The following is a 72,089-nucleotide window of genomic DNA, read 5'->3' on the forward strand; positions in this document are numbered from 1 at the left end:
ATCTACTCACCATTGTAATCTACTAAAATATGATCTAAGGTCAATTTATAATGTAGACTCAAGTGTAGGTAGTTATTTAGAGAATAACCTCTCATATGATTTATATTAACCAGTTTATAATATACTTTAATATTTTAATCACATAAATCCTCTACAAAATCATAACTTCTTAACCGCGACTCCGATCTTAGTAGTTATCGATCCCGCGATCTCGTAGCAACGCGTAGATTATTATTACACAGTTTCATTCTTATGATTGGTGTGATGTTAATTTTGTCTATACCATATTTGTTTGTATTGCTACGACTAGCGCGAGGACACGTGTCATCTGAAAAGCAAGTTGGTACCTGGATTCTCAAGTGCCAGGCAAGTTGTGCCCTTGATCACTTCTTTACCTATTCATGTTCTTATTATTCATAATGATCTGCATAGGTTAATTTTGATGGGACCCAATAGGATACCCTAGATTTGACTATCTTTATACCTTGTTTCACCACTGGGTTTACTACTAAACTTTTGGGTAGTTCATGCTATTGCTTTATGTGGATTTGGGTATAGAGATATTGATCACTCATTGTTATACTTTTTATTATTTGTTTTATTCTTTACTGTTCATGTTAAGATCGTTATGTTAATGGGAACATGGAGAACCACCCGGGAAAACAGTGCTACCACAAGGGTTTAATGGGACGCCCTTGGCTGATTAACTAGGAAAGCTAGTGGAGGGCTACCTTACCCGAAAGGGGCAAGGGCAGTAGGGGAGTGGTCAGTGTAGGGAGGTCCTTGGGTTGATTTTGCTGCGATGGCGGTCAGGCAAGAACCCTGCACTGGAGCTTCCTATAAACTGTAGCGGGTAGTCTGAAGCTAGTGGAACTTTGTAAAGGCCTCGTAGTGGTACCCTGCCTCGCTTCCTTGGTAGAGGTGTATGGAGTCTGATCAACTCCGTGCCAAATGGGTAACACGACTTGTGGGTAAAGATGCGCAACCTCTGCAGAGTGTAAAACTGGTATACTAGCCGTGCTCACGGTCATGAGCGGCTTGGACACTCACATGATTAAATTATGGAACTTAAACTCAATTTGTCATATGCATTGCATCGCAGGTGAGATTGTTACTTTTGTTCTACTACTTAATTGGGTTGGTACTTACTTATACTTAGTAATTGCTAATAAAATTTTGACCAACTTTAAAAGCAATGCTCAGCTCTAACCATCCTCTTTGGTAAGCCTTACACTTCACGTGAGCTCCCACCTTTGCCGAGTTCATGCACATTATTCCCCACAACTTGTTGAGCGATGAACGTATGTGAGCTCACTCTTGCTGTCTCACACCCCCCCACAGGTCAAGAACAGGTACCACCGGATGAGGCGCGTGGAGGATGATGCGATGTGTTCGTGAGAGGTCTAGGTCGTCGTCTCCCAGTCAACTTTGGGTGCTGGACCGTTGTCTCCTTATAATGTAATTATTTATTTTGTACAAAACTCCTATTATATAGTAAAGATGTGACATTCGATCCTATGCCATGATTCATCATATGTGTGAGACTTGGTCCCAGCACACCTGGTGATTATGTTCACGCCCGGGTCTTGGTGCCCCGAAATCCGGGTGTGACAGATTCTATCAAAGAGTATTACCATCATACACTAGAGGAAACCAAAGACTATGAACCATGTACAACAGTCTTCAACCCAAGAATCACCAAGCATTGTGATCTTAGGGGCGAGGGAGTGGAAAAAGAAGTTGCTTGTGATTTGGCAGAGGGGATTTATCAGGTGTGTTTTGCTTGGGATGGGAACTGAGGGAGTTGGTGCGGGAGTTTTATAGGCGAGCGTTGGTGTTTGGTTGCGGAGTAGTGGTGATGGAGTAGGTGCTACGCGGCAGCGGGTGCGACAAGGGGTGGGGAACGGTGTTGTTGGCGATAACGGCGGTGGGTGTGCTGCAAAGGGGGCGTGGGCAGTGGTGGTGCGCATGGAGGCGGACACGCGTGCGGGCACTACAGGAAACGCCTAAATTTTCGTGGGCCCAAAACCCACGAAAATAAGCCTAAACCGACGAAAATAGCCTATTTTCGTCGGCAGGCCGACGAAAATAGCCGCCGAAAATAAGTTCGACGAAAATAGGGAATTATTTTCGTCGGTACCGACGAAAACGACTTATTTTCGTCGGCTTCCCCAAGGCCGACGAAAATAGTTGGTCGGATGATTATTTTCGTCGGCCACTGAGGCCGACGAAAATAGGAACATAATTTTCGTCGGCCCTGGGTGGTGGCCGACGAAAATATCTGGGCACGTATTTTCGTCGGCCACCACCCAGGCCGACGAAAATTCATGATACCCCCCCAAAAACAGATTTTTCTGCACCTTTTATTAATTCACAGCAAAATAAACATATACACAATCACATATACAGATTTCACAAACAATACAGTTTTCACAAACAACATTCACAAGCAATTACATAATTGTTTCAAACATATTCCATACATATAGTCCATATATAATCCATACATAAACAAAGTCATTCCTCCAGAACCATAAACAAAGTCTATACATATCCATACATAGTCCATAAACAAAGTCACTACTCACTCCGGCGGGCTATGTGAGTTTTGGCCACTCCCTCCTCCGCCACCAGGAAGGTGGCCACTACCTCCAGAACCATGGACGAGGAAGTCTTGGACGTTGACAGCACCCTCCGATCCCTGAGCATGTGACGCTGAACCCTGCAATTCATCAATCATTCAAATAAGGCTGTGTTTGGTCAATATTTGCATAAAACTAAACATGGAACGTCACCTGTGATCCATGGTGAGGAGGAGGTTGTGCATGCATCCACGGGTACTGTTGTGCTGGCCACCCCTGAGGTGGTGGCACCCACCCCGTCGGTGGCGGTGCCATCCACGCTTGAAATGGCTGAGAGCCCGCCGGTGGCTGGAAGACCGGTGGCACCCATCCCGGGACTGGCTGCGATCCTTGGGGTGGTGGAGGTGTCCAAGTGCCTGGAGGTGCCTGCGTCCACCCAACACCAGTCCACTGTGGCTGCGACGCTGGAGCTTGTCCTGGCCACTGTCCCCATCCTTGTGCCTGCGAGCCATTTTTGATAATAAAAAAGAGTTGCTATGGAATTGAAGTGTTCAGATAGTGTTACCTGGGGAGGGCGAAAAGCTGGCAAGTTCATATCAGGGCCGAGTCGAGTAGTCATTTCCTGCAAATGGATGAAACGTTAGAATCGCAACATTATACTTTGAATTCAATGACGACACGTGATGAGATAGACGGATTACCTGAAAATAAGAAGCCATATACTGCGTCAGCTGTCCAACCTGCTCCTGCGCTGCTCGAGCCTGCTCCTGTGCTGCTCGAGCCTGCTCCTGTGCTGCCCGAGTCTCCTCCTCCAGCTGAGCCTCTCGAGCAGACTTGGAGGAGCGAGAACTCCCTGCCGAAGACGATGCTTTCCCTTGACCTAATGTCCTGTTGTACTCCACAACGCCGGTGCCAAAGGCAAACCTGCATGATACACATAGTTGAGCCATTAAGTGGACACATTCTTGTTAATGAAATTGTCGAATCAAAGACAACCACCTCACCTGCCATGCTTTCTACCCCCACCACTGTGGTACAACGCCGAGGCATCTAAGTCTGAATGCATCCAGTCGAAATCAGGCCCATGGCGTTGAGTCATTTCCTCCCCATATGCATTCTGCAAAGAAAGTTAGAGTTGGAGTTAGACACAAAACATGCAATTTAATTCGTAAATACAACTTGTTTACCATTTTCTCCCTTGCCGCCTCGCTGCATAGCTCATCAGGGTTCGCCGGATCAGGGCCACGGTGACCACGGACGTAAACCTCCATAAAACTTGGAGCAACTCCACTTTCAGCTTCCTGCATGAAAAAGAAGAGTTAAACCATATAATTTTCATAGATGTAACATACAAGTTTGATTTATATACTTACCATGCGGCGTGCGGTACCAAGGTGTCCATCGGCGCCGTACCTATGCCCTGGTCCTTCAGTGCCACGGTTGACACGGTGCTTGTTGGACTCTGCAATCCACTCAGGCGACGCCCATCTCTTTGCCAACCACCTCCAGGCTTCCATGTCCTTCGCCAGCCAATCCACAACGCTCTCCAGGTACTGCTCCTCTGTGAGGTAGATCTCATTGGCCCCTAATGCTTTGCTCATTTTCTGCCCCTTTATCTTCTTGTAGTAGTAGTTGACGGCCGCGATGCGAGCATTGTACATGGCATCCTTGATGACCTTATCAGCGCACTTCCGAAAGTGCCTCTTCACACGTGCCCACTGAGCCTGATCGTCCTCGATGTCATCCGGCAATTCGAACCTCCCCTACATATCAATGGAGAAGTTAAGTTAAAGTAAGATTAGGAGAAGCAATAATTCAGTGAATTGCTTATATACGAAAGTAAACTCACCCAGAACTCGTCCCACACAGCCACCTGACAAGTCCTTCGTTTTTTTTCCGAACTTCCCCCTCCGCTACTGCTTTCCCCTGACTCCCCTGGCTGGACATAGTCCTTTAGACCCCAGTCAGCCCACTGCATAGCCGCGAACCTCTCGCCATTGAGCTCCACCATGCCAGGGTAGTAGAAGCGACAGAGGCTACCCAACACCGCGTTCACCTTGGGACGTCTGCCTGTACCGTCCCAAGTCAAGTCTTCCCATGACCTACAAACATTAATAAAACAAGTAAACCAGTGCAATCACGTTCACATTAAAAAATTAACACAACAGAAATAAGCCCCACCATTCTCCATGCGGCCGGATGAGCCTCCTCTCGGCAGGTCTCGGACCAAGTGCATTGCTCTTTTTATACCTAAGTATACAAGTAAATTCAATATGATGAAATGATTAAAAACTAATATCAATTAAACTAATATGCATAATAATACCTGAAGGACGTAGAACCATCTGACGCGTCGCCCGCGCTGCCTGCCCCCATGGGGTCAACCTCCTCATCCTGCTCACCCTCCTCATCCTGCTCACCCTCCTCACCCTGCACATGAGCATCCTGCTGAGGAGTCTCCTGCTCACCCTCCTCACCCTGCACTTCGTCTAGACAGTCGAGAAGTTGCTGCTGCCTCTGTCGGCTCTGTGAGGTGCCCTGAAAAAGCCCACTGCCCGAGCTGTCCTCGCTGGCCGCGCTGCCCCCACTCCTCCTCGATCTCCTATGCTTGAACATGTTCAACTGTAGATAAATTAATGTCAAACCACAGTATATGGAACAAATAATATGAAAATTAATAATGTGGAAATTGGAATACATAGCTTAATTGATTAACGAAAAGAAACATACTAATCAAAAGTCATCCGCATCCGATGATGCTTCTTCGGCTCGTTGTTTATTCATACGCTCTTGATTTCGTTGGATCCTTACTGATCTTCTAACGACGACAGGTCGTTTGCGCTTTGACCTAGGTTCTTCAATTAAGTCGCTTGAATTGCAACAGAGATTTTCAAGTCCTTCTCCATTGGTCACATGGAATCGGTGAGCTATGTCTTGATTCGACGCCGCTTCTGGTTGAAAAACAGCATCATCGTTGTCCCTGCTCGTACTCACGTAGTCAGCACTCTCTGGAGCGACGACTTGTGGGTTGACTTTGATTGCAACCCACCAAGCCCTAAGGCTTGGGTGAGGATATGGCAGGTAGTACACCTGTTTTGCCTGATTTGCAAGGACAACATCGCTCATACTGCTCGGAATCCTAGAGCTATGCTTCACCTCGACATTACCATACTTGTCGACACGAGTCCCACTATGAGCATCAAACCAGTCGCACTCGAAAAACACGACTTTAAGTTCTTTGGGGCCATCGAAAATCAACTCTACAATGTTTTGAAGAACACCGTAATAGTCCACTACTTTGTCATCGTCAACATATGAACTTGCCAACACACCACTATTGGTGGTGGCTGCCAATGGTCGACTCTTCTCCAATTTCGCGGTTCGGAAGCGATATCCATTTACATCATAGCGAGTATAGTTTCGGACGGACACAGAGGTATGTGCCATTTGCTGCAAGTCCGGGTGCACAGAGTTTTTGGAAACCTATACAAGTAATTAGTATATGCATTATATCTTCCAAGTCCAAAATTCAAAGATTAAGTATGGACAATGAGAGAACGACAATTACTAACATAATTACGAAACCACTGCACGAAGTTTGGTCCACCTTTCAACCCATCACGTCGAAGATTTTCTAATTGGATGGCCGTAGGTTTACTAGTAGATTTCCAACATTCTTCATCAAACATGCTGGACATATTACAAACATGGAGATTACACACTATAGAAATTATGAGATGAGAAAATGGACGTAACTATGAGGAAAACTTACTCGAACGCCTCCTGTGTGCTGTCAATATTGCTATACATATATAGCATTAGCGTGTTCAAATCTGATGCTTCAATGTGACGTACACTCCCTTTTCCAACTGCTTTACCCGGATTCGCAAAAATTTGAAGGGTGCTTTGGGGTGATTCATTTTCGACATGAAGTCGCACTGAAGGCGCAAACACATTGTTGGCTCGAGCGAAATACCTGGTTGAGAATTGAGATATCTCCTTAAGGGCAAAAGCCTCCGCAATACACCCTTCGACTCTAGCCTTGTTCCGAACAGACGCCCTGAGCTTTTTCAACGCCCTTTCTATAGGATACATCCACCTGAATTGCACTGGTCCGCCTACCAAAGCTTCCCAAGGCAAATGCACAATTAGATGTTGCATCACATTGAAGAATCCTGGCGGGAAAACCTTTTCAAATTTACAAATAAGAATTGGAATTTCTTTCTCAAATTTCTGCATCAACCTCTTCGATACCGTCTTTGCGCATACTTCCCTATAAAAGTAACTCAACTCTGCAAATATGCTCCAAAGCTCATCCTTAAAATAGCCTCGAAACATCACAGGCATCAGCCTCTCCATAATAATATGGTAGTCATGGCTTTTCAAACCGATCAATTTACCGGTCTTCAGATTGACTGCCCGTTTCAGATTTGCCGCATACCGATCTGGAAATTTCAGATTCTTCAACCACTTAAATATTTCTTTCCTTTCATCCGGCTTGAGGCAGTAATCAGCTCGCGGCCTACTTTCATGCCCTTTATCGCTTACTTTCAACTCGAGCATCGGCCTCTTACAAATTTCAGCCATGTCTTTTCTTGCCTTCATATTATCTTTCGTTTTATCAGTCACATCGAAACATGTGCTTATGATGCTTTCAGCAACGTTACGCTCTTGGTGCATCAAGTCTATGTTGTGCGGCATGATCAAGGCTTTTGCATACGGAAGCTCCCATATTGATGAAATATGGGTCCAGTTATGGTCCTCCCCGTAGCCTTGGAACCTATCATTTTCTCCTTGCTTCAGACAAGCATGCCATGCCATTATCTGCGGTGCAGTTAGCCTCTTTGGTGGCCCATTTCTGATTTTGGCTCCACCTCTGAATGCAGTAAGCGAATTCCTGAAATCATGCTTGAATGGAGTCCAACGTCGATGAGCATCAAAGAATGAAACTTTCCCACCATGCTTCAATCTGAATGCATCTGTATCATTCATACATATGGGACAGCACAACCGACCATGGACACACCATCCAGACCAATCTCCATACGCCAGCAAATCATGCACTGACCACAAATAAGCAGCGCGCATGGTAAACTCCTTTTCAGTATGGCTGTCATAAGCCTTCACACCTCTCCACAATTGTTTCAGCTCTTCAATTAAAGGGCGAACAAACATATTCAGCTTTGGCCCTGGATGCTCGGGGCCTGGGATGACTAGTGCAAGGAACATGAACTCTTCTTTATTGACCAACTCAGGAGGAAGATTATATGGCACAATGAAGACAGGCCAACACGAGTACGGGCTTGCACTGGTATTGAAAGGTGTGAATCCGTCCGTCGATAGACCAAGCCGTACACTCCTAGGGTCGTTTGCAAATTCGGGATCAAACTCGTCAAATGCCTTCCACGCATCACCGTCCGACGGATGGACCATTATGTCTGGATCAGTGACGAGACGTACACCATTCTTTGGCCACGTCATATGCAGAGCTATTTCCTTGTTGAGGAACAACCTTGAAAGCCGAGGAATGATGGGCAACCGACGAAGTTGCTTAGCTGCAACCTTCGTAACTACCAATTCACCCTCATCATTTGTCACCTCGACATATCTAGAAGCTTCACAATGCTTACAACGGTCCAGCTTGTCATCCTCCTCAAAGAATAGCATGCAACTGTTGGGACACACGTCGATCTTCTCATATGTCATCCCAAGACCAGCCAACATCTTCTTTGCGAAGTACATATTCTTTGGCAACTTATGATTCTCCGGGAGAACCTCGCCCATAAGTTGGACGATGTCGTTGTAAGCACTGTTTGAAATGTTGTGCTTCGACTTTATCGCCATTAGTCTTGTGAGAGTCCCAAGAACTGACATCTGAGTGTGCTCGTGCAGTCTCTCTTCTCCCGCGGCGAGTAGCCGGAAGAATTCCTGAGCATCACGTGGAAGCTGCCCCGGCTCCTCAGCGTTCATTTCAACATCCCTACCAAGATCATGCAACATGTCGTCCATCCTATCATGATCGTCATCAAGTTCCACCTCCGCGTCAACGTGTTTAATAGACTCTCCATGCCGGTACCATACAAGGTAGTTCGGCATAAACCCACTTTTGCAAAGGTGTTTCTCCATTTCTTCCTTCTTCTGAGGCCACTTGTTCTCGCAGCGATTGCAAGGACACTTCACTAGACGACCAGTTGCATCTTTGAAAGCGTTCTCAAGAAAAGCCTTTGTTACACCCATCCATTCATTCGAATGTGCCCCATCCTTTCTCCACCCGTCATACATCACCCTCCGATCACCGTCCATTTCAAAGGCTAAACAAAAGACAAAGAACATCAACGATCGTCCGTGGCTTAGGTGAACTCCCTATTAGGTAAAGGCCCTAAACCCACCCAAGAGTGTAGGCCGATGCTTGTGATTTGTGACGTGTATCCTACGATTTCCGTGAAATTTCGGCAGCATAACCTCGCTGCTCTCCAAGCACACGCCTGAACATGGTGTGTTGGAGAACAACTGGGTTACACAACCGAAATTCCGCGTCAATCGTAAGGCACATGTCACAAATCACAAGCATCGGCCTACACTCTCAGGCTGTCCAAAATATGTGGACAATTCCGGAACGGCGAACCTCACAAGCCAATGTGACGTTCGCCGTTCCCGAACGGGTGACGCATAAGGTTCGCTATGGTTAACGATTAAAACTGAACTCTAAACATTAAAAAATATCTCGGAGATTAAACAAAATACATCACCCTCCGATCACATTGAGGATTAGACAAAGAATATTATATACGGGGAGGCTCACCGCGGTGAACGAGGGCGGCGTGGACGAACGGCGTGGACGAACGGCGAGCGCGTCGTGGACGAACGGCGGGCTCTCTTCTTCGCGACGGCGGCCACGGGCTCCCTTCGCGGACGGCGGGCTATCTTCTTCGCGGGCGGGCGAGGGCGCGCGGGCCTCGTGCGGCGACGTGGGGCTCGGCGGGGCGGGCGTGGGGCTCGGCAGGCGTGCAGGGGCGAGGGGCGCGGCGTGCAGGGGCGGGCGGCGAGGGGCGCGGCTGCAGGGGCGGCGTGCAGGCGGCGTCGTGGGGGCGCAGGAGCTCTGCGCGGCGGCGAGGGGCGCGGGAGCTTGCGGGCGACGTCGTGGGGGCCGGGCTGCGCGGCGGCGTCGTGGGGGCCGAGCGGCGCGGGACCTTGGGCGGCGTGGGGCTCGGCGCGCGGCGGCGTTGGCGGGCGGCGTCGTGGGGGCCGGGCTGCGCGGCGGCGTCGTGGGGGCCGGGCGGCGCGGGACCTTGGGCGGCGAGGGGCGCGGGACCTTGGGCGCTGCTGTGGGGCAGCGTCGTGGGCGGGGGCGGCGTGCGGCGGCGCGGCGTGCGGCGGCGCGGCGTGGTGAGAACGGTTTCAAATGAGCCAGAGAAGGCTGGGGACGACGATGTAGGACCACTATTTTCGTCGGCCTCTGTGAGGCCGACGAAAATAGTGGTCGGTCAACGACGTATTTTCGTCGGTTTGGCCTCGGCCCACGAAAATACAGCTTATTTTCGTCGGCCTAGTGGCCGACGAAAATATGTTCCGTATTTTCGTGGGCCAGCCGACGAAAATATTAATGGGCCCACGAAAATACGAATTATATTCGTCGGCCACTAGGCCGACGAAAATAACTTCCTTATTTTCGTGGGCCGGCCGACGAAAATATACCGGCCCACGAAATTTTAGGTTTTTCCTGTAGTGGGGGGGGGCACGGGTGAGTGGTGGGGTCAATGACCCTGATGTTTGTGGTCTCTAGTTCCAAGAATCTTTGCCTCTCTGTATGGTAATAACTTCTTCTGTCCTCTTTTTCTGTTTACTTTGACTCAGGGGCAGTGCTTTGATTCTCACGGTCGGTCCTTTTGACTGAGCGGCTGGACTGGTTTCTTCTGTAGCTTATTCCAGACTTCAAAGGTAAGCTTCCCGGTATCTTCTTGGGTAGGGTGCTTTTCTCTTGAGATGGGTTAAGATGAGAATGGAAGCATAAGGTGAGGATTAGCTCTAATTTGTGATCTATATTTTTTAGAGAAAACCTTTCTTAAAAAGAAAGGAAACACACAAGCTTAGCAATGATAAGCACAAACAAATCAAATGTTTTGAATAAGGGAAGAATAGAGTTTTTCCAAAGCACGAACTACTCAGATTCGGGGGCTAAGCATAACTACTATTGCTTGGCTCCTAAATTGAGAACTATGCTAAATGCAACTTATGAGCACTAACGTTAAAGCATCTCATATGCACTCAAAAAGGGAGAAAACATCAAGCGAAATTCATTTTGAAATGCCCTAGGGGGCCACACAATTAGAATTTTGCAAAACACGACCCTACACGATTACCTTTCATACATGCAGGGCTCTAGCCAAAGTGAAGAAAAACTTCACTACCCAATGCATGCAGAGGACTGGGCATAACTAACTTCAGACCAGGCAGTTTCTCTTCTGGCAAGGCTGGCGCACAACTTCAATCTGAGACATCTCCTGGATGGGTTAAGAGGGAGCTGATGTTGATGACTTCTCCTGGCGGCGACTGAGATGGCAAGATGGGGTCAAACTCTTCTTCAAGCTAGACTAGCTCTTGTAGCTCCTTAGAGGGCGGCGGTGCTGGCGGGGTGCTTGCAGCTTCTTCTTTGATCTCACGGGACGGTGCTGGAATCTTCTTCATGGTGAGGGGCTCAAACAACTCTGGCGGGGGGTCTTGGGAGAACTCGGGGAGCTCTTGCTTATTCATAGCCTGAGGGAAGACTGGAATTCCTTCCAAGACTATGGCTCCTTCCGGTAGTTCCCAAACCTTCTTCTCTCCTCTGATAGAGACCGGGTGACCTTCAAGAATCTGGGGATCTTCTGCTCTCACAGATTGAACTGGGTTGGATGAGGCGGGCTCTTGGATCCGCAGGGCTATACATTGGTTATGGGTTACCAAGTAGGCCTCCATCAACTTCTGGACATGCTCGTCCTTGGCTTGCTTCAGGGCTTCAACAACAATGACTTCACGACTTTCCAAGGCAGTTGCACGGGCTTGAGCTGCGGTGAGATCCACATGGAGCTGACGGTTGCACTTCTCTACATCTTCTGCTCGGGCAATCATCTGACGGTGGTGCCGAGCCAAGAAATCATACTGCGCATCCAGGGTGAGCAGGTATGTAGTGAGGTACACGACTGTGGGGTCGTCCTCAAGCAGCTGCTGCTCTTCCAATGCACACATCCTGGCCATCCAAACGGGACGGTCTCTCTAAAAGGACGGAAAGAATCTGAGCGAGGTATCGGCCACTTCTTCATAGATCTGACACAGGGCCCTTAATGCCTTGCGGGCGACGACTTGGCAGGTGTCTTTGAATTTGTGCCCAGCAGCAGTGACACTCCGTTCCACATGGTGCGGACTGGATCCAATGTATCCAGTCACGACACACTTCTCTGTGCCATGCTCGACGAATTCACGACCATCATACTCTGGCTAGCTCCTGATTCTGAGGCAAACTGTGCATGCTCTCAACAACTTGGGGAAACCATCTTCATTCTGGCAAAAGCTGGTTTGGCAGCAAACCTCCATCTGACTTCTGAGAGAAGGAAAGGGAGAAAGCATTTTTGAAATGAAGGGATGAGAGCAAGAATTTTTTTTAGAAAATAGTTTTGACTCAAAAACTTTTGGATCAGGCTAAGGGTTACGTCCTACGGCCAACCTAACAGCTCTGATACCACCTGAAGCGCCCCAGATCCTCTGGGACTCAAATGTGATACAATTACTAGTCCCAGGAGGCTAGTAAACACATTTATACATCAGATTTATAGATCTGCTTAAACGAGACAAACCTATAAAGGTGGCGATCAACTTTAAGAGTTGGTCCACAACTCGGGACATATCATCAGAGTGGGGCTGAAGCAGCCCGATATACGCAGCGAAGCAAATCAGCGGTCCAACAGCCATAGGCAAGGTTGGGAACAGTCGTAACTCTTACCCGATCTCCTTTTCTGAAAAACAACAAATAAGCAAGGGTGAGTACAAACATACTCAGCAGCCCACCTTCACCCGCGGAATGGGGAAATCAGATATAATGCATGGAATATGTGGAGCTCAAGATATTTTGCAGAAACATCAATATTTTATGCAGGGTTATTTTGTAAAACATTTTGTATTTTTCAAAGTGCATCCTCTCCCAAAGGAGCAGGAAGTTTTTCAATATTAGAACAAAATCCCCTGGACTAAACCATCCTTCCCACTGGTTTTCATTTTCAAAAACAGCTACTGGACTTCCCGTCCACCATAGCTCACGGCTCAACCGCCGGACCTTTTAAAAACCACTTTTCTCAAACGCACCTCTTTTTTTGAAAACAAAACACTAATTGTCATACCACACCACACTCGTCCATTCCTGTGGACATAGACTATTCGAATAGGTTTGAACTCTGCGCAGAAGGGTACACTTTACCCGCTACTCCGGTTTCTGCGGTCTCACCGTCGTGAGATCTGAATGCCGAATCTCTTTCTTTCCTCGCACGTCCTTACCTTAACGGTTATACCGGAAGGAGTCAGGCCACCACCATGTCCAAACCGGACAAAACATTCCCCCTCCTTATCCTCCCGGTGCTCCCCAGCCTTCATAACCCTGGGGTTTGGACCGTACGAGTTCAGATTGAGTGACTGCCCATACAGTCTCGAGTGGTTGTACTTATCATGAGTACATGTAGTGAAGGATGACAAACCGGTCCTTATGTGAGGGGACAATCCTTCTGCTCACACCTAAACCAGCTGAGCCATCACCTTAGGCCCTCCCCTAAACCAGGGAGTCCCTAATCATCCCTACTCAAGGGTGATAAGGGTGAAAACCCTTCATCATACACATTTTGAAAAGCATTTTCTTTTGAAAACTCACACCTTTTCTCAAATCATTTGTAACAAATATATCAAGGATTGATTGCGGCAAGCGGCTGGGTGGCCATAATAACTTGTCTCAAAATCATATCATGCATAAAATAACAGGTTGAGTGTTGTGGTTGAAAAATCATAGGTAATTTATGCATCAAAGGGATCTAGTGAGCTTGCCGTGCTTATCCGGCGAAAAGGGAAGGGGAGCTCACGGGACTGGCTTCTGGCTCCACCGCGTGGCGTAGACTTGTAGATCTGGCCTCCACGAGACGGCACGAACGCTCCGATAACTATGCAACATGAATAAGCAAACATACAAACCAGCAAGTATATCAATAGATATTTAGTATAGTGGTCAGAATAGTGATATATGGATTAGTAGAGTCTTGAGTAGAATCTGTGTCATGTGGTGTTGATATACTACTAGTGGTGGAGCGGAGGTGCTTACCAGGAGGGTGGACTGGAGGCGAGGCGACACTATGCGTGTAGCCGGCAGAGCGGAGTAACTGAGTGGGTGGGGTGTTTGCCTTGGCTGAGGGTGTTGAGTGTGTGTGGAGAGGGAGAGGGTAGCTGGGTGTATTTATAGCTAGGTGTATGTGGTGTAGCACAGTGAAGTTCACTGTTGGTGAGAATAGTGACGAATGAATCGTCTGACTTAGTATGAACAGGAGAGTTATAGGCAGAATATGGGACAAGAGTATTTTGGGAGTTTTCTGGAACATGAACCATGCTTAAGGGATGATATGGTTGGATAGGGAATAGTTTGATAAGAATTTAGAAACAAGAATTACTGGAATCGAAGTTTGGAAGCCTGGTTCGAAGGAATTTCAATGTTAAGCGTGCTCAACTTGGAGAAACCTGAGATGGGTGACCAGATGGGAAGTTCCCACTGGAAGGAAAATCACAGTCACCGGAGTTCGTATGACTGGAATATGGGTCTGGCTGGTCTTAGGTGGACTGGACATCATGATGGATGAGTAGTTGAAATTTGGGGTGATCGGATGATCGATGAATAGTAATGATGAATAGTGATGGTGAATAGTGATGGTGAATAGTCGTATGACCGAACGATGGACGATGAATAGGAACTACGAACGAACGGACGAACGATCGGACGAACAAACGATCGAAATTTCGGCAGCATAACAGTAGGACAAAATTATTTGGAAGAACGATGAATAGGGACTATGAACGAACGATGAACGATGAGTAAGAACTATGAACGAACGATGAACGATCGAATGATCGAATGAACGAACGATCGGAATTTCGGCATCATAACAACAGGACAAAGATTATCTAGAAGAACGATAAATAGGGACTATGAACGAACGATGAACGATGAATAGGAACTATGAACGAACAATGAACGATGAGTAGGAACTATGAACGAACGATGAACGATCGAATGATCGAACGAACGGACGATCGGAATTTCGGCAGCATAACGCAGGACAAAGATTATCTTGAATAACGATGAATAGGGACTACGAACGAACGATGAATGATGAATAGGAACTATGAACGAACGATGAACGATCGAATGATCGAACGAATGAACGATCGGAATTTCGGTAGCATAACGGCAGGAAAAAGATTATTTGGACAAACGAACGGATGAACGATCGAATGATCGGATGAACGGACGAACGAACCATGAACGATCGGACGAACGATCGAACGAACGAACGAACAAACTAAGAACAGGGGGACGAACGATCGAAGAACGACCGAACGATCCTTGTGCTAGTGTGTGCTTGTGTGGGAAGTGGAGTGGGCGTGTGTGTGGGGGGGAGAGAGTTGCCATGAAATGGCTTGGGGTGGGATGAGAGGAGGCCCTTGCCCCTCTATTTATAGCCATGGTGGGAGGATTAGGGGGGATGAGAGGATTAGTGGGAGGATGAGAGGATTAGTGGGAGATTAGCATGGATTTGTCTTATATGAGTGTAATTAGCTTGTAGAGCTCAACGTATGACACCGGAGGCATACGTATATGTGTGAGCATGAGGAAAGTTATGAAGAAAATATTTGTGGGGACTTGAAAAATGATTCTGAAGGTATTTATCAAGAGGAAAATAACTGGAGATATATCGGCGGAATATTTGGGTAGTATTTCTCGAAAGAACTTGAAGGGGATCACTGGGGAAATATCTAGGCAGTATTTCTGGAAACAATTTGAGGGGGATCACTGGGGAAATATTTGTAGGATATTTTGAGGAGAATTTTAGAGAGAATATAGACCACTATACTTTATTTATTGATATCAACTCGCAAACAAACATTTTGAAATGAAATTTGAAATTCATTTTGAATTTAGAGCTAGTTTGAGAAAATTCCAAGATTTGAATTTTTGGGATGCTACAATAAGTTGGCCCACGACGCCAAGTGAAGTCCTTTTCTTTTTATTTATTTCATTTTCTTCCTAAATTTCAAACTCTAGTATTTGAATTCAAACTTGTTTGTGAGTTCAAACCCAGGTTAAATTCCTAAATAAAGTTCTAGTAGGAAAAATTATAAGCACTCATATATAGTTTTCTTTGCATATTCTTTTCCTTGTTTTTTACTCATTTGAGGAATAAATGGCTTCATAAACATTCCCCTTTTCATTTTATATTTTATGTTCTTATTTAAATTTGAAGATCAAGTTTATGGTTCTCATAAAATACATCACCAAAATTACCATCAAGAGATCGACCTTTCTTTACCTATTTATTGGTCATTTAACTAATTTAGTATTCTCAATTGATTAAGAAAAGGAAATGCCCCAATGGATTCCAAACTAAATTTAAATTCAAGTTTGAAATTCAAATTCCCATATATTAAACATAATTCTCATTTAAGTATTACTTCAAATTCTTGTAATTTATTTATTTACTATTTATTCTCCTTCCCATTATTTGCCTCTGGATTTTATGATAAAACACCTGAAGCAATATCTTGTTTGGGAAAATATCTACTAATGTAAACTACACCAAAATATGTTTGTAGCTTGAATCTTTGAGAGAATACTTTTAATTTGATAGTGGGATAACTAACTTCATATGGGTACCTTTTTAATTAACTTTTTATTAGGAGGGATATTTACTTCAAAGGTTTTTAAACAAAACATTCTAACTCAAAATCTTTGGAAAATCTTACCTAATTCTCAAAATGAGATTTTGAGGTGTTACATCCATGCAAGCAAGCATTAGGCAACTCACTTCAAGATTTGCATCCATTGCTTTCTTGTAAGCGGTTTTAGCTGCAGCAGTTGCATCTTCACTAGGATCCTTTGGTAGCGGGTTGTCTAGAACGTCTTCCTTTTTTCAGCCCTAAGAACAATTCTCAGGTTACAGATCTAATCCATATAGTTTGTTCCATTTAACTTAACCTTTTCAAGAATTGACCACAAAGTAAATGTTGGTGTGCTAGGTGCCATTTATCTACAACAAAATAATGCAAAATACTAAGACAAAAATATCCATGATAGAGTAAATCATATTAAACGTTTAATAGAATCTATTCCCACTAAAATCAATATCCCTCGATTGATACTTAGTGATTCAAAACCCACAACTAACAAGTCTACTGGTGAGCTTTAGCATTATCGCTAGAAGACAAGGTAGATTGGTAAGCAACTCTTTGCTAATCATGTCATATATGACTTTTGTTGTTGGGTGACATCTATATATCTCGGCTCCCAACCTTATGCCCCAAAGTCCTTAATGGTTGAGCTTACTTTGTTTAAGTTAACCAACCTTTTCTACAGTTTGTATACGATACAAACCTATCTAGTCAAGGAAAACTGGTGGCACCCTAATTTCATAGACCCACCACCAATTGTACAATACCTATGATAGTGCAAGGTTTGGAGAGGCATTTGAGCTTAAACATTTATGAGGAATCGTCCTACTCATATCATCGCACGCAAGAACACATATGCAGCACGAACAAGTAGAACATTAAGAATGACATTCACACAATAGTTGTGATTCGGTATGGCTTGTTGTCACATGGTGATCTCCATCTCCAATAAAATGTCCATCATGATGATCTCAATCTCCATGATATAGGTATGCCATCCTTCAGGTGATGAGTCCTTCAAGACTTATCTAACGTATGCTAGTAACCAAATTACATATATGCTTACGATCATCAAATGTTGACACGAGATCATTAAATTAAATTTGGACAATACATATGGCTCCAGCCGTATTGCCCTGGTCATGATACGCAGGTCATGAATAATTCATTAATATGCATCATATACACACAACAACCATACCGATCACCAGATGTCCTGCAAAAATAGGTTAGACAAAAACGTTTCTATATGTTCGCCATTATAGTAGATAGCCACGATGGTCCCATGCATCGTATGTATGGAAATTCCATGCATCATATGTATGGAAATTCCACTAAAAATCTCATGCGATTGATCAAATCAACCCAAATCCGAGACTTTCAGCTCGAAGAAGATTACACTCATGACGTTGATCTGTTACGTCAATCTACTAGTTGTGCATGCAGTTAGCCCCGATGGTGATTCTAGCCGGTAGGGGCAAGTCGCGCACATAATAGAGAAGGACAAACTGATCTCTTTGGTCATATCCGAGGCAATCTACTTCAAACCCTTATAACCAATTGATCTAATCAAAATGTGCGACAAGTAGATCCATCTCATGAACCTAGATCCAGATCTAAAACTACACACAACCTGGCTTTGATACCACTGATGGATTATGGGGAGGCTACACTAGCGCAAAACAAAATTTTTGACCCCATAAAACTAGGAACTACTTCGGTTATAGATCATGGAATTACCACTAGACGCGCAGGGTAGCGGAAGACGTCTCGATGTAGACAAACACGTCGAGCAGCTGTGTTGTTGTTGACGACCTTCACATCCTCGTGTGGTTCATCCTAGTGCTCCAGATGCAGCACCTTCGAGGTATCCACACGTACATGGAGGAAGGGCTGTGTTTCGAACTGCTAGGTTCACGACGGCAGGTAGGTAAGGGTGAGGGGCAAGTAGTTGCTCGTTTACTGATGTCAAATTAGGGTTCTCTTAACTGCGCCCTTGCCCCTCATTATATAGGCGTTCTGGTGGGATTCTAACTCTGAGGCCCATTAGTAACCTTAAAGCCCTGTCTAATTTCGAATCTAATCCAAGTTAAGCTTCCTTCCCCTTAAGTGTGTGACCCTATAGGTTCACATACATATAGACATGGAATGAAAACTGTAACACCTCTGGTGTTACTATCAATAAAACTTGAGCATAACATCATGTGCATGGGCATATCCTGTGTTTATTACACCTAGAGTGCATTCACTAGGTAAGAATTTCAAACAAGTTGTACTGATGTGACATGATGTGTGATTAACCCTAGGGTAGAGTGCTTAACCCTAAATTAGGGCTTATGGATATAAGTGAAGCCCAAATATGAGAAAACCTCAAAAGACATGAGAAATGATCATAAGATATCATCTTTAATGGACTTTAGTGACACCAAAACCCTGAAGTGCTAAAAACCCTGAAAAGACCCCTGGAAAACCCTAATTGGAATCCTAGGGGGGTAACTTTAAATTCTAGACACTTTTGAACCAAAGTGCAAATACTAAAGTAAAAGAGCACCTTAAACCAACTATCTTTCATAATGGAGAATTTGCAAGTTGAATAGTGGAATTTGGGCTTATTTGCAAAAAGGCACCCATTAACCATATATGCCTAAGTCTGAAATTCAGTGCACAGGGTCAACTTTGGAGCTCTACATCTTAGGATTCTTGAGGATTTTGCTCTTGGTCAGTATAGTAAATTGGTAGAGCTATGTAAGGAGAACAAAGTTGATTAAGTGACCAAGCACTAGTGTTGCACAGAAATGAGAGAAAAATAGAGTCGAAATAGCGCTGTCAGTCAGCCTGATAGACATGTGTTCACTGCATCTGATTAAGGTCTAGGTTCAGTGTTATTGCGCCAACTTGAGCATCATGGCATGATCAATCCATGAGGATTTTCGGTATGGTCATTATACCAAAATGAAAGAACATTGATCAATGTACAACTTTGATGCAGATTAGTTTGCGAGCAACCACATAAAACTGGGCGCAATAGCCATCTGAATTCGGGCTGGCAGGCGCACTGTTCACCGTGGTTCAGTGAACCTCGTCGGGGATAAGAACGCCACCGCGGCTCGGACTTGCGGCCACGGTAAAAATCTTCCGCAACGTGGCGCATGTAACCATGAGGTGGCGTCGTCCTGCTGAAACTTTTCACCGGGCGCTCGCCGTGGCCCTGCCCGCGCGAGTGAGCTCGCCAGCGCACTGGGAGATCTTTTGAATCCCGTCCGCCTCCGGCCATCCCCCTATAAATTGAACCCAAGCGCTACTTCCTCACCTCATCACACACACGAGTGCTTGCGCAAACCACTCAATTTCGTAGAGGGACTCAGTTAAGCCATAAGCTCCTCCTCACCGTTCTTAGCTCCACCGTGAAGGACCTCCCCGTGGCCAGGTCAAATTGAGCGAACCCTCCCTAAATTTTGCCCCGTCCGAGCTTCCTTAGATACTAAGAGTGCTCCTTGATCTGTTTGATTTAACGCGGCTGTCGTTACCTCGCCAGAATAGTCCCTTGTCGCCGGAGTGCTCCGTGATTCGCCACCCAACGCGGACCGCCTTCTCTGTCCTTCATTCCGCCCATTCCCCTGCCATTTAAGCTTCTAGTAAGTCCTTAATGCTCGCCATGCCTTTTAATTGGTTATTAGCGCACCGTGGTCTTGGGACCAAGCCCGGCGAACCTCGGTGTCCGCCCTAAACCAAGTAGCATGGGTCGTAGTCCATAATAGTCCGATTGGGGGTAAGGCGTGGGTCGGTTATGCTCAGGGAAGTTGTTGGTATGCTCGTCGTTTCGATGGAGGCTGCTGTGGGGGACAGATATCCCCCAGGTCCACTTGAAGAGTAAAAGACCTCACGAAAGGCCCAAGGGCCCAATAAATCGTAAGGTCATTCTTTCGTGGGCCTGGGGAGGGACAATCAGCAAAGCAGGTCGACATGAGGCCGGATTGGTGCAAGCCCGGACGGCCCACAACGTTAAGCGAGCGACCACAATAGAGATCCGACTTTCCCGCGCTGGAGCCCCATGCAACGGAGCCATGCGAGGATAGGTCGGCAGGACTATAGAGAGATAAACTCAAACAGTTCACTATCTTTTAGTTACACATTGTTATCATAACCACGTGTATTGCCCCACGGTCGAGTATATAAGGCCTAGGGGGCACCCCTTCAGAACGATCGACCCTATTACTCAGCCACCCACCTCAACTCTCTGCATTCTCAATTCAGAGAGTTACCTTGTAACCTCATTCGCTAAGCATACTCACCAGGACGTAGGGTGTTACGCATCTCTAAGCGGCCCGAACCTATAAACATTGTCCACTGTCCTTCGTGCACCTGGCACGAACCATTTTGCTACAGTCGGCGACACCGTCCTACTCCTAAAAAACACCTTGAGGGGCAACCCCGGGTGTGCGGTCGGACCCAAAACACCGACAGCTGGCGCGCCAAGTAGGGGTGTGTCGACGATCCAAGCTAGCTCAATGGCCGTCACCTTCCACAGCAAGATCACCCTCCGTCCCGGATCCGTATTCTGCTTCGGAACAATCTCATCCGTAGTAGATGAAGAGGGAACTCTACACCGCATTGCAGATCCGCCAAAAAAGAAGTCTCCTCCAACAAACTCCGAAAATGTCGGAGAAGCGCAACCTCCAACTCTTCGGAAAAAGATCGCCTTCAGAAAGTCGGGGGCCGAGAGCCCGCTGACCCGGAGAACTCCACTGTCTACTTCCCCGACAAAAGAATGGACATAGATCGCGAGGAAGAAGGAGACCAAGGGGAAGCAAGTTGTTCTTTCCGTTCCTCCGCCCTCAAAGGAGAACGGAAAGAAGGTCACCACGACAGCAGCACCATTCTATCCTGACGTCCTCTTCATCGGGAGAGCAGAGTCGCCTCCCGTCTCCGACGACGAGCCGACCGCACCCGGAGAAGAACCACCTCAACGAGAATCCCGCCGACGGAGAAACCGGCGCCGGAACGTTCGGCAACATCATGAGGCCGGAGAACGGAATCCGGAGCAACCTGTCTCGCGGGACGAGGTCTCGGAGATAGGAGAAACCCCGAAGGAACGCGTCTTCAGGGAACAAAGGAACTCCCGACGACGAGATCGCCGCCGAGCTCAAGAACAAGCTGAGCAAGACGCAAGGCAACGCCGGGAGAATCCACTCTTCGGGCGCAACCTGAATCCCGACTTCGCCTGAGCCATGAACACGCCGAGCGAAGTTGGGGAGTACTAGCTCGGATAGCTGATGGACTCCCTCGGACTCCCGACGCCGAGGGCTATCGACGACTGTTCACTCAGGCAGCCAACCATCTTCTACCGCTCGCTCACCCGCCGAACGATCTACGACACGCTATCAACAGCCGTCGGGACGCGCGAAGCTCCATCAATGCTTCGCGTGAACGACGGCACGAGAACGAGATTCGCCGCCGGGAGGAGTACGACAGGGATCATGGCATCCCGACTTGGAGTCAGGCCACCAGAACTGAGTCGGCAACGGCCTCAACTGGCGGTACTACCCGGGGACGGTCGAGGAACCACAACAATTACTCCCCTCCCCGGGACAGACATCATCCCCGACGACAGGAGGACACGTGTGGAGTGTCTGCTCTTACTCCACGCCTTAGGGCCATCCAATGGCCTCCTAACTTCAAGGTATCCAATGTCGACAAATATGAACCTAAGCAGGATCCAGGGGGCTAGCTAGCCGTCTACACCACCGCTGCTCGAGCTGCCGGGGCGTCCGAAGACGTGATGACCGCGTACCTACCCATTGTCCTCGGGCAAGACGCGCTGCAATGGCTGCGACATCTACCCCGACACTGCATCGACGACTGGGGCGACTTCAGTCGATGCTTCACCGCCAATTTCCAGTCCCTCTCCGACAAACCGGCGCAACAGTGGGACCTCAAATCCATCAAGCGCTGGGGGGACGAAACTCTCTGGTCATACCTCAAAAGATTCCAAACCATGAGAAATCGTATCCCTGAGGTCACGGAGGCGGCCGTGATCGAGGACTTCTACAGAGGATCCAATGACTCGGCCTTCGTCCGAGCCATATTGCAGAAGGCGCCGACTACCTCCGAAGAGCTGTTCCGAGAAGCCGACCTCTACATCACCGCCGATGAGCGGACCCAGGACCTCATCGGAGGAGTGAAGCCCGCACCGGCGGCACCACGACGCGACGCGAACCAGCAGCCCGACAAACGCTGGGAGAAGAGACCTCGCGAAGAAGTACACGACGCCGGACCACCAGCCTCTCGCGCCTGAGGAGGACCTCGCGGAGGCGAGCGCACGCTGGACGACATCCTCGACGCCCCGTGCCCGTACCACAAGGACATGCGCCACACTCTTCGGAACTGTCGGGACTTCAAGCACTCCGTCGGGCACGGCCGACCTTTCCAACCTCTACCTCCTCCTCCGCCGAGAGGAGGACCAGAAGAACCACGACAACCCCATCAGCAGGAGGAGGGAGGAGGAGGAGCTTTCCCGCGCGTTGACAGGGAGGTCAACGTCATCTTCGGTGGACACGGGTCGCTAGGGAACAAAAGACAACAAAAGCTCAACGATCGCCAGATACTGGTGGCGACCACCGGTCCTCCCGCCCCATACCGGTGGTCTGAGCACCCGATCACTTTCACTCGGGCGGATCAATGGCTCAACTTCGACCACCCTGGCAAATACCCGCTCCTCGTCGATCCGGTGATCCGAGAGAGCAGGGTGAAGAAGGTGCTAGTGGACGGGGGGAGCAGCATCAACGTCACCTTCCCCCGGACACTCCAAGGCTTGGGAGTTCACCTCAAAGAGCTCCACGAGTCGGACACTCCCTTCTTCGGCATCGTGCCGACTGAAGGGGAATACCCGCTGGGCCACATCTACATGCCCGTCACCTTCGGAACTCCAAAGAACTACAGGACCGAGTTCCTGAGGTTCGAAGTGGTGAACTTCGACTGCAGGTACAACGCCATCATCGGGAGGCCGGGGTTGGCCAAATTCATGGTCATTCCTCATTACACGTACATGATACTGAAGATGCCAGGACCATAAGGAATCATAACTGTGCGCGCCGACTTCCAAGGCGCCGCAGAGTCTTTCCGAGTGGCCATCCAAGCGGCCCTCACCACCAAGCCGTCGACGATTTCTTCAACACAGGCGAACTCTAAGCCTGAGGAGGACCTTGCAGTACCGGCAAACAAAGCTCAGGCCGCGACCTCTATGCGGCCGACTGAAGAAACTAAAAGGATCAACCTGGGGTTCGCTGATGAACGCAAGACTGCCATCATCAGCTCCAGCCTGGACGACAAATAGGAAAGCGCACTCGTCCAGTTTCTGCAAGATAACCGAGACGTATTCGCGTGGCAACCTGCGGATATGCCGGGAGTCCCAAGAGAACTGGTCGAGCACAAACTGAAGGTCTATCCCCAGGCAAGGCCGATCCGGCAAAAACTACGACGTTTCACGCCCAACAAGAGAGAGGCCATTCGCGTCGAGCTAGCTCGCTTGGTCGCGGCTGGATTCATTAGAGAGGTGTTACACCCCGAGTGGTTAGCCAACCCTGTTCTTGTACTCAAAAAGAATAAAGTGGATTGGCGCATGTGCGTCGACTATACTGATCTCAACAAACATTGTCCAAAGGATCCCTTCGGGCTCCCGAGGATAGACTAGGTGGTGGACTCCACCGCTGGATGTTCTGTGCTGTCTTTCCTGGATTGCTATTCCGGATACCATCAGATTAGTTTGGCAAAGGAAGACGAGGAAAAGACAGCGTTCATTACTCCGTTTGGTGCTTTCTGTTATACCTCCATGTCGTTCGGCCTCAAAAACGCTGGAGCAACTTATCAGAGAGCCATTCAAACATGCTTAGCCGATCACTGGGGCAAGTGTGTGGAGGCCTACATAGATGATGTGGTAATCAAAACGGAGAACTCGGAAAACTTCATCGAAGTCTTACAGCTGGTTTTCAACAGCCTGAGGCGGTATCGATGGAAGCTTAATCCCGAAAAATGTGTTTTTGGGGTACCAGCAGGAAAGTTACTCGGGTTTATTGTCAGCCACCGGGGAATTGAAGCTAATCCAGATAAGATTGAAGCTATCATGAAGATGGAAGCACCTCGATCACAAAAGAATGTTCAGCGACTTACTGGATGTATGGCAGCTCTGAGCAGATTTATATCCAGGCTGGGAGAAAAAGGTTTACCATTTTACAAGCTACTCAAGAAAGTGGATAAGTTTCAGTGGACTTCAGAGGCATAGGAAGCTCTAGATGCACTGAAAAGATTCTTGACAACACCAGTACTGAAGCCGCCACGGCGAGCCACATCAACTCAACCAGCTGAAGATCTGTTGCTGTACATCTCTTGCATGACTCACGTGGTAAGCACCGCGTTAGTAGTCGAGCGAGCAGAAGAAGGACATACCTACCCAGTGCAACATCCCGTTTACTTCATCAGTGAAGTTCTGGGTCCCTTGAAGAAAAAGTACCCTCAAGTTCAGAAGCTATTATATGCAGTACTTCTAACTGCCCGCAAGCTACGTCACTACTTTGATGACCACAAAGTCATAGTAGTCACTAGTTTTCCGATAGGGGATATTCTTCATAACAAGGAAGCCATTGGCCGAATAGCCAAGTGGGCTTGTGAGCTGGGATCTCATGACATCGAATTTCGACCTCGCACCGCCATCAAAACTCAAGCATTGGTTGATTTCGTATCAGAGTGGACTGAACAGCAAGTACCAGATAACCCAGAGACTGCAGAAGTATGGCGAATGTATTTTGATGGCTCGCTGAAGCTACAGGGAGCAGGAGCAGGAATTCTCTTCACCGCGCCTGGAGGCGAGCACCTCAAATATGCCCTCCAGTTGATGTTTCCGGCCTCCAACAATGCAGCCGAGTATGAAGCTCTGATCCATGGATTGAACATCGCCATATCATTCGGCATCAAGAGACTGATGGTGTACGGAGACTCTCTGGTAGTCATTAGCCAGATAAACAAAGAGTGGGATTGTTCGAGCGATTCAATGGGAAAGTACTGCACTGCCGTCCGAAAGCTGGAAGATAAATTTGAGGGTCTGGAATTTCATCATGTAGAAAGAGATCGGAACACGGCAGCCGATGTATTGTCCAAGCTAGGATCCAGTTGAACTCAGGTTCCACCTGGAGTCTTTGTACAAGAAATACTATAGTCGAGCATCTCAGTGGATCAAGCAGAAGAGTGTAATATCGTGAATCAACTGGAGTCAGACTCTGATGACTGGAGAAGGCCAATCATCAGGTATATAAAGAATGAAGAGGAACCGGACGACAAAAATGCGGCCGAGCGTATTGCCAGACAGTCGGCTCACTACACACTCATTGGGGAGACATTATACAGAAGGGGTGCATCAGGCGTCCTCATGAAGTGCATTCTCTCATCTACTGGGAAGCGACTTCTGGAGGAGGTCCATGCCGGGCAATGTGGAATACACGCAGCATCTAAGACACTAATCGGGAAGGTCTTCAGGTCAGGATTCTATTGGCCAACAACGAAGAGTGATGCAGCCGAATTAGTTCAGAGGTGCGAAGCTTGCCAGTACTTGTCAAAACAACAACATTTACCAGCACAGCAACTGCAGACCATACCAGTGACTTGGCCCTTTGCGTGCTGGGGACTGGATATGATTGGACCTTTCAAGAAGGCGCAAGGAGGATACACTCATGTACTGGTAGCAATCGTCAAATTCACTAAATGGATAGAATTCAAACCCATTGCCTCTTTGACCTCAGCTAAGGCCGTGGAATTCATACAAGACATAATATTCAGATTCGGGGTACCAAACAGCATCATAACTGACCTAGGATCCAACTTCACAAGTTCAGAGTTCTTCGACTTCTGCGAGCAAAAAAGCATTCAGATCAAGTATGCTTCTGTAGCACATCCAAGAGCCAACGGGCAGGTTGAGCGAGCCAACGGGATGATACTAGAGGCACTCAGGAAAAGGGTCTTCGATAAGAATGAAAAGTTCGTAGGAAAATGGATAAGGGAATTGCCCTATGTCGTCTGGAGCCTAAGAACCCAGCCTAGCCAAGCTCTGCATGGAAACACTCCTTTCTTCATGGTCTATGGGTCAGAGGCAGTATTACCAGCCGACCTCAAGTTCAGAGCGCCAAGGTTGATCTTCGAAGGCATAGCAGAAGTCGAAGCCACCAGGCTAGAGGACATTGATGTACTCGAGGAAGAACGGCTGAATGCAGTAATCCAATCAGCACGATACCAGCAGACTCTAAGGCGCTATCACGACAAGGCCGTGCGGCAGCGATCCTTCTCAGTAGGAGATCTCGTCCTCCGCCGAATTCTAACGGGGTAGGGACGGCACAAGTTATCACCCTTATGGGAAGGACCCTTCATAGTAGCAGAAGTCACTCGGCCAGGATCATATCGTCTCACTCAGATGGACGGCACAGAAGTCGGGAACTCCTGGAATATAGAACACCTCAGGAAGTTTTATCCCTAGCTGTATTTCAAAAGCTATCAGGACGACGATGTACTCTGTAAAATGGAAGTATGTCATCAATAAAAAAAGAGAGGCTTCAAAGATACTCAGTTTGTTCATGATTAACTTGCATTCTTACTTAACTCGGGGTGACCACTATGCCCTGCTAACGGAGCAATCGGCTTAAGTCGGCAACAACTTAAACCGGTGCAACATGCTCGCGCTTACTTAACTTGGGGTGACCACTATGCCCTGATGAACGGAGCAATCGGCTTAAGTCGGCAACGACTTAAACCGGTGCAACATGCTCGCACTTACTTAACTCGGGGTGACCACTATGCCCTGCTAATGGAGCAATCGGCTTAAGTCGGCAACAACTTAAACCGGTGCAACATGCTCGCGCTTACTTAACTCGGGGTGACCACTATGCCCTGCTAACGGAGCAATCGGCTTAAGTCGGCAACGACTTAAACTGGTGCAACATGCTCGCGCTTACTTAACTCGGGGTGACCACTGTGCCCTGCTAACGGAGCAATCGGCTTAAGTCGGCAACGACTCAAGCCGGTGCAACATGCTCGCACTTATAAAACTCAGGGTGACCACTAAGCCCTATGAACAAAAGCAACCGACTTAAGTCGGTAGCAACTCAAGGTGATCTAACGCGCTTACGATTACTCATATAGGGATGACTTCTATATCCCGCAAACAAGTTTCAAAACAATTGCACATCATTTTACTACTGCAAATTTGCGAACCGATGAATTCTGAAACAATAGGAGAATAACAATGTCACTTAAGTACTGAAATGACGTCCTCTAACAAATGTCTGAACATGCTAACCGTGCGCTCAAAGCACACAAAATGTTTCTCTATTTTGTAATATCTTTCTCAGGAGCAATCGACGAGGAAGGGCGACTCGAGGAATCAGGAGCAGCATTCACGTCAGCCCTTATATCTTCGGGAACAACCATGCCGGGTCTCCTCATCAAGATTCGCCCCGCCCGAATGGCCTTATCCATGGCTCTGTCGCGCTGGGCTCTGAGAGTAACGGAAGTTTCTTCAGCAACCTTGACAGCCAACCGAGCAGTTTCTAACTCCTGGGCGATGGATTTCTTGGAAGCACGGAGTTCTTTGATAGCAGCATCCTTCGCTGATATCAATTGCTTGAGCCGGGTCACCTCATCCGTGGATTCCTGCAGCTTACAGCGTTGGTTGTCTAACTCTTCCATGGTGAAGCGATGACTCCTCTCCAGGATGGTCAGCGAGTTGCTAGAGTCGCGATACAATCTGTCAAGACTGTCGCGAGAAGCAGCAATGATACATTTTTCTTCCTGCAAACAAAAGTCAACTCCCTCAAACATCAAGCAAGCAATAGGAGCACAACAAGGCAAGGCACAGTTTCATAAGTCACCTTTTCAGAATTAAGCTGAGCGTGAAGGGAAGAGCTCAGTGCATTGGCGTCATCTAAGGCAGCAGAGACCTGAGCTAGTTCAGTCTGACTTTGAGAATAATTTTCTTCAAACTCAGAGCACCGCTGGACCAATTCAGCATGATCTCGAGAATGCTTTTCTTCAAGAGTGGATATCTGCTGAGTCATACCTAGCAGGAGACAATCAAACAAAAGGGATCAGAATGTAAAGCAGTTTAATAGTGAAGACAAAGAGAAGCAAAAAAGCACTAACTAGCATTGGTCGCCTCCAAGTCAGAGACACAATGTTGAAGTAACACTGGATTCCAACGTGCAAGAGACGAAGCTACTTCTGGAACAGAAGCACCCTGTAACCTCAGCTGGCTAGCCATCCCGTCCACCAAAGCCTGATAAGGAGAACAGATGAGTGTAATGACAGCAGTTCATGCGGTGTAAAAATCAAGCTAAAGTATATCGCAGTACCTGGAGGCTGGAAAAGAATGAAGGGACCCCCAAATCATGAGAGATCAATTGATGACCGGGCGTAAGGCCGCCACCCGAAGCAGCTTGCAACGAACCAGCAGGAGCCAACTCAGTACCATCAACAGAGCCCAAAACTTGGTCTGCGGGGACGCTGCCCTCTAAAGCGACTCCCTGGTCCAAAGCTTGGGCTACCACCATGCAGCCGGAGTGCGGAGGCGATCCCGCATGAACATCCATGGAAGTACAAGAGGGAGACCCCGCTCGGACACCCTCGGGGGCTGGGTCATAGTTTGCACTGCCCACTTGAGCCGGATCATCCCCGGCAGCACCCTCGGGGGCTGGGCAGTGGCTTGCACTTCCCACCCGAACCAAGTCATCCCCGGCAACATCCTCGGGGGCTGGGTAAGTGTCAACACCATCCTTGGGATCCAAGTTCTCTGCGGTAGCCACCTCTAAGGCTGACGGGCCCTCAGTTACTTCCATGGGACCAGGACGATCCAAGTCAGTCTCCTGACCCTCGAGATCGCGCTCTAAGGTCGACGAGGCACGGGATGACCTCAACCCAGCATCAAGCACATCAGCACAAACCTCCATCACACCATCATCTGCTGGCTCTGATAACAAATCCTCTGAAACCATATCCTCAAGAGTCTGATCAAAATTCGCCAGGGACAATTCTTGCAGACTAATGAGAGCAGACAATGCAGGAGAAGGAACTCCACTACTTTCACCACTAGCGATGAACTGCCGACTGTTTTTCCGAGTCAAAGGAACTTCATCCTCCTCCTCCCCGTCGTCTTCATTAACAACACAGGCAGCACCCCCATTGGGATCAGCAACAGATGGAGCACCCACATTGGGATCAGCAACAGACGAAGCACCCACATTGGGATCAGCAGCAGATTGGGCACACCCATTGGGGTCAGCGTCAATAAATTCAGTCACAGGCACTTCTTCAGTAGCAGGAACCGAAGTACCAACGTCCTGATCCAAACTGGATACTCGCCGGAGGGGTCTCTTTTTCTTTTTCTGCTCATCAGCAGAAGGATCAGGTTGATTGGCTCGGCAAGGGCGCCTCGGGCGAGTACTGGTAGGCTTCTGAATATCCAACGTCGTACCAGCCTCTGGGAGAGGCGCCACCACCAATGTCCCAGCAGGAGCAGCATCAGAAGAGTCCTCAGCCAGCAAATCAAGCATAGCACTTATCTCTGCATCACTAGGATTCAGAGGCACCTCAAAATAGACCTGCCGTTCATCATCAGGAATCTCCCCGAACGAGGCAACCAAGGCGCTAACTTCTTCAGCAGAGGGTCGCACTCTAAGGCCCAAACTGCCATCAGTGACAGGTGGATTCGACACAAAAAGAGTGAAGGCCTTGGGAGGAGGCAAGTTCTAGGCTGAGTATGCCACTGGGGCACCAACATTTGACACCTTGCCTCTAAGGATCATCTCAAGTCGGTTCACCAAGTCTACAAAGGGAATTCTTCTGTTGGTAACCCGAGTTGAGTCGACTAGGCCTCGATACAGATAAGCCGGGTATGCCCTGTCTTTGAACGGCTGAATATTCTTGAAGACAAAATCAGCAACCACAGCTTCAGCAGTCAGACCCCTCTCCTTCAGCAATCCAACTTCAGCTAGCAAAGCACATGCCTCAGCTACCTCCTGATCCGTGGGGGACTCGGTCCAACTCGGGGTGCGAACGTCCGGCTGTCTTCCCGACCGAGGGGGGAGAGAGTTTCCATAATTCTCAACAATGAACCACTCCAAGCGCCATCCCTTGATGCTGTCTTTGAGAGGGATTTCAAGATACTCAGTCTTCCTCCCGCGGCGCATCTCCAGGCTAGCACCCCCAACCAACTGATGTTGTCCTCCGGCCATCCCAGGGCGACAGTGATACAAGTACTTCCACAACCCAAAATGTGGCAGCACGCCAAGAAAAGCTTCGCATAAATGAATGAAAATGGAAATTTGCAGGATAGAATTGGGATTTAGATGGGTCAAGTTAAGATGGTAGAAATCAAGGAGGCCGCGGAAAAAGGGAGAAATGGGAAGACCGAGGCCGCGGAGAAGGAAAGGAGCGTAAATCACGGACTCATGGGTATCCTCTGTCGGGACAGTGACCCCATGGCAAATCCGCCAAGAACAGAGCTCCCTCGGGGGAAGGACCCCGATGGACACGAGGTGGAGAAGTTCGAGCTCGGAGATGACAGACATGTGGTTACCTGCGAAAGGCAACTGGCTGTTGGGATCGATTGGAGGAATCACCGCGGCAGACGAACTCGAGGCCTTCCTCTTGGGCGCCATCTCGATTCTACCGGCGAGCAGAGTGGGAGGCGAATTGTAGAGAGGATTCGGAAGCAAGAAAGCAAGAACTAGGGCACGGAAAGCAGAGGCGGCTAAAAGCGCAGCACTTATGGGATATTCTCGAGCCAGATACCGTTTCAAAAAGCACCCAATCAGCACCCGGTGGTTATTTCCAAAACGCCGGCGTGCCACGTCATCACCCGGCAGTTATTTCCAAAACACCGGTGCGCCACATCATCACTCGGCTATTATCCTCAAAGTGGCCCACGCAGCCCGCTGTCGCTCGGCAGTTGACTCTAAAACTCCGACATCGTATTCAGTCACTCGGCGTCACCTCTAAAACGCTGACGTCGTCTTCAAGTCGCTCGACGTTACCTCTAAAATGCTGACGTCGCCCTCAAGTCGCTCGGCAGTTGACTCTAAAACTCCGACATAGTGTTAAGTCGCTCGGCGTTACCTCTAAAACGCTGACGTCGCCCTCAAGTCGCTCGGCAGTTGACTCTAAAACTCCGACATAGTGTTAAGTCGCTCGGCGTTACCTCTAAAATGCTGACGTCGCCCTCAAGTCGCTCGGCAGTTGACTCTAAAACTCCGACATCGTGTTCAGTCACTCGGCGTTACCTCTAAAACGCTGACGTTGTCTTCAAGTCATTCGGCGTTACCTCTAAAACGCTGACGTTGTCTTCAGTCGCTCGGCAGTTACCTCTAAAACTCCGACGTCGTCTACAAGTTACTCGGCAGCTACTCTAAAAACGTCGAAATGATGCCAGAGTTATTTACTTACAAACTCCAAGGATATCAACTTCACAAATAAGCAGGATAATTGGCACAGAGAAGGCAACATAATTTCTTCATTAAAGGGAAGATATCATACTTACAAATCAACTCATTATGAGTTGATACTTCCCTACTACTACTACTACTACATTACATTATACTACTACTACTACTACACTACACTATACTACTCTACACTAATAAATACTACTACATTATTCTAACTATACTATACTAACATCTAAGGACCAGTGGCATCTAGCCACTGGCCCTGTTGCTGCCTCTGCCGCTGCCGCCCCTGTTGCTGCCCCTGCTGCTGCCGCCGCCGCTCCTGCTGCTGCCGTCGTCGCCATCCTTGCTGCCGCTGCTGCCGCCCCTGCCACCGCTGTCACCGCCGCCACAGCCTTCGTCGTCGTCGTCGTCGTCATCGTCCTCGCCATCGCCGCCGCCGTCCTCCTCGAGCGAGTCCTCCTCGTCCGAGGAGTACTCCGACTCATCCGAGCCCTCGAGCCCGGAGCGCTCGACGGCCCGGATGTAAGTCTAGACCTCCGCCGCAAGCCCCTGGGAGTCGTATGAATCATCAGACGACTCACGCAGAGGAATGGGAGCCGGGGACCCCTCGGACTCAGAGGAAAACTCCTCCTCTGAGTACTCTGTGTCACCAAAATCCTCCGATGGAGGAGTCGGCTCACGCTTGCGCTTGTTGTTCTTGCCCATGGTAGAAGCGAAAGGGAGAGAAGAAAAGCAAGCAGCAGAGAACAGCAAGAGATATGAAAAAACCGGAGAGGCAAAGGCACTATTTATAGAAGAAGAAGGCAACCGCTCACCTCCAACCACGGTCACTGAACAGTCGCAAAGCATTCAATAAGCACTTCAACCCGTCTGAAGACACGTCAGGCGGCTGACGCCGTTTCACGCAACACAACACCCATTGGGACTCCAGTCAACAGCGCGGATGATATGATTACACCCGCTGTCACATCACATTACTACTCAGAAGCAGCCGGCTAAAACACTCAGCGTACCAAACCGTCCCTTGCCCACACCCATTGGGGGGATGCCCAGGAATTATCAGTATATTTTTCAAAACTGTCACATCCGTGCAGGGCATGCAATGAATACCTCAAGACAAAAATGAGATATCAGTAAGGATCAGAGGAAAGCCAAATATAGCCGATGAAGTACAAAATATGACCGACAGAAGCGACGTGAAGACTAGACAGAGAGCGTCCATCAAATGTCCAATCAGTCGCAGAGCGAATAAATTGCACCACCTAGCGAGATATGGGCAGATCACGAACTCGGCTGAAAAAGACAAAATACATGCTGACCTCTAAAGCATGATATGGATGACATAATGCTGACCTCTAAGGCATTCAGAAAAAATGAAAGGTTATTTTCAGCAAAAGGACACAAAATGAAGACCTTCGAGAGGATTATTTTCAAAAATCCACTCAAAGCTCGGGGGCTACACCCATTGGGTGCACCTTCGGTGCACCCCATGGATCACCATTTCAAGCCAAGATGGTGCCGACCTCTAAGGCATAAGACAATATTAAAGACAAGGCTAGCCCTCAAACAAAGCACAAGAGTAAGATGAAAATAATTTCTAATGAAGACCTTCGAGTAGATTATTTTCCAAAATCTACTCGAAGCTCGGGGGCTACACCCATTGGGTGCACCTCCGGTGCACCCAATGAAGTTCAGGGTCCTACAATATGAAATGCCGACCTCTAAGGCACAAGCACGAAACAAAGCTTCAGTTTACGAGTGATCAAAGCAGGAGGAGACAGTAAGAAATCGTTTTCCCCAAATTACCTGCAAGCTGGACCTGGGATCTTTGGGCTGATTGCCTCAAAATCAACCCAAAGATCGGGGGCTTGTGGGGGACAGATATCCCTTGGGTCCACTGGAAGAGTAAAAGACCTCACGAAAGGCCCAAGGGCCCAATAAATCGTAAGGTCATTCTTTCGTGGGCCTGGGGAGGGAGAATCAGCAAAGCAGGTCGACATGAGGCCGGATTGGTGCAAGCCCGGACGGCCCACAACGTTAAGCGAGCGACCACAACAGAGATCCGACTTTCCCGTGCTGGAGCCCCCATGCAACGGAGCCATGCGAGGATAGGTCGGCAGAACTATAGAGAGATAAACTCAAACAGTTCACTATCTTTTAGTTACACATTGTTATCATAACCACGTGTATTGCCCCACGGTCGAGTATATAAGGCCTAGGGGGCACCCCTTCAGAACGAACGACCCTATTACTCAGCCACCCACCTCAACTCTCTGCATTCTCAATTCAGAGAGTTACCTTGTAACCTCATTCGCCAAGCATACTCACCAGGACGTAGGGTGTTACGCATCTCTAAGCGGCCCGAACCTGTAAACATTATCCACTATCCTTCGTGCCCCTGGCACGAACCATTTTGCTACAGTAGGCGACACCGTCCTACTCCTAAAAAACACCTTGAGGGGCAACCCCGGGTGTGCGGTCGGACCCAAAACACCGACAGCTGCCGACGGCGAGCTCTGACCACGACAGTCAGGTGTTCGACGCGGCGTGGTCGAAGGACCAATGGACATAAATAAAACCAAACCGAGGGGGTGAGGTGCAAATGATAGTAACTCATGTAAATAGTATCAGTTGGCGCTTCACGAATGTTTGAACGTGCGGGGGCCTTTGTGTAAAACCTACCACGCGGTCGCATGCGCGCCCGAAATTCTGTGAGGCCTAGATTATATGGGCTGGTTTCGGCCCAATACTGTTGGTAGCTTTTCCCTTTTCTTTTTCCGAGAAAACTTAGAAATCCATAGAAAATCGTAGAAAAATGATAAAAATATAAGACCAATTTTGTTGTATTCCTAAATTTTGATAGTATTTAATAAAAATAGTTTTAGGATTTTTAGTCCAAACAAGGAATTATACAGTATTTAAGAAGACCAAAACCTAGTCTCTTGGAATTTTAGGAATTATTTAATGACTCCAAAAATCACCAAACTTTTTGAATAAGCTTAATATGATATTTAGATCCTATGAGTGAAGTTTGACTTGCTTTGGACATTGTTTGATTCCTAAACCCAAAACCCTAGCTCCTTAGGGTAAAAATGTCTAACCCTACTAAGGTACTGACCTAGAAAAACCATAGTTGTCCTAGTGCACCGTGAAGGAAAGTTGTATTCAAGATACAACTTGATACATCTTTTCTATTATTGCGTTTTCATAAGCATTTCATGAGCATTCATGGGTATATATGGTTATGTATGGAGAACAAGGAAGAAATAACTTTTGAAGAAGAGGAGACTGCTCCATCGACGAAAAATCCACCTGCCTGGGAACTGTTTCTATTTTGATATTTATGGAATAGAGCCCGACTCTCCTACAACACAAGGCAAGCCCCGGTGCATTTGCCACCTCCTTGCTGTTTTAAACTCTTTATCACTTGAATGATGCATTAGGTGATAGGAGTTGGGTTTTAAACAGATTGCTGCATTTCCTTCCTTGGATCTGTTTACCATTCCTTGATTACCTGTTTTATTAAAAGGTTTTCTGATGCTTAGTCCTGCTTTAGAAAAACAAATGTTTTGTTTAAACCAAAAGGTGATGCTTCACAGTGGATGGGGTGTTTTCAAAAATAAAACTTGATGCTGGATCCATCATGGCCATGATGGGTTCAACATCAGAAAAGATGTACCTCTACCAGGTACCAAACTTTGGGTTTTAAAATGATAAAGCTAAGACCGGACGGGTGAGTTGCATGAGAAGAGAGTCTCGGTGTAGTGTCTCCGTCTGAGCCGATTAAGGACCTTGTCGATGTAGGCCTGATGATCGAGGAACTTTTTAACTTGTCAAATGCCTCATCATGGGTAAGCTTTGCCTCAGGTAGACTTATACCAGAAAGGCCAACACGTAATGGGAGTGGAGAGATGGCGAGAGTAGTGTACCCTTCGTGGCAAGAGGCTGGACGGTGGTGTATCTGTGCTCTCGGTTGGCATGAACCCGGTCTAGTCTTAAGAAACCCGGTGGCGAGTTGACATATGCAAGGGTTAAGTGCTACATATGTCGTGTGATTGGAGATCCCCAGCTGGGTATTAATCGATTCGAATCGCCGTTACTTCTCAGACATGAAGACTTGGTCACTAACATACACGTAGCATTCCAGTGAACAAAACGGGTGATAAAAGACAGCTAGTGCAGGTCAAGTGATTGAACTAGGGTAGAAAGAACTCTAGTGAAAGGTAATGACTTAACTTGCTAATAAAAACTGGATTTTAAGGATCCACTTTTAGTAAGCATTTTTGCAAACAGAGTCTTTGCTACTTGATTAGCCTCACCTTGACTCCATTAAGCCAGCATATCCTTGAGAGTCTTTTATTTTGATGGGTAAGACTTGCAAAAGTACACTTCGTACTCAGGGTTTTCGAACTCATGTTGTTGTAGGTGAGGAAACAACAGACTTTTGCTGTTTTTGCACTAAGGTGGTGCCCAAGGACGAACCTCAACAATGAAGTGGTTGCGGGAGGATGTTGGCCTCCCTTTTGAAAAGCAATATACTTTTATGCGGTAGGGGTTTTTGCGTCCTAAGTTTGTAATAATAATACTTATGCACTCTTATGACCTGGTGATGTAATAATAACACTCTTTCTATATTTTAATGAATGTAAATTAAGTTATTGTAATTCGCTTCCGCTTATTCGTTTCTCCGATGTGTTGTAATATCTGTGTGACGGGTGAAACGATCTTGGGCGAGGAAAAGGATACAGATACCGAACTTGTCGAGTGATTATGTGCATCTACAGGGTTGTCCAAGGTCCGTTGGACAAGGACAACTGTAGGTGGGCCTAATGACTTGGGAGGTTCCGTCACAGCTGGTATCGGAGCGAATCCCATCTCTTCAGATATTATGAAGCATTTCAAAAAGAATTTTCAATACTTATCCAAGAAAATTTCTTTCATTGTTACCTTGCCACTTTCTGGAAGTACTCATCTTGTAAGACCAGGTAATGGAGTGCAATATATAGGAGGTTGGGGATTGTAGAGCCCAAAATTGATAGGAGAAAAAATAGTAATAATGATGAAATAAATAAATAAATATATTTATTTATTTAAGATAGTGTTTTAGGATTTTTTTGAAGCCTTTTTGTTTAGATAAAATACTAATTCAATTAATTAATTAATCAAAGTATGTTTTGCATTCATGCTAAAATTTTGAGTGTGCATCTAACTGAATTTGAAATCTTAAACTAAATTTGAGTTTGAACTTGAAACTAGAGGATAGTTTGAAACCTCAAAGAATAAATTGAGGAAAAGATTATCGCCTTCATGAACTATATATTTCTAAAACATTCTTTAGAAATATTTGAATTAAGGTAGCCATTGATGAATATTATACTTTACTTTCTCCTAAAATAATTAGGTTATTTATATAAACCTCTAAAACTAGCCGCACCTTTAAAATATATGCTTGAGAGGAAATATATGTATGTTGCATTTGCCTAAACAAATGAATAAATAATATAAATAGAATGAATAACCTCAAGCCATGATGGACTTTATTGACTATGTATTCTAATTGAATTGAGAATTCAAATTATATTTGAATTTGTTTTGAATTAGCAAACAAAATAGAAAACAGGAAAAGGAAAAGATGAAACATGTTAGCTTCTTGGACCGAATCTGCACTCCTCGGCCCAATCCCTCGCCCACCTAACTCCATGCGCCGACAGGAGGACCCTACTAGGTCAGCCAATGTCTACCCGCGCGGACTCCGTCCCAGTCACCTATAGGTGGGCCCGCCTCGTCAGAACCTTCTCCCACTTATGGCTGGAAATGTTGAGTCCGTGAGATCTGTTGGAACCTCCGATTGCCGCGTGCAGAATTGTAGCTACCAGATTCTACGGGCTTTGCGTAAATTCTGCACCCAGCTTCGTCTCTCCCTGTATAAAACCAGACGCCGCCGCCTCCTGTTAGTTCACAGAATCCTCTCCCCTCTGCGCCACCGTTTGAGGGTCTTCGTCGGTCGGGGAGCTTGAAAGGGAATTAGGCTTACACCTATTTCCTAATTGATTTTGGTGGTTTAATTGCCCAACACAAATAATTGGACTAACTAGTTTGCTCTAGTTTATAAGTTATACAAGTGCCAAAGGTTCACAAAAAGCCAATAAAAAGACCAAGAAAAGGGTTCAACAAAAAGAGCAAGGGACAACCGAAGTGTGCCACCGGATAGTGTCCGGTGCACCAGGGCACTCGAGGCTGAACTCCTCACCTTCGGGAAAACGCAGAGGCGCTCCGCTATAATTCACCGGACTGTCCGGTGTACCACCGGACAGTGTCCGGTGCCCCAGGGGAGAGCGACTCTGAACTCGCCAGCTTCGGATTTCCGCTCCGCTATAATTCACCGGACATGTCCGGTGCACACCGGACTGTCCGGTGAGCCAACGGAGCAACGGCTACTTCGCGCCAACCGTCGACTGCAACGTATTAAATACGCGCCAGCGCGCGCAGAGGAGCAGAGCACGCGCGGGTGGCACACCGGACAGTTTACAGGACTTGTCCGGTGCACCACCGGACAGCCAGGCTGGCCCACAAGTCAGAGCTCCAACCGTCAGAACCCAACGGCCTGGTGACGTGGCTGGCGCACCGGACTGTCCGGTGCGCCATGCGACAGCAGCCTCCACCAAACGGCTAGTTTGGTGGTTGGGGCTATAAATACCCCCAACCATCCCACATTCAAGTTATCCAAGTTTTCCCACTTCAACTACTTACAAGAGCTCTAGCATTCAATTCTAGACACACCCAAGTGATCAAATCCTCTCCCAATTCCACAAAAGCTTTAGTGTTAAGTGAGAGAGATTTGTTGTGTTCTTTCGAGCTCTTGCGCTTGGATTGCTTCTTTTTCTCATTCGTTCTTGCGATCATCTCAATTGTAAACAAGGCAAGAGACACCAATTGTGTGGTGGTCCTTGCGGGAAGTTTGGTTCCCAATTGATTTGAGAAGAGAAGCTCACTCGGTCCGAGGGACCGTTTGAGAGAGGAAAAGGGTTGAAAGAGACCCGATCTTTGTGACCACCTCAACGGGGAGTAGGTTTGAGAAAACCGAACCTCGGTAAAACAAATCCGCGTGTCACACTCGTTATTTGCTTGCGATTTGTTTTGCACCCTCTCTCTCGGATTCATTTATATTTCTAACGCTAACCCGGTTGTAGTTGTGATTAAGTTTGCAAATTTCAGATTCGCCCTATTCACCCCCCTCTAGGCGACTTTCAATTGGTATCAAAGCCCGGTGCTTCATTAGAGCCTAACCGCTCGAAGTGATGTCGGGAGATCTCGCCAAGATGGAGATGGAGACCGGCGACAAGCCCACTACAAGCCATGGGAAGACTTCATCAGAAGAGTCCCGTAACAAAGGGAAAGGGAAGGAGAAGAAACCCTCTTCCCACAAGTCGCATCGGAGTGGGGACAAGAAAAAGAAGATGAGGAAGGTGGTCTACTACGAGACCGACACCTCATCACCATCTACCTCCGGCTCCGACGTGCCGTCCGTCACTTCTAAGCGCCATGAGCGCAAGAAGTTTAGTAAGATCCCCTTACGCTATCCTCGCACTCCTAGACATACACCTTTACTTTCTGTCCCATTAGGCAAACCACCAACATTTGATGGTGAAGATTATGCTAGGTGGAGTAATTTAATGCGATTTCATCTAACCTCACTCCACAAAAGTATATGGGATGTTGTTGAGTTTGGTGTACAGGTACCATCCGTAGGGGATGAGGATTTTGATGAGGATGAAGTGGCCCAAATCCAACACTTCAACTCCCAAGCCTCAACTATACTCCTCGCCTCTCTAAGTCGAGAGGAGTATAATAGGGTGCAAGGGTTGAAAAACGCTAAGGAGATTTGGGACACACTAAAGACCGCGCACGAAGGAGACGAGGTGACCAAAATCACCAAGCGGGAAACGATCGAGGGGGAGCTCAGTCGCTTCCGACTTCGCCAAGGAGAGGAGCCACAAGACATGTACAACCGGCTCAAAACCTTGGTGAACCAAGTGCGCAACCTTGGGAGCAAAAAATGGGATGACCACGAAATGGTTAAGGTTATTTTAAGATCACTTGTTTTCCTTAACCCTACTCAAGTTCAATTAATTCGTGGCAATCCTAGATATACACTAATGACTCCCGAGGAAGTAATTGGGAATTTTGTGAGCTTTGAATTGATGATCAAAGGCTCAAAGAAGATCAACGAGCTTGACGACCCCTCCACGTCCGAAGCACAACCGGTCGCATTCAAAGCGACGGAGGAGAAGAAGGAGGAGTCTACATCAAGTAGACAACCAATCGATGCCTCAAAGCTCGACAATGAGGAAATGGCGCTCGTCATCAAGAGCTTCCGCCAAATCCTCAAGCAAAGGAGGGGGAAGGATTACAAGCCCCGCTCCAAGAAAGTGTGCTACAAGTGTGGTAAGCCCGGTCACTTTATAGCAAAATGTCCTATCTCTAGTGACAGTGACAGGGGCAACGACGAGAAGGGGAGAAGAAAAGAGAAGAAGAAATACTAAAAGAAGAAGGGTGGAGACGCTCATGTATGCCGCGAGTGGGACTCGGACGAGAGCTCCTCCGACTCCTCCTCCGACGAGGACGCCACCAACATCGCCATCAACAAGGGCCTTCTCTTCCCCAACGTCGGCCACAAGTGCCTCATGGCAAACGACGGCAAAAAGAAGAAGGTTAAATCCAAATCCTCCACTAGATATGAGTCCTCTAGCAATGATAATGCTAGTGACGAGGAAGATAATTTGCATACCCTTTTTGCCAACCTAAACATGCAACAAAAAGAAAAATTAAATGAATTGATTAGTGCTATTCATGAGAAGGATGATCTCTTGGACACCCAAGAGGACTTCCTTATTAAAGAGAACAAAAAGCATGTTAAGGTTAAAAATGCTTATGCTCTAGAAGTAGAAAAATGTGAAAAACTATCTAGTGAGCTAAGCACTTGCCATGCGACTATTGACAACCTTAGAAATGAAAATGCTAATTTGTTAGCTAAGGTTAATGCAAATGTTTGTGATGTTTCAATTCCCAATCTTAGAAATGATAATGTCGATTTACTTGCTAAGATTGATGAATTGAATGATACTCTTGCTAGCCTTAGACATGAAAATGAAAATTTGATTGCTAAGGCTAAGGATTTAGATGTTTGCAATGTTACTATTTCCGACCTTAGAAGTAAAAATGATATATTACATGCTAAGGTTGTAGAATTAAAATCTTGCAAACCCTCTACATCTACCGTTGAACATACTACTATTTGCACTAGATGTAGATATGTTAACATTGATGCTATTCATGATCACATGGCTTTAATTAAACAACAAAATGATCATATAGCAAAATTAGATGCTAAAATTGCCGAGCATGACTTAGAAAACGAAAAATTTAAATTTGCTAGAAGCATACTCTATAGAGGGAGGCAATGTCAAACTTAATGCCCCTCCTAAGAAATTGTCCAACTTTGTTAAGGGCAAGGCTCCCATGCCTCAGGATAACGAGGGTTACATTTTGTACCCTGCCAGTTATCTCGAGAGCAAAATTAGGAGAATTCATTCTAGGAAGTCTCACTCTGGCCCTAACCATGCTTTTATGTATAAGGGTGAGACATCTAGTTCTAGGCAACCAACCCGTGGTAAGTTGTCTAAGAAGAAGACTCCTAGTGCATCAAATGAACATAGCATTTCATTTAAAACTTTTGATGCATCTTATGTGTTGACTAACAAATCCGGCAAGGTAGTTGCCAAGTATGTTGGGGGCAAGCACAAGGGGTCAAAAACTTGTGTTTGGGTACCCAAAGTTCTTGTGTCTAATGCCAAAGGACCCAAAACCATTTGGGTACCTAAAGTCAAGAACTAAACTTGTTTTGTAGGTTTATGCATCCGGGGGCTCAAGTTGGGTAATCGACAGCGGGTGCACAAACCACATGACAGGGGAGAAGAAGATGTTCTCCTCCTACGAGAAAAACCATGATCCCCAACGAGCTATCACATTCGGGGATGGAAACCAAGGTTTGGTCAAAGGATTGGGTAAAATTGCTATATCTCCTGACCATTCTATTTCCAATGTTTTTCTTGTAGATTCATTATATTACAATTTGCTTTCTGTTTCTCAATTATGTAAAATGGGCTACAACTGTCTATTTACTGATGTAGGTGTCACTGTCTTTAGAAGAAGTGATGATTCAGTACCATTTAAGGGAGTGTTAGAGGGTCAGCTATACTTAGTAAATTTTGATAGAGCTGAACTCGACACTTGCTTAATTGCTAAGACTAACATGGGCTGGCTCTGGCATCGCCGACTAGCACATGTTGGGATGAAGAATCTTCATAAGCTTCTAAAGGGAGAGCACATTTTAGGATTAATAAATGTTCATTTTGAGAAAGACAGGATTTGTAGCGCATGCCAAGCAGGGAAGCAAGTTGGTGCTCACCATCCACACAAGAACATCATGACGACTAACAGGCCACTGGAGCTCCTACACATGGATCTATTCGGCCCGATTGCTTACATAAGCATCAGCGGGAGTAAGTACTGTCTAGTTGTTGTGGATGATTATTCTCGCTTCACTTGGGTATTCTTTTTGCAGGAAAAATCTCATACCCAAGAGACCTTAAAGGGATTCTTAAGACGAGCCCAAAATGAGTTCGGATTGAGGATCAAGAAAATAAGAAGCGACAATGGGACGGAGTTCAAGAACTCTCAAATTGAAGGCTTCCTTGAGGAGGAGGGCATCAAGCATGAGTTCTCTTCTCCTTACACCCCACAACAAAATGGTGTAGTGGAGAGGAAGAATAGAACTCTATTGGACATGGCAAGAACCATGCTTGATGAGTACAAGACTTCGGATCGGTTTCGGGCCGAGGCGGTCAACACCGCCTGCTACGCCATCAACCGGTTATACCTACACCGAATCCTTAAGAAGACATCTTATGAACTCCTCACTGGTAAAAAGCCCAACATTTCATATTTTTGAGTCTTTGGTAGCAAATGCTTTATTCTTGTTAAAAGAGGTAGAAAATCAAAATTTGCTCCTAAGACTGTAGAAGGCTTTCTACTAGGATATGATTCAAACACAAGGGCATATAGAGTCTTCAACAAGTCCTCTGGACAAGTTGAAGTTTCTTGTGACGTTGTGTTTGATGAGACTAACGGCTCTCAAGTAGAGCAAGTTGATCTTGATGAAATAGGTGATGAAGAGGCTCCATGCATCGCGCTAAGAAACATGTCCATTGGGGATGTGTGTCCTAAGGAATCTGAAGAGCCTCCAAATGCACAAGATCAACTATCCTCCTCCACGCAAGCATCTCCACCAACTCAAAATGAGGATAAGGCTCAAGTTGATGAAGGAGAAGATCAATCAAATGAGCCACCTCAAGATGACGGCAATGATCAAGGGGGAGATGCAAATGATCAAGACAAGGAGGATGAAGAACCAAGGCCGCCACACCCAAGAGTCCACCAAGCAATCCAACGAGATCACCCCGTCGACACCATCCTCGGCGACATTCATAAGGGGGTAACCACTAGATCTCGTGTTGCACATTTTTGTGAACATTACTCTTTTGTTTCCTCTATTGAGCCACATAGGGTAGAGGAAGCACTTCAAGATTCGGATTGGGTAGTGGCAATGCAAGAGGAGCTCAACAACTTCACTAGGAATGAGGTATGGCAGTTGGTTCCACGTCCTAATCAAAATTTTGTAGGAACCAAGTGGGTCTTCCGCAACAAGCAAGACGAGCATGGTGTGGTGACAAGGAACAAAGCCCGACTTGTGGCCAAAGGATACTCACAAGTCGAAGGTTTGGATTTCGGTGAAACCTATGCACCCGTAGCTAGGCTTGAGTCAATTCGCATATTATTGGCCTATGCTACTTACCATGGCTTTAAGCTCTATCAAATGGACGTGAAAAGTGCCTTCCTCAATGGTCCAATCAAGGAAGAGGTCTATGTTGAGCAACCTCCCAGCTTTGAAGATAGTGAGTACCCTAACCATGTTTACAAACTCTCTAAGGCGTTTTATGGGCTCAAGCAAGCCCCAAGAGCATGGTACGAATGCCTTAGAGATTTCCTTATCACTAATGGATTCAAAGTCGGAAAAGCCGATCCTACTTTATTTACTAAAACTCTTGACAATGATTTGTTTGTATGCCAAATTTATGTTGATGATATCATATTTGGGTCTACTAACGAATCTACATGTGAAGAATTTAGTAGGATCATGACACAAAAATTCGAGATGTCAATGATGGGGGAGTTGAAGTACTTCTTAGGATTTCAAGTGAAGCAACTCCAAGAGGGCACCTTCATCAGCCAAACGAAGTATATTCAAGATATTCTAACCAAGTTTGGGATGAAGGATGCCAAGCCCATCAAGACTCCCATGGGAACCAATGGGCATCTCGACCTCGACACGGAAGGTAAGTCCGTGGATCAAAAGGTATACCGGTCAATGATAGGTTCTTTATTATATTTATGTGCATCTCGACCGGATATTATGCTTTCCGTATGCATGTGTGCAAGATTCCAAGCCGACCCTAAGGAAGCTCACCTTACGGCCGTAAAACGAACCTTGAGATATTTAGTTTATACTCCTAAGTTTGGGCTTTGGTATCCTAGGGGATCCACATTTGATTTGATTGGTTATTCAGATGCCGATTGGGCGGGGTGTAAGATTAATAGAAAGAGCACATCGGGGACTTGCCAGTTCTTGGGAAGATCTTTGGTGTCTTGGGCTTCAAAGAAGCAAAATTCTGTAGCTCTTTCTACCACCGAAGCCGAGTATATTGCCGCAGGTCATTGTTGCGCGCAACTACTTTGGATGAGGCAAACCCTTAGGGACTATGGTTACAAATTAACCAAAGTTCCTCTTCTATGTGATAATGAGAGTGCAATCCACATGGCGGATAATCCCGTTGAGCATAGCCGCACTAAACACATAGCTATTCGGTATCATTTCTTAAAGGATCACCAACAAAAGGGAGATATCGAGATTGCATATATTAACACTAAAGATCAATTAGCCGATATCTTTACCAAGCCACTAGATGAACAAACTTTTAACAAACTTAGGCATGAGCTAAATATTCTTGATTCTAGGAACTTCTTTTGTTGATTTGCACACATAGCTCATTCATATACCTTTGATCATGTCTCTTTCATGTGCTATGACTAACGTGTTTTCAAGTGAAATTCAAACCAAGTTATAGGCATATTGAAAGGGAATTGGAGTCTTCGGCAAAGACAAAGGCTTCCACTCCGTAACTCATCCTTCGCCATCGCTCCAAGCAACTCTCCGAATTTGGTATAATCTTCACTCATATTTCATTTGCCAAAGGGGAGAAAGTAATTAGTAAAGGGCTTATATTTCACTCAAAGTATCTGTTTTTGGCGATTCATGCCAAAGGGGGAGAAAATATTAGCCCAAAGCAAAAGGACCGCACCACCATAATTTTAAAAAGAGTTTTTCAATTGGTATGATTTTCAAATTGGTATCCTATTGTGTTTAAAAGGGGGAGAAAGTAGTATTTTCAAAATTGATATCTCAAAACCCTCTTGAACACTAAGAGGAGAATTTTATTAAGGGGGAGTTTTGTTTAGTCAAAGGAAAAGCATTTGAAACAGGGGGAGAAAATTTCAAATCTTGAAAATGCTTCGCAAAATCTCATTCATTTACCTTTAACTATTTGCAAAAGAACTTTGAAAAGGATTTACAAAAGAATTTGCAAAAACAAAACATGTGGTGCAAGCGTGGTCCAAAATGTCAAAAATTAAAGAAACAATCCATGCGTATCTTATAAGTATTTATATTGGCTCAATTCCAAGTAACCTTTGCACTTACATTATGCAAACTAGTTCAATTATGCACTTCTATACTTGCTTTGGTTTGTGTTGGCATCAATCACCAAAAAGGGGAGATTGAAAGGGAATTAGGCTTACACCTATTTCCTAATTGATTTTGGTGGTTGAATTGCCCAACACAAATAATTGGACTAACTAGTTTGCTCTAGTTTATAAGTTATACAGGTGCCAAAGGTTCACAAAAAGCCAATAAAAAGACCAAGAAAAGGGTTCAACAAAAAGAGCAAGGGACAACCGAAGTGTGCCCTGGTCTGGCACACCGGACTGTCCGGTGTGCCACCGGACAGTGTCTGGTGCACCACCAGACAGTGTCCGGTGCACCAGGGCACTCGAGGCTGAACTCCTCACCTTCGGGAAAACGCAGAGGCGCTCCGCTATAATTCACCGGACACCGGACAGTGTCCAGTGCCCCAGAGGAGAGCGACTCTGAACTCGCCAGCTTCGGATTTCCGCTCCGCTATAATTCACCGGACATGTCCGGTGCACACTGGACTGTCCGGTGAGCCAGCGGAGCAACGGCTATTCGCGCCAACGGTCGACTGCAACGCATTAAATGCGCGCCAGCGCGCGCAGAGGAGCAGAGCACGCGCGGGTGGCACACCGGACAGTCTACAGGACTTGTCCGGTGCACCACCGGACAGCCAGGCTGGCCCACAAGTCAGAGCTCCAACGGTCGGAACCCAACGGCCTGGTGACGTGGCTGGCGCACCGGACAGTGTCCGGTGGCGCACCGGACTGTCTGGTGCGCCATGCGACAGCAGCCTCTACCAAACGGCTAGTTTGGTGGTTGGGGCTATAAATACCCCCAACCACCCCACATTCAAGTTATCCAAGTTTTCCCACTTCAACTACTTACAAGAGCTCTAGCATTCAATTCTAGACACACCCAAGTGATCAAATCCTCTCCTAATTCCACAAAAGCTTTAGTGTTAAGTGAGAGAGATTTGTTGTGTTCTTTCGAGCTCTTGCGCTTGGATTGCTTCTTTTTCTCATTCGTTCTTGCGATCATCTCAATTGTAAATAAGGCAAGAGACACCAATTGTGTGGTGATCCTTGCGGGAAGTTTGGTTCCCGATTGATTTGAGAAGAGAAGCTCACTCGGTCCGAGGGACCGTTTGAGAGAGTGAAAGGGTTGAAAGAGACCCGATCTTTGTGACCACCTCAACGGGGAGTAGGTTTGAGAAAACCGAACCTCGGTAAAACAAATCCGCGTGTCACACTCTTTATTTGCTTGCGATTTATTTTGCACCCTCTCTCTCGGACTCATTTATATTTCTAACGCTAACCCGGCTTGTAGTTGTGATTAAGTTTGCAAATTTCAGATTCGCCCTATTCACCCCCCCTCTAGGCGACTTTCAGAGCTTCGCTTAGGTTCGGTGATAGCTTCCGCGTCATCGACGTCGGGTTGGGTGCGTCTGGCGCCAACGAATTTTACACCGGATCACCTCCGTTCGACGTGAACCTGGGAGCTCGGCGTACAGCTCTGGACCGCATCCTGCCGTGGGCGGGTGCCTTCGCGGCCTACTACTCTGGTATAATTCCACCCCTAGCTTTGCCTCCCTCTGCTCCTCGCGATTTTCTAAACCGCATAAGAAATAGCGCTGGGGGGACTTCGATTTGGAACTCGCCGGCATGAACGCCACCGTCGCGAGCTTGTGCCCCGCCGTGCTCAGCTGTTGCCTCACGGTGGATGACAAAGGCCCCTGCGCCGTCCATCCAAGGATGGGTGGACACGATTAGATCTAGAACCCAGTCAGCCATGGCCGTCAGATTTGTGCGGGCGGCTGTGATCGATCCCTGGGCGTACCGCTTCAGGATGAATATGGACCATAGATTCCGGATCCAACGGTGGTGATTGCATACCGGTTGGGTTATGTGTCTTTCTAATCCGAGCCCTCAAACGCCGATCCAAAGGCTGAATTCTACATGTACCCCTTCGTCTTGGACGATTTGCTAAAGAGACCCTGTCTTTTTCAAAAATCAACCCGCCATCCTACACGGTGTTCTCTGTGTCTGGGGAGAACTTCTGGATTTGCCCCCGGTGTTCTCTGTAATTAGTGATCGATCCAGAGAACTAAGGAAATAGATAATTAAATATGGAAAATGATTCTTAATTCAAAAATAATTCTAGAAACTTGTATAATTAATATTGAATTCATTTTAACTCCAAATTGATCCATTCCAGTGACATTAATTTTGTTTTGATATTGTCTAGAAACTAGTAATTCAAAAACTAGTAACTCCAAATAGATAATTAAATATGGAAAATGATTATTAATTCAAAAATAATTCTAGAAACTAGTAACACAGTTTAGCCATGAAACTAGAATTAAAATTGTTCATTAGGATTAATCTATTATAAGCACTAAATAATTTTGGAAATTCATAACTCAATAATCGTAACTCCGTTTGATCCATTCTAGTTGCATTAGTCTCACAATAATATTTATTATCATCTGGTAACTTTGTTTTGTCATGAAATATAGGTTAAAATGTTGCACTTAGTCTATTCTATACTTAACCACGTGGATCTTCGGAAAACCATAACTTCATAATCGTAACCCCGAATTTAGCGGTTCTCGAACCCACGATCTCATAGCGACGAGTAGATCATTATTATGCAGTTTGTGCTTATGTTTGGTGTGATGTTAATTTTGTTTATGCCATGTTTGTTTGTATTGCTACGACTAGCGTGAGGTCACGAGTCACGTGAAGATCATCCTGGTACCTGGAATCTCAAGTGTCAGGCAAGTTGTGCCCTTGATCACTTCTTTTTACCCACTCATGTTCTAATTAATCATAATGATCTGCATAGGTTAATTTTGATGGGACCTAATAGGTTACCCTAGTTTGTGTATCTTTATACCTTTGTTTACCACTGAACTTTTTGGGTACTACTTGCTAGTGCTTTATGTGGTTTTGGGTATGAAGATACATTATTCACGATCACACTTTTATTATCTGTTTATTATTACTGTTCATGATAAGATCATTATGTTAATTGGAACATGGAGCGACCACCCGGGAAAACAGTGCTACCACAAGGGTTTAATGGGACGCTCTTGGCTGATTAATTAGGAAAGCTAGTGGAAGACTACCTTACCTGAAAGGGGCAAGGGCAGTAGGGGAGTGGTCAGTGTGGGGAGGTCCTTGGGATGATTTTGTTGCGATGGCGGTCATGCGAGGGGTCCCTGCATTGGAGCTTCCTATAAACTGTAGCGGGTTTTCTGAAGCTAGTGGAACTTTGTAAAGGCCTCGTAGTGTTACCCTGCCTCGCCTCCTCGGTAGAGGTGTATGGGAAGTCACGATCCCTTGGCAGATGGGTAACATGACTTGTGGGTAAAGATGCGCAACCTCTGCAGAGTGTAAAACTGGTATACTAGCCGTGCTCACGGTCATGAGCAGCTCGGACCCTCACATGATTAATTTATGGAACTAAATTCAATTTGTCATATGCATTGCATCACAGGTGATGTTATTACTTTTTTAATTGGGTTGGTAATTACTTATACTTAGGAATTGCTAATAAAATTTTGACCAACTTTAAAAGCAATGCTCAGCTCTAACCATCCTCTTTGGTAAGCCTTACACTTCACGTGAACTCCCACCTTTGGCGAGTTCATGCACATTATTCCCCACAACTTGTTGAGCGATGAACGTATGTGAGCTCACTCTTGCTGTCTCACACCCCCCCACAGGTCAAGAACAGGTACCACAGGATGAGGCGAATGGAGGATGCTGTGACGAGTTCGTGAGAGGTCTAGGCCGTCATCTCCCAGTCAACTTTGGGTTGCTGGACCGTTGTCTCCTTATAATGTAATTATTTATTTATTTTGTATAGAACTCCGGTTATATAGTAAAGATGTGACGTTCGATCATGTGCCATGATTCATCATATGTGTGAGACTTGGTCCCAGCACACCTGGTGATTATGTTCGCGCCTGGGTCTTGGTGCCCCAAAACCCGGGTGTGATAGAAGTGGTATCAGAGGAATGTTGACTGTAGGACGAAACCTAGATAGAACTGGACAACCAATACTTACTTACCTTACTCTGAATCTTTTCTAAACTTATCTTAATCTTTTCTCATCTATTTCCGCCTTACTCTGATTATTCTTACCTTTTCCTTCTAAAAACAAATGGGGATTTCACACTTTGAAATCCTGTGCCTAAAGTGACCTTTAGGAATAAGAGACCTACTCTTAGGAACAAAAACAAAACTATTTTATCTATACGCTTGAGTGTTTGTACTTATGATACATGTCTGATTTGGATCTTTGATTGAGTGTGATTAGTTGTGGAGTAATGTCCATAATTATATATCAGTATAGGCATAAGTATAAATAAATAAAATTCATGAGATTAGATTATCCTCTCTTAAAGTGTATCTATTTTAAATGGATCCTTCTTACCTTAAAAGATTATTTCTTACCTTAATGATCCATCTTATCTCAAAAGATTCTAAACAGACATTAACAATATTTATTCTACCCTCGTAGATCTATCTAACTTTAACTAGTCTAATCTAGTCATATCCATCCTAATCTAGATTTTATCTAATCTATTATGATCTAATCTAGAGTAAGTTATTAATGCTGGTACAAAAGATAAGGCCATACCCCTCATGCACTTAAAACTAAACTAGTGCCTTAAACCAACTCAGCCACATACATGAGATCTGACCCAACCAATAAAGTAATGAAGAATTGTATAATCCATCTATCCCTACCTAGCTTCAAACCAAATTTTGACCTACATCATGTAGTCTATCTCACTCATATCTATCTTAACCATATTCCTCAACTCCCATGATATACACTCACCTTGAAATCAATGAGACCAAGACCGAAGAAGGAAAGATCAACATCGACAAGGATGGATATAACAGTCAAAGTGAATCTCGAGATAAACCAAGACTTAAACATTTTGGATGAAGTCTTTTCCTTGCCATAATCTTTCTTGCCTCAACATGTCGAGCTTATATCCTACATATTAAGTAGCTGGATACCTATGTTCTCCGAATCACCCACTATTGACTATAAAGAAAAAAAATGAGACTCTGAATTTTTGAACCAATTAGAAATTTAAAGCTAAAAATCACAAACCAATTCTTTTTATATCCCTCTTTCTTATAAATCTCTAGGACGAGATTTCTGTTAAGGGGGGCAGGATTTGTAGAGCCCAAAATTGGTAGGAGAAAAAAATAGTAATAATGATGAAATAAATAAATAAATATATTTATTTAAGATAGTGTTTTAGGATTTTTTGAAGCCTTTTTGTTTAGATAAAATACTAATTCAATTAATTAATTAATTAAAGTATGTTTTGCATTCATGCTGAAATTTTGAGTGTGCATCTAACTGAATTTGAAATCTTAAACTAAATTTGAGTTTGAACTTGAAACTAGAGGATAGTTTGAAACCTCAAAGAATAAATTAAGGAAAAGATTATCGCCTTCATGAACTATATATTTCTAAAACATTCTTTAGAAATATTTGAATTAAGGTAGCCCTTGATGAATATTATACTTTACTTTCTCCTAAAATAATTAGGTTATTTATATAAACCTCTAAAACTAGCCGCACCTTTAAAATATATGCTTGAGAGGAAATATATGTATGTTGCATTTGCCTAAACAAATGAATAAATAATATAAATAGAATGAATAACCTCAAGCCATGATGGAATTTATTGACTATGCATTCTAATTGAATTGAGAATTCAAATTATATTTGAATTTGTTTTGAATTAGCAAACAAAATAGAAAACAGGAAAAGGAAAAGATGAAACCCGTTAGCTTCTTGGGTCGAATCTGCACTCCTCGGCCCAATCCCTCGCCCACCTAACTCCATGCGCCGACAGGAGGACCCTACCAGGCCAGCCACTGTCTACCCGCGCGGACTCCGTCCCAGTCACCTACAGGTGGGCCCGCCTCGTCAGAACCTTCTCCCACCTATGGCTGGAAATGTTGAGTCCGTGAGATCTGTTGGAACCTCCGATTGCCGCGCGCAGAATTGTAGCTACCAGATTTCGCGGGCTTTGCGTAAATTCTGCACCCAGCTTCGTCTCTCCCTGTATAAAACCAGACGCCGCCGCCTCCTGTTAGTTCACAGAATCCTCTCCCCTCCGCGCCACCGTTTGAGGGTCGTCGTCGGTCGGGGAGCTTCGCTTCGGTTCGGTGATAGCTTCCGCGGCATCGACGTCGGGTTGGGTGCGTCCGGCGCCAACGAATTTTACACCGGATCACCTCCGTTCGCCATGAACCTGGGAGCTCGGCGTATAGCTCTGGACCGCATCCTGCCGTGGGCGGGTGCCTTCTCGGCCTACTACTCCGGTATAATTCCACCCCTAGCTTTGCCTCCCTCTGCTCCTCGCGATGCCTTAAACCGCATAAGAAATAGCGCTGGGGGGACTTCGATTTGGAACTCGCCGGCATGAACGCCGTCGTCGCGAGCTTGTGCCCCGCCGTGCTCAGCTGTTGCCTCACGGTGGATGACGAAGGCCCCTGCGCCGTCCGTCCAAGGATGGGCGGACATGATTAGATCTAGAACCCAGTCAGCCGTGGCCGTCAGATTTGTGCGGGCGGTTGTGATCGATCCCTAGGCGTACCGCTTCAGGATGAATATAGACCATAGATTCCGGATCCAACGGTGGTGATTGCATACCGGTTGGGTGATGTGTCTTTCTAGTCTGAGCCCTCAAACGCCGGTCCAACGGCTGAATTCTACCTGTACCCCTTCGTCTTGGACGATTTGCTAAAGAGACCCTGTCTTTTTCAAAAATCAACCCGCCATCCTACGCGGTGTTCTCTGTGTCTGGGGAGAACTTCTGGATTTGCCCCTAGTGTTCTCTGTAATTAGTGATCGGTCCAGAGAACTAAGGAAATAGATAATTAAATATGGAAAATGATTCTTAATTCAAAAATAATTCTAGAAACTTGTATAATTAATATTGAATTCATTTTAACTCCAAATTGATCCATTCCAGTGACATTAATTTTGTTTTGATATTGTCTATCAACTAGTAACACTGTTTAGCCATGAAACTAGAATTAAAATTGTTCATTAGGATTAATCTATTGTAAGCACTAAATAATTTCGGAAATTCATAACTCAATAATCGTAACTCCGTTTGATCCATTCTAGTTGGATTAGTCTCACAATAATATTTATTATCATCTGGTAACTTTGTTTTGTCATGAAATATAGGTTAAAATGTTGCACTTAGTCTATTATATACTTAACCACGTGGATCTTCGGAAAACCATAACTTCATAATCATAACCCCGAATTTAGCGGTTCTCGAACCCACGATCTCATAGCGACGAGTAGATCATTATTATGCAGTTTGTGCTTATGTTTGGTGTGATGTTAATTTTGTTTATACCATGTTTGTTTGTATTGCTACGACTAGCGTGAGGTCACGAGTCACCTGAAGATCATCCTGGTACCTGGAATCTCAAGTGCCAGGCAAGTTGTGCCCTTGATCACTTCTTTTTACCCACTCATGTTCTAATTAATCATAATGATCTGCATAGGTTAATTTTGATGGGACCTAATAGGTTACCCTAGTTTGTCTATCTTTATATCTTGTTTACCACTGAACTTTTTGGGTAGTACTTGCTAGTGCTTTATGTGGTTTTGGGTATGAAGATACATTATTCACGATCACACTTTTATTATCTGTTTATTATTACTGTTCATGATAAGATCATTATGTTAATTGGAACATGGAGCGACCACCCGGGAAAACAGTGCTACCACAAGGGTTTAATGGGACGCCCTAGGCTGATTAATTAGGAAAGCTAGTGGAAGACTACCTTACCTGAATAGGGCAAGGGCAGTAGGGGAGTGGTCAGTGTGGGGAGGTCCTTGGGATGATTTTGCTGCGATGGCGGTCATGCGAGGGGTCCCTGCATTGGAGCTTCCTATAAACTATAGCGGGTTTTCTGAAGCTAGTGGAACTTTGTAAAGGCCTCGTAGTGTTACCCTGCCTCGCCTCCTCGGTAGAGGTGTATGGGAAGTCGCGATCCCTTGGCAGATGGGTAACATGACTTGTGGGTAAAGATGCGCAACCTCTGCAGAGTGTAAAACTGGTATACCAGCCGTGCTCACGATCATGAGCAGCTCGGACCCTCACATGATTAATTTATGGAACTAAATTCAATTTGCCATATGCATTGCATCGCAGGTGATGTTATTACTTTTTTAATTGGGTTGGTATTTGAAAGGGAAATGTGCCCTTGGGCCATTTCTAAGTATTTTGGTGATTGAGTGCCAACGCAAGTGCTTTTGTGTTAATCTATGCAAAGTGGTGGACAAAGTGCAAATCAAGTCAAAAGGTATGTTTCTCAGACTTAGTACATTGTTTTAAAGACTAATGTATTGTGTCTAAGTGCTGGAAACAGGAGAAAACAAATTGAAGAAAGATAGCTCTGTTTCAGCCAAAGCCAGCGATGTCCGGGTGCACCGGACTATCCGGTGGTGCACCGGACAGTGTCCGGTGTGCCAGGCTGGCTCAGGCAAACTTGGCGCTCTCGGGAATAAATTAACGGCGTACGGCTATAATTCACTGGACTGTCCGGTGTGCACCGGACTGTCCGGTGAGCCAACGGTTGGCCGGGCCAACGGTCGGCCGCGCGATCCGCGCGAGACACGTGGCCGAGCCAACGGTCGGGAGGGGGCACCGGACTGTCCGGTGTGCACCGGACAGTGTCCGGTGCGCCAACGGCTCCCAGGCGCCAACGGTCGGCTTCGCCAAATAAGGAAGGAGATCCGCACCGGACAGTGTCCGGTGGTGCACCAGACTGTCCGGTGCGCCAGGCGACAGAAGGCAAGAATTGCCTTCCCGGATTGCTCTCAACGGCTCCTAGCTGCCTTGGGGCTATAAAAGGGACCCCTAGGCGCATGAAGGAGCATACCAAGCATTCCTTGAGCACTCTTGATCACTCACACTCCATTCTTGCGCACTTGTTCGACATTCTAGTGATTTGAGCTCCGTTCTAGTGTGCTAGTCTTTTGAGCTTAAGTCTGGGTCTTGTGTGTGCGTATTTGCTGTGATCTTTGTGTCTTGTGTGAGTTGCTAATCCCTCCCTTACTCCGTGCTTCTTTGTGAACATCTTTGTAAGGGCGAGAGACTCCAAGTTGTGGAGATTCCTCGCGAACGGGATATAGAAAAGAAAAGCAAACACCGTGGTATTCAAGTGGGTCTTTGGACCGCTTGAGAATGGTTGATTGCAACCCTCGTCCGTTGGGACGCCACAACGTGGAAGTAGGCAAGTGTTGTACTTGGCCGAACCACGGGATAAACCACTGTGTCTACCTGTGTTGATTCTCTTGTGGTTATTGTGTTTCGCTAAGACTCCTCTCTAGTTACTTGGCAATTATTGTGCTAACACTTAACCAAGTTTTTGTGGCTTAAGTTTCAAGTTTTACAGGATCACCTATTCACCCCCCCCCCCTTCTAGGTGCTCTCAATTGGTATCGGAGCCGTTCTCTTCAAGAAAGGGACTAACCGCCCGAAGAGATGGATCCTAAGGGCAAGGGAATTGTGATCAATGACAAGGAGAAGGAGTCATTCGTCAACGAGCCCAAGGATGACAAGCCTACCGACTCGGGCTTGGGCCACAAACGCAAAGATGGGAAGAAGAAGAAGACAAGACGCATCAAGGAGATCGTCTACTACGACGACAGCGATGAGTCCACTTCTTCCCAAAAGGACAACGACGACAACGACTACGAGAGAAGGAAACCGGTTAATTCGAACTTTTCTTTTGACTACTCTCGTATTCCGCAAAGTACAAATGCTCATTTGCTCTCCATTCCACTTGGCAAACCTCCTCACTTTGATGGAGAGGACTACGGATTTTGGAGCCACAAAATGCATAGTCACATGTTCTCTCTCCATCCGAGCATATGGGAGATTGTGGAAAGTGGAATGAAATTTGATAGCTCGGATAGTCCTATGTTGATCAATGAACAAATTCATAGAAATGCACAAGCTACTACTCTGTTGTTAGCCTCTTTGTGCAAGGACGAGTATCATAAGGTGAGCGGCTTGGACAATGCCAAGCAGACCTGGGACACCCTCAGGATCTCACATGAGGGGAACGACGTCACCTTACTCACCAAAATGGAGTTGGTGGAGGGCGAGCTTGGAAGATTCGCATTGATCAGGGGAGAGGAGCCAACCCAAACATACAACCGGCTCAAGACCCTCATCAACAAGATAAGGAGCTACGGAAGCACACGATGGACGGACCACGACGTCGTTCGTCTAATGCTAAGGTCATTTACTGTACTTGATCCACATTTGGTGAACAATATCCGTGAAAATCCTAGGTACACCAAGATGTCGCCCGAAGAAGTTCTTGGGAAATTTGTAAGCGGGCGAATGATGATCAAGGAGGCAAGATACGTCGACGACACGTTGAATGGTCCAATCCATGAGCCTCAACCCATTGCTCTCAAGGCAACGAGGAGCAAGGAGGCGCTACCTAGCAAGGTGGCGCAAGTTGAGGCGGCTGGGCTCAAAGATGAAGAGATGGCCCTCATCATCAAGCGCTTCAAGACGGCGCTAAAGGGTCGCAAGGGGCAGCCAAGCAAGACCAAGACAAAGGGGAAGCGCTCATGTTTCAAATGTGGTAAGGTTGGTCATTTTATCGCTAACTGCCCCGATAATGATAGTGACCAGGAACAAGGGAACAAGAGGGAGAAGAAGAAGAACTATAAGAAGGCAAAAGGCGAGGCACATCTTGGCAAGGAGTGGGACTCGGATTGTTCGTCATCCGACTCCGACAACGAAGGACTCGCCACCACTGCCTTCAACAAGTCATCCCTCTTCCCCAACGAGCATCACACTTGCCTCATGGCAAGGGAAAAGAAGGTAAGCGCTCGTAACACTAGTACTTATGCTTCTTCAAGTGAGGATGAGTCTAGTGATGATGATGAAATAGATTATTCATGTTTATTCAAGGGTCTAGATAGAACCAAGGTGGATAAAATAAATGAATTGATTGATGCTTTGAATGATAAGAATAGATTGCTAGAAAAGCAAGAGGATCTCTTATATGATGAACATGATAAGGTTGTAGAAGCTCAAAAATCTCATGCTTTAGAAGTTAAAAGAAATGAAATGCTCTCTTGTGAACTATCTTCTTGCCATGAGACAATTTCTAGCTTAAGGAGCATAAATGATGATTTGAATGCTAAGTTAGAGATAGCTAGTAAATCTAACTCTTATGTAGAACATGTTACGATTTGCAATAGGTGCAAAGATTTTGACATTGATGCTTGTAGTGAACACCTAGCTTCAATTTCCAAATTGAATGATGAATTGGCTAGTCTTAATGCCCAACTTAAGACTAGCAAGAATGAATTTGACAAGCTAAAATTTGCAAGGGATGCCTACACGATTGGTAGACACCCCTCAATTAAGGATGGACTTGGCTTCAAGAGGGAAGCCAAGGACTTAACAAGCCATAAGGCTCCCATCTCCACCAAAGAGAAAGGGAAGGCTCCTATGGCTAGTAGTGCTAAAAAGAACCATGCTTTTATGTATCATGATAGGAGACATGCGAATAGAAGTTATGATGCTTTTGATTCACATGTTTATGATTCATACGCTATGTTTGCTTCTAGTTCTTCCTATATGCATGGTAGAAATGTAGCTAGGAGAAATGCTATTAATCACATGCCTAGGAGAAATGGTGTTAATGTTCCTAGGAAAGTTAATGAACCTTCTACAATATATCATGCTTTAGATACTTCCTTTGCTATTTGTAGAAAGGATAGGAAGATAGTTGCTAGAAAATTAGGGGCAAAATGCAAGGGAGACAAAACTTGCATTTGGGTCCCTAAGACAATTGTGACTAACCTTGTAGGACCCAACAAGAGTTGGGTACCTAAGACCCAAGCCTAAATTTGCCTTGCAGGTTTATGCATCCGGGGGTTCAAGCTGGATTATCGACAACAGATGCACAAACCACATGACGGGGGAGAAGAAGATGTTCACCTCCTACGTCAAGAACAAGGATCCCCAAGATTCAATCATATTCGGTGATGGGAATCAAGGCAAGGTGAAAGGCTTAGGCAAAATTGCAATATCAAATGAGCACTCTATTTCTAATGTGTTTTTAGTTGAGTCTCTTGGATATAACTTGTTATCTATTAGTCAATTATGCAATATGGGATATAATTGTCTATTCACAAATGTAAATGTGTCTGTCTTTAGAAGAAGTGATGGTTCACTAGCTTTTAAGGGTGCATTAGACGACAAACTTTACTTAGTTGATTTTGCAAAAGAGGAGGCCGGTCTAGATGCATGCTTAATTGCTAAGACTAGCATGGGCTGGCTGTGGCCTCGCCGCTTAGCACATGTGGGGATGAAGAACCTTCACAAACTTCTAAAGGGAGAACACGTGATAGGTTTAACTAATGTGCAATTCGAAAAAGATAGACCTTGTGCAGCTTGTCAAGCAGGCAAACAGGTGGGAAGCTCTCATCACATCAAAAATGTGATGACCACATCAAGACCTTTGGAGATGCTTCACATGGACCTCTTCGGACCCGTCGCCTATCTAAGCATAGGAGGAAGTAAGTATGGTCTTGTTATAGTTGATGACTTTTCCCGCTTCACTTGGGTATTCTTTTTGCAGGATTAATCTGAAACCCAAGGGACCCTCAAGCGCTTCCTCAGGAGAGCTCAAAATGAGTTTGAGCTCAAGGTGAAGAAGATAAGGAGCGACAACGGGTCCGAGTTCAAGAACCTTCAAGTGGAGGAGTACCTTGAGGAGGAAGGGATCAAGCACGAGTTCTCCGCTCCCTACACACCACAACAAAATGGTGTGGTAGAGAGGAAGAACAGGACGCTCATCGATATGGCGAGGACTATGCTTGGAGAGTTCAAGACCCCCAAGCGGTTTTGGTCGGAAGCTGTGAACACGGCTTGCCACACCATCAACCGGGTCTACCTTCACCGCCTCCTCAAGAAGACTTCGTATGAGCTGCTTACTGGTAACAAACCCAATGTGTCTTATTTTCGTGTATTTGGGAGCAAGTGTTATATTCTTGTGAAGAAAGGTAGAACTTCTAAATTTGCTCCCAAAGCTGTAGAAGGGTTTTTATTAGGTTATGACTCAAATACAAAGGCGTTTAGAGTCTTCAACAAATCATCGGGTTTGGTTGAAGTCTCTAGCGACGTTGTATTTGATGAGACTAATAGCTCTCCAAGAGAGCAAGTTGTTGATTGTGATGATGTAGATGAAAAAGAAGTTCCAACGACCGCAATACGCACCATGGCGATTGGAGATGTGCGGCCACAGGAACAAGATGTGCGAGATCAACCTTCTTCCTCAACAATGATGCATCCCCCAACTCAAGATGATGAGCAGGAGGCGTGTGATCAAGGGGGAGCACAAGATGATCTTGCAAAGGAGGAAGAAGCGCAACCGGCACCTCCAACCCAAGTTCGAGCGACGATTCAAAGGGATCATCCCTTCGACCAAATTTTGGGTGATATTAGCAAGGGAGTAACTACTCGCTCTAGATTAGTTAATTTATGTGAGCATTACTCCTTTGTCTCTTCTATTGAGCCTTTCAGGGTAGAAGAGGCCTTGCTAGATCCGGACTGGGTGTTGGCCATGCAGGAGGAGCTAAACAACTTCAAGCGCAATGAAGTTTGGACACTGGTGCCTCGTCCCAAGCAAAATGTTGTGGGAACCAAGTGGGTGTTCCGCAACAAACAAGACGAGCACGGGGTGGTGACAAGGAACAAGGCACAACTTATGGCAAAAGGTTATGCCCAAGTCGCAGGTTTGGACTTTGAGGAGACTTTTGCTCCTGTGGCTAGGCTAGAATCAATTCGTATTTTGCTAGCATATGCCGCTCACCATTCTTTCAGGTTGTACCAAATGGATGTGAAGAGCGCTTTCCTCAACGGGCCGATCAAGGAGGAGGTGTACGTGGAGCAACCCCCTGGCTTCGAGGATGAACGGTACCCCGACCACGTGTCTAAGCTCTCTAAGGCGCTCTATGGACTTAAGCAAGCCCCAAGAGCATGGTATGAATGCCTTAGAGACTTTCTAATTGCTAATGCTTTCAAGGTTGGGAAAGCCGATCCAACTCTTTTCACTAAGACTTGCGATGGTGATCTTTTTGTGTGCCAAATTTATGTCGATGACATAATATTTGGTTCTACTAATCAAAAGTCTTGTGAAGAGTTTAGCAGGGTGATGACGCAGAAATTCGAGATGTCGATGATGGGCGTGTTGAACTACTTCCTTGGGTTCCAAGTGAAGCAACTCAAGGATGGCACCTTCATCTCTCAAATGAAGTACACGCAAGACTTGCTAAAGCGGTTTGGGATGAAGGACGCCAAGCCCACAAAGACGCCGATGGGAACCGACGGACACACCGACCTCAACAAAGGAGGTAAGTCTGTTGATCAAAAGGCATACCGGTCAATGATAGGTTCTTTGCTTTATTTATGTGCTAGTAGATCGGATATTATGCTTAGCGTATGCATGTGTGCTAGATTTCAATCCGATCCAAGGGAGTGTCACTTAGTGGCTGTGAAGCGAATTCTTAGATATTTAGTCGCTACGCCTTGCTTCGGGATCTGGTATCCAAAGGGGTCTACCTTTGACTTGATTGGATATTCGGATTCCGACTATGCTGGATGTAAGGTCGATAGGAAGAGTACATCGGGGACGTGCCAATTCTTAGGAAGGTCCCTGGTGTCGTGGAACTCTAAGAAACAAACTTCCGTTGCCCTATCCACCGCTGAGGCCGAGTATGTTGCCGCAGGACAGTGTTGCGCGCAACTACTTTGGATGAGGCAAACCCTTCGGGACTTTGGCTACAATCTGAGCAAAGTCCCACTCCTATGTGATAATGAGAGTGCTATCCGAATAGCGGAAAATCCTGTTGAGCACAGCCGCACAAAGCACATTGACATCCGGCATCACTTTTTGAGAGACCACCAGCAAAAGGGAGATATCGAAGTGTTTCATGTTAGCTCCGAGAATCAGCTAGCCGATATCTTTACCAAGCCTTTAGATGAGCAGACCTTTTGCAAGTTGCGTAGTGAGCTAAATGTCTTAGATTCGTGGAACTTGGATTGATTTATAGCATACTTGTGTTTATGCCTTTGATCATGTTCCTTATGCATTTTGTTGCCTATTTATGGTGCTCAAGTTGTACAAGCACTCCCCGGACCTCACAAGTCAGTTGCAAAGTGATGCACATATTTAGGGGGAGATGTGTTACAACTTGACCCTTTGAGACTAACCATGTGCTTGAGTCTGCTTGATTTAGTCTCAAAGGTGAATTGAAAGGGAAACGGTGGACTTGGACCATGCAAGACTTCCACTGCACTCCGATGAAAGAGTAACTTATTCCAAGTTCATCTCTATACTCTTATTGCCTGTTTGCTCTTAGTTGAAGATTTTGGTGAGGCAATGGGGTTAAAGGGCCAAAATTGATCCCGTTTTGGTGCTTGATGCCAAAGGGGGAGAAAATAAGGCCAAATCAATAAATGGATCAGCTACCACTTGTGAATTTTGAAGATAGTAGAGTTAGAGTTTTTGTTTGTCAAAATACTCTTGTTTGCCTCTTATTGTCAAAAGTTGGTCTCTTGTGGGGAGAAGGCTTAATTATGGGAAAAAGGGGGAGTTTTTGAATCCTTGATCAATTTTTCGTGAAATATCTCCCTTTATGTCTTAACAAGTATGTTTGACTTAGAGATAGAAATTTGAGTTTGATTTGCAAAAACAAACCAAGTGGTGGCAAAGAGTGATCCATATATGCCAAATATGATTCAAAACAACCTTGAGTCTTCATTTGCATTGATATTGCACTTGTTCTAGTTGCTTTATGTTGTGTTGGCATAAATCACCAAAAAAGGGGAGATTGAAAAGGAAATGTGCCCTAGGGCCATTTCTAAGTATTTTGGTGATTGAGTGCCAACGCAAGTGCTTTTGTGTTAATCTATGCAAAGTGGTGGACAAAGTGCAAATCAAGTCAAAAGGTATGTTTCTTAGACTTAGTACATTGTTTTAAAGACTAATGTATTGTGTCTAAGTGCTGGAAATAGGAGAAAACAAATTGAAGAAAGATAGCTCTGTTTCAGCCAAAGCCAGCGCTGTCCGGGTGCACCGGACTGTCCGGTGTGCCAGGCTGGCTCAGGCAAACTTGGCGCTCTCGGGAATAAATTAACGGCGTACGGCTATAATTCACAGGACTGTCCGGTGTGCACCGGACTGTCCGGTGAGCCAACGGTCGGCCGGGCCAACGGTCGGCCGCACGATCCGCGCGAGACACGTGGTCGAGCCAACGGTCGGGAGGGGGCACCGGACTGTCCGGTGTGCACCGGACAGTGTCCGGTGCGCCAACGGCTCCCAGGCGCCAACGGTCGGCTTCGCCAAATAAGGAAGGAGATTCGCACCGGACAGTGTCTGGTGGTGCACCGGACTGTCCGGTGCGCCAGGCGACAGAAGGCAAGAATTGCCTTCCCGGATTGCTCTCAACGGCTCCTAGCTGCCTTGGGGCTATAAAAGGGACCCCTAGGCGCATGAAGGAGCATACCAAGCATTCCTTGAGCACTCTTGATCACTCACACTCCATTCTTGCGCACTTGTTCGACATTCTAGTGATTTGAGCTCCGTTCTAGTGTGCTAGTCTTTTGAGCTTAAGTCTGGGTCTTGTGTGTGCGTATTTGCTATGACCTTTGTGTCTTGTGTGAGTTGCTAATCCCTCCCTTACTCCGTGCTTCTTTGTGAACATCTTTGTAAGGGCGAGAGACTCCAAGTTGTGGAGATTCCTCGCGAACGGAATATAGAAAAGAAAAGCAAACACCGTGGTATTCAAGTGGGTCTTTGGACCGCTTGAGAAGGGTTGATTGCAACCCTCGTCCGTTGGGACGCCACAACGTGGAAGTAGGCAAGTGTTGTAGTTGGCCGAACCACGGGATAAACCACTGTGTCTACCTGTGTTGATTCTCTTGTGGTTATTGTGTTTCGCTAAGACTCCTCTCTAGCCACTTGGCGATTATTATGCTAACACTTAACCAAGTTTTTGTGGCTTAAGTTTCAAGTATTACAGGATCACCTATTCACCCCCCCCCTCTAGGTGCTCTCAGTATTTACTTATACTTAGTAATTGCTAATAAAATTTTGACCAACTTTAAAAGCAATACTCAGCCTAACCATCCTCTTTGGTAAGCCTTACACTTCACGTGAACTCCCACCTTTGGCGAGTTCATGCACATTATTCCCCACAACTTGTTGAGCGATGAACATATGTGAGCTCACTCTTGCTGTCTCACACCCCCCCACAGGTCAAGAACAAGTACCACAGGATGAGGCGCATGGAGGATGCTGTGACGAGTTCGTGAGAGGTCTAGGTCGTCGTCTCCCAGTCAACTTTAGGTTGCTGGACCATTGTCTCCTTATAATGTAATTATTTATTTATTTTGTATAGAACTTCGATTATATAGTAAAGATGTGACATTCGATCCTGTGCCATGATTCATCATATGTGTGAGACTTGGTCCCAGCACACCTGGTGATTATGTTCGCGCCCGGGTCTTGGTGCCCCGAAACCCGGGTGTGACAGGGATCAACGAAGGTTGATTCCGTAATTATGCATGTATCATGTTTAAAAACTATACTAATATATTTTCCCCCTTATGGAGATATGCCGCGTACGAGGAAAACCGCGCATAAGTCCACGGGACCTATTGGCGTGCCTCGTCATCAGTTGGCTCCAAGACATGAAGGGAGCAGCAGCGGTAGCAACAATCCAATCGGAGACTTGGAAGCCCAAGTGGAACAGCTTCGAACGAAGCTACATCACCGAAACAGGGTGATGGCACAAGACGGTCAGAGTATTAATGAGTTGGCAGTTGACGTCAGACGCCTGCAAGACGAGCTTGCTGAAAAGGATTTGGCAGTCAATTGGGCCATCAACTCATGTTCGGTTGCTTGGGACCGTGAAGCCAAAGCTCATGCTCGTGTGGCGGAGCTTAGCGTGGCCCTCGATAACTTGCAGGTGTACTCCAATACTTTACATGAGGAAGTGCATGTACTGTATTCGCGACTGCACCCGGACGTGCCTGCCGACCTTGACCATCCTCTTTGGTAAGCCTTACACTTCACGTGAACTCCCACCTTTGGCGAGTTCATGCACATTATTCCCCACAACTTGTTGAGCGATGAACGTATGTGAGCTCACTCTTGCTGTCTCACACCCCCCCACAGGTCAAGAACAGGTACCACAGGATGAGGCGCATGGAGGATGCTGTGACGAGTTCGTGAGAGGTCTAGGCCGTCGTCTCCCAGTCAACTTTGGGTTGCTGGACCATTGTCTCCTTATAATGTAATTATTTATTTATTTTGTATAGAACACCGATTATATAGTAAAGATGTGACATTCGATCCTGTGCCATGATTCATCATATGTGTGAGACTTGGTCCCAGCACACCTGGTGATTATGTTCGCGCCCGGGTCTTGGTGCCCCGAAACCCGGGTGTGACAAGGATCAACGAAGGTTGATTCTGTAATTATGCATGTATCATGTTTAAAAACTATACTAATATATTTTCCCCCTTATGGAGATATGCCGCGTACGAGGAAAACCGCGCATAAGTCCACGGGAACTATTGGCGTGCCTCGTCATCAGTTGGCTCCAAGACGTGAAGGGAGCAGCAGCGGTAGCAACAATCCAATCGGAGACTTGGAAGCCCAAGTGGAACAGCTTCGGACGAAGCTACATCACCAAAACAGGGTGTGGGCACAAGACGGTTAGCGTATTAATGAGTTGGCAGTTGACGTCAGACGCCTGCAAGACGAGCTTGCTGAACAGGATTTGGCAGTCGATTGGGCCATCAACTCATGTTCGGTTGCTTGGGACCGTGAAGCCAAAGCTCATGCTCGTGTGGTGGAGCTTAGCGTGGCCCTCGATAACTTGCAGGTGTACTCCAATACTTTACATGAGGAAGTGCATGTACTGTATTCGCGACTGCACCCGGACGTGCCTGCCGACCTTGACCATCCTCTTTGGTAAGCCTTACACTTCACGTGAACTCCCACCTTTGGCGAGTTCATGCACATTATTCCCCACAACTTGTTGAGCGATGAACGTATGTGAGCTCACTCTTGCTGTCTCACACCCCCCCCCCACAGGTCAAGAACAGGTACCACAGGATGAGGCGCATGGAGGATGCTGTGACGAGTTCGTGAGAGGTCTAGGCCGTCGTCTCCCAGTCAACTTTGGGTTGCTGGACCATTGTCTCCTTATAATGTAATTATTTATTTATTTTGTATAGAACTCCGATTATATAGTAAAGATGTGACATTCAATCCTGTGCCATGATTCATCATATGTGTGAGACTTGGTCCCAGCACACCTGGTGATTATGTTCGCGCCCGGGTCTTGGTGCCCCGAAACCCGGGTGTGACAGGGATCAACGAAGGTTGATTCTGTAATTATGCATGTATCATGTTTAAAAACTATACTAATATATATTCCCCCTTATGGAGATATGCCGCGTACGAGGAAAACCGCGCATAAGTCCATGGGACCTATTGGCGTGCCTCGTCATCAGTTGGCTCCAAGACATGAAGGGAGCAGCAGCGGTAGCAACAATCCAATCGGAGACTTGGAAGCCCAAGTGGAACAGCTTCGGACGAAGCTACATCACCGAAACAGGGTGTGGGCACAAGACGGTTAGCGTATTAATGAGTTGGCAGTTGACGTCAGACGCCTGCAAGACGAGCTTGCTGAACAGGATTTGGCAGTCGATTGGGCCATCAACTCATGTTCGGTTGCTTGGGACCATGAAGCCAAGCTCATGCTCGTGTGGCGGAGCTTAGCGTGGCCCTCGATAACTTGCAGGTGTACTCCAATACTTTACATGAGGAAGTGCATGTACTGTATTCGCGACTGCACCCGGACGTGCCTGCCGACCTTGACCATCCTCTTTGGTAAGCCTTACACTTCACGTGAACTCCCACCTTTGGCGAGTTCATGCACATTATTCCCCACAACTTGTTGAGCGATGAACGTATGTGAGCTCACTCTTGCTGTCTCACACCCCCCCCCCCACAGGTCAAGAACAGGTACCACAGGATGAGGCGCATGGAGGATGCTGTGACGAGTTCGTGAGAGGTCTAGGCCGTCGTCTCCCAGTCAACTTTGGGTTGCTGGACCATTGTCTCCTTATAATGTAATTATTTATTTATTTTGTATAGAACTCCGATTATATAGTAAAGATGTGACATTCAATCCTGTGCCATGATTCATCATATGTGTGAGACTTGGTCCCAGCACACCTGGTGATTATGTTCGCGCCCGGGTCTTGGTGCCCCGAAACCCGGGTGTGACAGGGATCAACGAAGGTTGATTCTGTAATTATGCATGTATCATGTTTAAAAACTATACTAATATATATTCCCCCTTATGGAGATATGCCGCGTACGAGGAAAACCGCGCATAAGTCCATGGGACCTATTGGCGTGCCTCGTCATCAGTTGGCTCCAAGACATGAAGGGAGCAGCAGCGGTAGCAACAATCCAATCGGAGACTTGGAAGCCCAAGTGGAACAGCTTCGGACGAAGCTACATCACCGAAACAGGGTGTGGGCACAAGACGGTTAGCGTATTAATGAGTTGGCAGTTGACGTCAGACGCCTGCAAGACGAGCTTGCTGAACAGGATTTGGCAGTCGATTGGGCCATCAACTCATGTTCGGTTGCTTGGGACCATGAAGCCAAGCTCATGCTCGTGTGGCGGAGCTTAGCGTGGCCCTCGATAACTTGCAGGTGTACTCCAATATTTTACATGAGGAAGTGCATGTACTGTATTCGCGACTGCACCCGGACGTGCCTGCCGACCTTGTTGCAATGGGACTCAGTCCATCAGGGACAGCAGGTGAAGGAACTCATGGGGAACTGGACCTTTTTAGGCCTCCTCCTTCCATGAACCTGGCTGACGATCGGTCTCCCACCGCAGGGAATGAAGAAAACAAGGACGACGAAGACTAGACTAGTATAGTTTAGAAACTATACCTATGTAAAATAAGTAATGAAGTCTTGTTGTACATTTGAGTTTGTATCATTACATCTTGGTAATATAAAATGATGGTGTCACTAGTAGAAAAAGGCTCAATGCCTGCGGGACGATATATTTTTACAGACGGATCCGGTTATCCACCGACTGTGCTATTTTTAGTGGCGGTTTATTAAGAAAACCGCCACTAGAAATCATTTTTATCCTTAATTTTTCGAGTTTTTCAAACGACCTCGTATGACAAAACCACCAAAATAAAAGTTGTAGATCTCTAAAATTTATGAAACTTTGTAGTTGACAACTTTTTTATTTGAACTCATTTCGGGTCTCAAAAATTGAATCTAAGTATGTCAAATTTAAAATTCAAATTTTGCAAACTACCTCGGATGAAAAAAGTGTCAAAATAAAAGTTGTAGAACTTCAAAAGTTATTTAACTTAGTAGTTGACAACTTTTTTATTTGAATTCGTTTAGGGTCTCAAATAAGCAATTTACACTCAAATGGTTGTAATATGTGAAGAAAACAACTACAAACTAGACACAAGGCATGTCATAGACGGAGTGGTAGTGGACGGTACGCGCGAGGGTGAGGTCTAGGGTTCGATTACTAACAACCGCGTAGCGCGCGAATTTTGCGCGAAAAATGCCGCGACTTGCGACTTTCAGAGCTTCGCTTAGGTTCGGTGATAGCTTCCGCGGCATCGACGTCGGGTTGGGTGCGTCCGGCGCCAACGAATTTTACACCGGATCACCTCCGTTCGTCGTGAACCTGGGAGCTCGGCGTACAGTGGGCGGGTGCCTTCGCGGCCTACTACTCCGGTATAATTCCACCCCTAGCTTTGCCTCCCTCTGCTCCTCGCGATGCCCTAAACCGCATAAGAAATAGCGCTGGGGGACTTCGATTTGGAACTCGCCGGCATGAACGCCGCCGTCGCGAGCTTGTGCCCCGCCGTGCTCAGCTGTTGCCTCACGGTGGATGACAAAGGCCCCTGCGCCGTCCGTCCAAGCATGGGCGGACACGATTAGATCTAGAACCCAGTCAGCCGTGGCCGTCAGATTTGTGTGGGCGGCTGTGATCGATCCCTGGGCGTACCGCTTCAGGATGAATATGGACCATAGATTCCGGATCCAACGGTGGTGATTGCATACCGGTTGGGTGATGTGTCTTTCTAATCCGAGCCCTCAAACGCCGATCCAACGGCTGAATTCTACCTGTACCCCTTCGTCTTGGACGATTTGCTAAAGAGACCCTGTCTTTTTCAAAAATCAACCCGCCATCCTACGCGGTGTTCTCTGTGTCTGGGGAGAACTTCTGGATTTGCCCCCGGTGTTCTCTGTAATTAGTGATCGGTCCAGAGAACTAAGGAAATAGATAATTAAATATGGAAAATGATTCTTAATTCAAAAATAATTCTAGAAACTTGTATAATTAATATTGAATTCATTTTAACTCCAAATTGATCCATTCCAGTGACATTAATTTTGTTCTGATATTGTCTATCAACTAGTAACACTGTTTAGCCATGAAACTAGAATTAAAATTGTTCATTAGGATTAATCTATTGTAAGCACTAAATAATTTTGGAAATTCATAACTCAATAATTGTAACTCCGTTTGATCCATTCTAGTTGCATTAGTCTCACAATAATATTTATTATCATCTGGTAACTTTGTTTTGTCATGAAATATAGGTTAAAATGTTGCACTTAGTCTATTCTATACTTAACCACGTGGATCTTCGGAAAACCATAACTTCATAATCGTAACCCCGAATTTAGCGGTTCTCGAACCCACGATCTCATAGCGACGAGTAGATCATTATTATGCATTTTGTGCTTATGTTTGGTGTGATGTTAATTTTGTTTATACCATGTTTGTTTGTATTGCTACGACTAGCGTGAGGTCACGAGTCACCTGAAGATCATCCTGGTACCTGGAATCTCAAGTGTCAGGCAAGTTGTGCCCTTGATCACTTCTTTTTACCCACTCATGTTCTAATTAATCATAATGATCTGCATAGGTTAATTTTGATGGGACCTAATAGGTTACCCTAGTTTGTCTATCTTTATACCTTGTTTACCACTGAACTTTTTGGGTAGTACTTGTTAGTGCTTTATGTGGTTTTGGGTATGAAGATACATTATTCACGATCACACTTTTATTATCTATTTATTATTACTGTTCATGATAAGATCATTATGTTAATTGGAACATGGAGCGACCACCCGGGAAAACAGTGCTACCATAAAGGTTTAATGGGACACCCTTGGCTGATTAATTAGGAAAGCTAGTGGAAGACTACCTTACCTGAAAGGGGCAAGGGCAGTAGGGGAGTGGTCAGTGTGGGGAGGTCCTTGGGATGATTTTGCTGCGATGGCGGTCATGCGAGGGGTACCTACATTGGAGCTTCCTATAAACTGTAGTGGGTTTTCTGAAGCTAGTGGAACTTTGTAAAGGCCTCGTAGTGTTACCCTGCCTCGCCTCCTCGGTAGAGGTGTATGGGAAGTCGCGATCCCTTGGCAGATGGGTAACATGACTTGTGGGTAAAGATACGCAACCTCTGCAGAGTGTAAAACTGGTATACTAGCCGTGCTCACGGTCATGAGCAGCTCGGACCCTCACATGATTAATTTATGGAACTAAATTCAATTTGTCATATGCATTGCATCGCAGGTGATGTTATTACTTTTTTAATTGGGTTGGTATTTACTTATACTTAGTAATTGCTAATAAAACTTTGACCAACTTTAAAAGCAATGCTCAGCTCTAACCATCCTCTTTGGTAAGCCTTACACTTCACGTGAACTCCTACCTTTGGCGAGTTCATGCACATTATTCCCCACAACTTGTTGAGCGATGAACGTATGTGAGCTCACTCTTGCTATCTCACACCCCCCACAGGTCAAGAACAGGTACCACAGGATGAGGCGCATGGAGGATGTTGTGACGAGTTCGTGAGAGGTCTAGGTCGTCGTCTCCTAGTCAACTTTGGGTTGCTGGACCGTTGTCTCCTTATAATGTAATTGTTTATTTATTTTGTATAGAACTCCGATTATATAGTAAAGATGTGACATTCGATCCTGTGCCATGATTCATCATATGTGTGAGACTTGGTCCCAGCACACCTGGTGATTATGTTCGCGCCCGGGTCTTGGTGCCCCGAAACCTGGGTGTGACAAAAGTGGTATCAGAGGAATGTTGACTGTAGGACTGAACCTAGATAGAACTGGACAACCAATACTTACTTACCTTACTCTGAATCTTTTCTAAACTTATCTTAATCTTTTCTCATCTATTTCCGCCTTACTCTGATTATTCTTACCTTTTCCTTCTAAAGACAAATGAGGATTTCACACTTTGAAATCCTGTGCCTAAAGTGACCTTTAGGAATAAGAGACCTACTCTTAGGAACAAAAACAAAACTATTTTATCTATACGCTTGAGTGTTTGTACTTCTGATACATGTCTGATTTGGATCTTTGATTGAGTGTGATTAGTTGTGGAGTAATGTCCACAATTATATATAAGTATAGGCATAAGTATAAATAAATAAAATTCATGAGATTAGATTATCCTCTCTTAAAGTGTATCTATTTTAAATGGGTCCTTCCTACCTTAAAAGATTATTTCTTACCTTAATGATCCATCTTATCTCAAAAGATTCTAAACAGACATTAATAATATTTATTCTACCCTCGTAGATCTATCTAACTTTAACTAGTCTAATCCAGTCATATCCATCCTAATCTAGATTTTATCTAATCTATTATGATCTAATCTAGAGTAAGTTATTAATGCTGGTACAAAAGATAAGGCCATACCCCTCATGCACTTAAAACTAAACTAGTGCCTTAAACCAACTCAGCCACATACATGAGATCTGACCCAACCAATAAAGTAATGAAGAATTGTATAATCCATCTATCCCTACCTAGCGTCAAACCAAATTTTGACCTACATCATGTAGTCTATCTCACTCATATCTATCTTAACCATATTCCTCAACTCCCATGATATACACTCACCTCGAAATCAATGAGACCAAGACCGGAGAAGGAAAGATCAACATCGACAAGGATGGAAATAACAGTCAAAGCGAATCTCGAGATAAACCAAGACTTAAACATTTTGGATGAAGTCTTTTCCTTGCCATAATCTTTCTTGCCTCAACATGTCGAGCTTATATCCTACATATTAAGTAGCTGGATACCTATGTTCTCCGAATCACCCACTATTGACTATAAAGAAAAAAATGAGACTCTGAATTTTTGAACCAATTAGAAATTTAAGGCTAAAAATCACAAACCAATTCTTTTTATATCCCTCTTTCTTATAAATCTCGAGGACGAGATTTCTGTTAAGGGGGTAGGATTTGTAGAGCCCAAAATTGGTAGGAGAAAAAAATAGTAATAATGATGAAATAAATAAATAAATTTATTTATTTAAGATAGTGTTTTAGGATTTTTTTGAAGCCTTTTTGTTTAGATAAAATACTAATTCAATTAATTAATTAATCAAAGTATGTTTTGCATTCATGCTGAAATTTTGAGTGTGCATCTAACTGAATTTGAAATCTTAAACTAAATTTGAGTTTGAACTTGAAACTAGAGGATAGTTTGAAACCTCAAAGAATAAATTGAGGAAAAGATTATCGCCTTCATGAACTATATATTTCTAAAACATTCTTTAGAAATATTTGAATTAAGGTAGCCCTTGATGAATATTATACTTTACTTTCTCCTAAAATAATTAGGTTATTTATATAAACCTCTAAAACTAGCCGCACCTTTCAAATATATGCTTGAGAGGAAATATATGTATGTTGCATTTGCCTAAACAAATGAATAAATAATATAAATAGAATGAATAACCTCAAGCCATGATGGAATTTATTGACTATGCATTCTAATTGAATTGAGAATTCAAATTATATTTGAATTTGTTTTGAATTAGCAAACAAAATAGAAAACAGGAAAAGGAAAAGATGAAACCTGTTAGCTTCTTGGGCCAAATCTGCACTCCTCAGCCCAATCACTCGCCCACCTAACTCCATGCGCCGACAGGAGGACCCTACCAGGTCAGCCACTGTCTACCCGCGCGGACTCCGTCCCAGTCACCTAC

Source organism: Zea mays, chromosome 10, assembly GCF_902167145.1.
Source record: "Zea mays cultivar B73 chromosome 10, Zm-B73-REFERENCE-NAM-5.0, whole genome shotgun sequence".
Taxonomy (NCBI): domain Eukaryota; kingdom Viridiplantae; phylum Streptophyta; class Magnoliopsida; order Poales; family Poaceae; genus Zea; species Zea mays.